This window comes from Hydra viridissima, unplaced genomic scaffold (genome assembly GCF_058129835.1).
Source record: "Hydra viridissima isolate aposymbiotic clone 2 unplaced genomic scaffold, HvirCarnegie_v1 scaffold_9, whole genome shotgun sequence".
Taxonomy (NCBI): Eukaryota; Metazoa; Cnidaria; class Hydrozoa; order Anthoathecata; family Hydridae; genus Hydra; species Hydra viridissima.
Window position 1 is genome coordinate 227,445 of NW_028324308.1, and position 61,909 is coordinate 289,353.

Here is a 61,909-nt window from a genome sequence, read left to right on the forward strand (position 1 = left end):
CGTTCCTTTTCTATCTGTCCGCAGGTGTTATTTTTAATTCTTGTCCAGACAAAAGATTTCTTTTTCTTCAAGTTCGTTCAGTACTTTAGTTTCAACTGCTGAGTCATGATATTCTTTAAAACAAGTTTTACTAGTTTTCTTTTTATTAGTCTTTATATCAGAGTGGCTAAAGAACTTTCTAGAACTTTACTAATCAAAATCATATCATTGTGTTTCAAGTCGTGTTTGCGAAACAGTTTTAATCATTTATGGTGTGACTTATTCATTTTTCATGTTATACGACATGTGTGTCCACCTGGTGTGTTTTTGGTTGACTCGCTCTTTTCCTCGTTCGAATGTAGCTTGTTTGAGTCGGGTAAAACTTAAAGTTAATGTTTACAATTTTTTCATCTTCCCTCCTCACCATGTATATATATATATATATATATATATATATATATATATATATATATATATATATATATATATAGAAAAAAATATATGTATATATATATATATATATAGAAAAAAATATATGTATATATATATATATATATATATATATATAGAAAAAAATTTTCTTTTGACAACCCAATTTCGTGAACAAAAATTTTTGTTTCGACAACCTTTTACTTATTCGGTTTCGGCCGAAATTTCTGTTCAAACCACTACCAAAATGAACCGAAACTTTCTTGAGGAGGTTTTTTTAGAAGTTTAGATAATTTGTTTTTAATTCAGTGTAATTATGATTCCCTAATTGCAATCGTTTGCGGTTAAATCAATTTTTAATTACGACAGTTGTAATAATTTTAATTGAAATTACGTTATATGACTGTTTCAAGGTACTATTCTTAAATCATTCCTAGGCAAACTTCAAATATCAAAATTTTTTTCGCACGTTCTTCTTTTTCTTTAGTTATGTTACAAACTGATCGTTTAACTACCTTTGCTCCATAAATCCAACTATTCTGTGTTGGACTTCAAAACCATAAAAATGATTTAGGAAACTAGTTAAATTAAATTACTATCAGGGTCTTTATTTACGATTTGAATCTGAGACTTCTTGTATAAAGGTGAGCACCATATTAATTTTGTTTAATTTTTTTGACAACAAAGACTGGAAAAAAAGATAAAAAAAGAAAATTATCTAAAAGACCTTTATTTGGAACGCAAGACTATCAACATACAGTCCTGTGAATAAGTTTTAGCCCACTTATTAAAACTCGTGTTTTTTTAACAGATTTTGAATAATAGCTTCCGATTATTTTTTTATATAAAATAATGTCTAACTTCAAACAATACTAAACACTATTTTAACAAACAAAAGCAATATTTATCAAAATTTTATATAGATTTTTGTATTTAGATATCTAACGTATTTATTTTTATTGTATCCTGATCTAAACCCAATTTGTATCAGTTCGTTTGTTTCTAGTTTGCTCTTGCATTTTTGTTTATTTATTGCTGTGAAGGCTTCATATTAGATGATAGTAAAGTTTACAAAGATATTTCATAGATACTGTGTGTTTAATATTATTTTTTGTTTTTTTAAGAGCGAAACTTCTAAATTACATTTTGTTTTTTTTTTTTCTTTTGTATTATTATTTTTATTGTTATTTAAGTAATAAAATGCGTAAAATTCCACTACTGGAACGTAAATTAATTATCGTGCTTCATGAAGAAGGTTATTATCAACAACAAATTATCTAAAAAATAAAATATTGAAGGACAGCCATTAGAGAAATTATAAAAAAAATTTAAAAACACGGGATCTCTTGAGCATAAAATTCGAAGTGGAAGACCTAAAAAGCTTACAAAACATGACATAAAGTATTTTAAAAATGTGTCTCTGCGAAATAGGAAAAAAAGCTCCAGTGAACTAGCCCAAAACATTCAGGCTGCGACTGGGACAAATGTTTCCTCATCTTGCTTTCGACGTGTTAAACCGTGTACTATACACAGATGAATCAAAATTTGAATTGTTCGGTAGCAGAAGACGACAGTATGTAAGAAGAAGGGTAGGAGAGGATTATCGCCTTGATTGTCTACATCCAACAATCAAGCATGGTGGAGGTTCTGTTTTAGTTTGGGGTTGTATTTCATCATCTGGAGTAGGTGATTTAATTAGAATTGATGGAAAGCTGATAGGAGAACAGTATAAAGAAATTTCAAGACATCATGCAATACCATCTGGAATGAGACTAATTGGTAATAACTTCATTCTACAGCATGACAATGATCCCAAACATTGTTCCCAAGTGGCCAAAAAATATTTACAGGACATGTGTGAGGGAGGGAGTTCTCGAAGTAATTAAATGGCCTCCCAAAGTCCAGATTTGAACATTATTGAACATGTTTGGGATTATTTGGATAAAAAAAAGGCTGAATATAACCCCAAAAATGTCGAAGAATGTTTTCGAATATTAAAAAGAGAGTGGGACAATATTCCACAAAATTTCGTTACAAATTTATATGAATCAATTCCCAGGAGATTCGCTTCTGTGATCAACGCAAAAGGCGGACATACGAAGTATTAATTGCTCTTTCTTTTTGTATCATATTTTATCAAATTATTTCTAGATATTTTTGTTTATAATATATGTGTCTATAAACCTGATTTTTTTTTACTACATAAGCCCTTTATATTTTTACGATAAAATCAAAAACAATTATAAACTTATGGTGGGCTAAAACTTATTCACAGCACTGTACATCGCCAGAAATGTTTGTCTTTATCTGAAACAAACACGCCAACTGTTCAAGCAAGACGTCTATCTGGTGACGATATTGCATATTCAGGTATGTTTGTAAATTTTATTTAAATATTAAGATGAACTTGCGAATCGAAACAGAAAGGTCAAAGAAAGTAAATCACCCAGAATAAATACTTGCTGTACAGCCATGTATTTGTATCATTCTATAATTTGCGTTGATACTTGAAATATATTTTTATAAACTATTGTTTGTGCTGTAGGTTCGAACTCTGATACCGACGATGATCAAGTTATAAAATCAGTCGGTAAAATAAATTCATTGCCTATTAAGACCCTATTTTCATTTGCTGCCAACACAAATAAATTTGTTTGTTTGATGTGCCCGGAGAATGGAAACCTGGTATGAGGCCCTGAACCAATCTGCGAAAACATATTTTTCATGTTCATAAAAAATCTGTGTATCTTTACGATTCTCAAAAAAAATTACTTGTTCAAGATAAATTAGTTGGGATGCAGAACAAAGATGAATTAGATGAAGCTGCAATAAATTGTATTATTCAAGTTGGCCGTCATTTTAACGATTTTTATAAACCTGGTATGCAGCGCCTTCTAAACATTTTTGCTCCTTTTTACTGACCACCTTATCAAAAGACAATTGCAAATCGATTGAAAAAGAAATGCTATCAATTCAAGAATAATCTCAGAGCTAAACTTAAGTCGGTTACCCATATTGCCCTGGCAACGGTTTTGTGGAAGAATAGGGTCGGATCCTGTTGGCTTTGCATAACAGCGCATTATTTAACAAAGAAGTTTAAATACAAATCAAATATAGTTTGCTTTCGTAGATTTTATGGAAGACAATTAAGTAGTAGACTTACAGCATTTGTGCAAAAAGAAATTACTAAACTTGAAATTCATACTTAAGTTATTTAAATTACAACAGACAATGCTGAAGACATTAAAAACGCGATGTGATCTATAGCTTTACGGCTTTCAGGCGTTTGTCATAACTTAAATCTCGTTTTAAATCATGGAATAAAGTTGTGGGCCAAACCATCACAGAACTTATTAAATCCTTCACCTAGCTACGCCACTGTCGCTGTGATTCTCTGGTTTTACTTTCGCTACAGTCAATATTTTTCTTGGATCCGCCACTGGTAAGTATGTTAAAACAGCATAAAATGACGTTGTTATTTGATAAAAGTAAATAAAATAACTTACATTTTACTTAATAAGTAATGTAAATTAACTTTTACTTGTAATGAAAAAATTAACTTTTTCTTGTAATGTTAACTAACTTTTTTTTCAAATAGTTTTTATATAAGTTCCCTATGTTCATATTTTGAGAAAAATTGGGTCAAACTGATCATACTATTTTTTCGATCACTGATCGAAAAATTATAATAAAACCGGAACTGATAGGAATATTTAAAAAATAAAAACACCAGAAGAAAGAGAATCATCTCCTCTATTCAAATGTGTCAAAATAAAATCCAAGTCATTTTTCAGTCATTTTATTTTTACAAAAGTTTAAAAGAGAGTCGTAAAAATTTGCTTTTTTCTTTTATTTGCTATCGTAATAATTCGGGAACCATAATTTGTTTAAAAATAATTTTAACAAATTTAATTTTAATACCGATTACATAATTTTTTTTCGTTTTATAATAAAAAATTAGACAAAAAAGTAAGAAAAATTAATATTAATTTTTTTCTAGTAAAACCGATCATTCACATATTTACTTTAAATTCCTTTATCAAGAAGTATGTGAGTTTTTAAATTAGGCACTTAGGTGAATTTATTAAATTTATTTTATATTCACCGGTTTAACAGACTTTCTGCCAAAAGCGATCTTTTTTTTTTCTTTTAGTTTTCATCTTTTCAAATACAATTAAAAAAAAAAAAGTAATAATAATAAAAAATAATGTGCTTATTGGTATTTTTTATCTTATTTAAAAAAAATAGTTTAAAAATTTTAAAAAATAATAAAGTTACTTGATTTTTATTGTTTGGTGATCGGTTTGACCTGCTTTTACTCTATTACTTGAACACATTAAAGTAATTTCATATTACGAGGCACTATTCTCTTACTTTTTATAGTAAATATGACTTTTTTTTAAATCTTTTATTTAAGTAAGATCACTTTCAAAAATAATGTACTTTTACATGTAAAAAGTAAATAACATTTCGATGCAAATTATTTGTATAAGTATAAATCTAAATTACTTTTTAAAGTAGGGAGCTTAGGCAATTTTTATAGCCAATGTAAATCTTTTTTATTTAAAATGCATCGGATTCCTTAATATATTTAATTTTCATAATGGTTTCAACCACTTCTGTAGCTTATTTAGTTCCAAAGGTATTCGTGTTTTAATATTTTCAATTCATATACATTTTCCTGAAATATTTCCGTAAAGTTTCTCGTTAAACTTTTGGCACCGAAAAAAAAAACTTTATCTTTTTTTTTTCTTGCGTAAAAAGTTGCGTTAACAATAAAATATCTAAAGACGGAGGAAATTTATAAAATTTTCACTTAGAAAACAAAAAACCTATTAGGCTACCAAAAACAAAACAAAAAAAACTGATCGACATAATAAATAAATAGTTGCAGAATCTATTTTTATGTGGGGATGAAAGAATTAGCTTAATTTACTTGTATATAAACAAAACTGAAACATTTAAAGTTAAATAACTTTATCAACTCCAAACCAAAACAACGTTCCCAAAAAAATTATTGTAGTGCAACCTTTTCTAAAAAAAATAACATCTATATATACATATATACTATTTATTTTCATGGGTGGGTTTTCATTCTTCGACACCTGCATAAAATCATTTGTTGCGTTTTTTGGACGAAGTTTTTCAAAAACGTTCGGTATATTTTTTTCCGCGATAAAATGTCACGTGACAAAACTCCCTATTTAAAGTAAATTACCTTCACGCGGCTTACCTTTAAAAGTAATTTACAAAAATTAAATAGGCCGTTGCTACTTAGAGCGCAATGCGCTCTATGCAGCCATATGCTACTCGGAGCGCAATACTTTGTACGCATGCGCTAAATCTTGTTGATGTTTTGAACAATTTTGATTTGATTTGCTTTCATTTTGCGATAATTTTTTTGTTCAAAATAATGTCGCTAAAAGTTCATGATACTTTCTTATCCTGGGATGAATTTTTTCGAGCAGTTGAAATACACTGTAATGAAACATTCCAACCCATGGTTAAACATGGTTGCAAGCTAACGGTAACAGCTAATACTAAGACCAAGCTCGACCAAAGACCTTATCCTGAAATGTTTAAATACGTGTACTATAATTTAATTTGCACACATGGCGGATTCAATTCAAGCAAAGGAATAGGGAAAAGAAATTCAGGGTATATTTCACTTATATAAATGCTTGCAGTCTTAACTGTAACTTACGTATATTGTAAATATATTTCAATGAACAAATACTTTACAATGTTCTTGTAAAAACAAGGTGGCCACTGGTCATAGAATTCATGGAAATGTCATTGAATTTTATTTGGTCATGGAATTATTAGAAGATTCTATAATTATTAGAAGAATTAATTAGAAGATTCAAGAGCATTTGAGCGTTTTTGAATAAATTTTTTCTGTTGTTGTCATTTTAGATCATCCAAAAATAACTGTCCAGCAAAAATTTATGCTGCTTTAACAAATGATAGAACAAAGATAATTGTTAAACAAATGATAGAAACACACAATCATGTTATTGGTAAAAATATTTATCTTTAAAATTTGTTTTATTGTACATGAATAATAATGTACTATTTTTTATATATTTAATTTTGTAAATCTGTCTTTAAAGTTCTGCTTTTCATTGTGTATAGTTTAATTTACAAAAAACTTTAATTTAAGGTTTTTTAAAATTTAAGTTGTTTAAATAGGATGAATAAATAAAATCCTACAATAATGCTGTGCAATGAAAGACAAAAAAGTATGCAGTGAAAAGCTTTTTTTTAAACCCTAAAGTTACATATTTAAACGACTTATGAAAAAAGTAATTTTTAGTATCATATAACCTGATCAAATAAAATATTTGACTTTTCAGATCAAGATCTTTATGTCCAAAATTGCTTTTTTGCTCTGATAAGCTAGTAAACAAAATGGTGGAACTAGGTACAGAAACATTCCACTATTATCTAAAGCAATTAGATAAATTTGAAGAGATGGTTAGTTATGGCAAAAGATTTGAAACTTTCATTGAAGATCAACAAGTATCAGGTAGTAAGACAACCTATATCTTATCTGAAAGCTTCGTAGTAGGTCCTTGTAGTTCCGGTAGTTCAGTAAACAATGATCCTATGAAATCTTCTAATAAAAATACAATTATGAATGAATATCAAGATAAAGAATTCTTTGACAAAAATAATGAAAATCCATTCATTGATGATCGTGTAAAAGATGAAGTCACTGGATTTGAGGATAATCATATTAATTTTATGACTGAAAGTATGTCTCAACAAGAACAGATAAACAAACCTTTAGATGTCCAAAGGTTAAAACTTATTAAACCACCGCTTAAAGTTGCTAAAAGAGGCAGACCTAGGGGTTCTGGCCAAACAGCATTAGGATTAACTAAAGAAACAGTAAAAAGGAAATGTTGTTTTTGCAAAAAGTGTCATCCTGATAAGAATTTAGGGAAGGCATTAAAAACAAAATGGTTGAAATGCACCAAATGTGTCAGATATTTTCATGATGTGTGCTTAGGAGATAAGCCTACACATGATTTACATCTATGTTTATTTTGCATTAGATAAATAGAGAATAGTTAATAATAGCAATACTTTTTCGTTTTTTATATAACATTTTTCAATAAAGTTTCATTATAGCTTAAAAGGAAAACCCTTATATAAAATCCTCATCTACAAGTGAAGAGTTTATTTTCAAGATGTGGTATAAGCAAAAAGTAACAAATAGATAATAATAAAAAGTAACTTTAAATACAAACAACTTTAAAAAAAAATTAATTATTATAAATTTTTAAAAAAATAATGAATTGCAAATCGCATAAAAATTACTTTGTAAAGTAAACAATATTTAAAGTGGTACATTAAAACAAAGTTGCTCATACCACATTTTGAAAATAAACTCCTTATGTAGTCAAAGATAGTTTGAACTCTAAAAATTTCTAATTGTAAATATTTAGTTTAAATTTTCCATTCCTTAAGAAATCATTTAATGTAGTATTATCTAAGCCACACAATTGTGGAACTATAAACATTAAATTAAAAAATTTCACTTATTTTAGATATTGATAACAACATTTGGTTGCCACAAAATTTTATAATATTTAAGATTAGTACTGACAAACCATTATGGTATGCCAGCATTGATCTAAAATGTTTATGTACAAGACTTTGGCATTTCAAACAGATTTTGCAATCTACATAAATGTAAGCAAATATCTTTCATTGGTTTACTTAAAAAAAATTTTATCTTGTTTATATTAAAAAAATAGAATGTATATTCTCTTATTTTTTACAAATATATATGTGTGTGTGTCAATTTTATTTTAAGGCTATCAATTCAATCTAAATATAACATTATCTTTGATCGAAATATAATAAATATTATGCATTTTAAAGTCAAGCATGTGCAATTAAAAAATACTGTAAAGTGGCCATATATAGTTGGTAAAAAAAGAGTTAATTGCAAATTCTATTTTGGTGCTTACTGTTGTTGGTTTTGAATGTAGAATTATTTGTAATTTTTTTTTTCCTACTTAGATATTGTTAGTCTTTGCACATGTGCCCAAGTTTCTAGGATATGGTGTTAAAATCATTATTTACAAAGTTGTGTGTGATGCAAAGCAAATATGAAGATTCAGTAAATGAGGTTCAGCTCATCAAATCAAATCCTTATTAGGTTTATGTGAGATTTCCTAGTGGTCATGAGACTACAGTGTCTACTAAACAGCTGGTTTCCATTGGAACAACTCCAATAATACAAACATCAAACAACAATTTAGAAGTAACAACCATCTATAACTATCCCCCAATCCCTAATGGTAGCAATGGAACTCCTTTAATCTCCGAAAAGGAACTAGAATTTATCGATGCCATAATTTTAGCAATCTACATCAAAATATTCAACTATTAGTTTTGTTGCAATTTATACCAATAAAATATTTATTAAAGTTAATTATTTATAGTTATAATTATTACTTTTTATTTACATTATTGTAAGAAACTTTAACAAAATATATTAAAAATGTATTATTGCTATTATTATTACTAATAGCTGCACTAAATTTAATATTTTCTAAAATTGTGTCATTGATAATCAAATTTGGTTGAAAGAAAAAACAAGATAATGAGCCATGTGGTTCATTATCTTGTTTTTTCTTTGGAAAATCATATTGTTATAATTATTTTAAAAAATAGTGAATTTATGTTTATTTCAAAACAAAAAATAAATACTTTATATAGTTTATAATATAAAAAAATATTATTAATTCACAAGTTTTTCTCCTATATATAAAAACAAGAACACATAAAATTACATGTAGATATCTATGATGTCTGCATGTAATCTAGAGACAACTATAAACTAAAAAGGTTACCTTAGTTTACTTATGCATATGAACTAGAATGTTTTTCTCAAATGAATTCATGATTATTTTAGATAAATGCTGGCAAGCCATAATGGATTGCTTAGAACTTATCTAAAACATTTCATTCAAATAAACACTGCATTGAACTGATGAAATTATTGACTCTCCAAATAAATGTTATCGTTGTATTTTGATGGCTATAGGATGTTCTAATCTAAAACATTTACTTTATAAATTGCACAAAATGTTTCTCTTGTAGATAATTTTTCATTTCGATTTAACCGCCTATCCAACCAGCTTTATTGTGAAATATAAATCGCACTGTTTTAATAAAATAATTGCGCATGCGTGTACAATATTGCGCTCTGAGCAGCTTATGGCTACGTAGAGCGCATTGCGCTCTACGAAGACACTTCGAATTAAATAACTCTTTTACGTAAACTATTTTTATTTGTAATAAGTTACGCGTTTTTAAAATTAACTTTATGTAAGTAATTTTACATCGTCGGTTAACACGTTCGCTACCGAGCTATTTTTAACTACGCGTTATTTCTTTGCCGAGCCTTAATGCCTGCAATGATTAATATTTGCCGAGGCTGTTTTGCGTGGTTTCATTCTCACTGCCAAGGCTAGATATCAACATTTCAATAAAAAAAAATTTTTTAATCTGAAATAATTCTATACTATTTTTTATTCTGAATATAACTGACATAAAAAAAGCACTACGAGTATACTCGTAGCTTGGCAATGGGGAAGGAATTTTTTTCTCCAGTGCCGAAGTACTCGTAACACCGTAATGAGTATAACTCATTGCGGTGACTACATCTTTTCAAGATGTAATTGAGAGCTTGAAAGTTGTAATTAAGAAACGTAAGATGTAATTGAGAAATACAACATGTAATTTAGAAGTCGCAAAATGTAATTAAGAAACACAACATGTAATTAAGAAATTTTAAAATGTAACTGAGAAACCCAACATGTAAATAAGAAATTGCAATATGTAATTTGAAACATATTATAAGCTTTTCTCAATTACAACTTTCATCTTCTAAATTACATCTTTCGTTTCTTAATTACATCTTCCATGTTCTAAATTACATATTGCGACTTTTAAATTACATTTTGTATTTCTCAATTACATCTTACGTTTCTTAATTACAACTTTCAAGCTCTCACTTACATCTTGAAAAGGTGTAGTAATGTACCTTATTTTATGCATTATCTATAATATAATTAGTACAGAAATGCTTAATGTTTAATGTTTAATGTTTAACGTCGTTTCGTCATTAGTTACTAGGCTTTGAAAGAGCGCGTTTTTAAAATGCACGCGGTCATTGGAGAAAGATCCATGAAACGAGTTAAAACCTTCTTCCTTTTGGAATTTAATTATTAGTTTAAATATATTTCATAAAGAATCATATGAAGATAAATAATAATCGTTAAGATCATCTTATAATTGAAGTAAGTATATAAAATAGTTATATATACGTTTTTATTAGATAAAATAGAAAGGGTTTAAGTTTTATTTAGATAAAGTAGAAAGGATTTAAATTTTTATTTGATAAATTAGAAAGGATTTAAATTTTTATTAGATAAAGTAGAAAGGATTTTAATCTTTTAAATCGTTTATATTTTGTTTGTTTTAGTTTTTCATTTTGCAGTTTTGTTTTTATTGTCTTATTTTTTAGAAGGAAAATAGGGGTATGTATGTTATTTAAAGTTATACTAATGCTATTTCCATAAAATGGTTATTACTACATTGAAATTTCTGTGATGCTATTAACTATTTTTGTTCTTTTTTAGAAAATTTAGAAAATGTAAATTAAACTTTTGTGCCAACACTGACATGGCATGTCACATGTTATTGCATGAAAAGGTTAAATTTTGTTATGAGGATTACAGTTCTTATGAAGAAAAAAAAGAAGGTAAAGAGTATTGTTTGTAAATATATATTTTGTATCTTTTTAAATTTTCTCGCATCATTTTTAAAACTTTAGTTTGCACACGTTTATTGTTTGCATATATGCTTATTTGATATGTATGTGTATTTGGTAATAAGTGCTTTATAGTTGTTTTATCAATGTGTTTTTATAATAATGTAAAGTGTTTTTATTGTTTGTGTATGTATTATATGTGTTATATAATTGTTTTAAAAATGTGTTTAAATATGTATATAAGGAATATATTTAACCTTATATACATATTTAAACACATTTATTGTGTTTATAGTTGGTACATATGTTTATATTATGTTGTTTCTGTGTTTTCAAAGTGCTGTGACTTGGTAAACATCTACCTGAAAATCAATTGTTGTATTTTAGAGAAGGAGCAGAACAAATGGCTTTAGATTGTGCAGCTCAATGTGATACGCACCTAACAGCATGGTTTAAGTTAAATACTGAAATTGAAAGAGCACATTGCAATTCTTATGTAGACATTCCTTATCACTTTATATTTGATGATAAACATTGTAAATGGAAGGTTAGACAAAGGGGTGGTAATAAAGTGATAGTAAGAATGGATAAAGTTAATCCAACTGGAGAATTGTTTTTTCTTAAACTCTTACTTTTGCAAGCAAAAGGAGCAACATCTTGGGAGGATATGCGTACTGTTAATGGTATTGTCCTTGAAACGTTTCGTGAAGCATGTGTTTTAAAAGGATTGTTGTAAGATGACACTGAATGGCAGAATACTCTTTCTGAGGCGGTTTTAACACGTACACCAAAGCAAATTAGACAGTTGTTTTCAATTATTTTGACCTTTTGTGAATCTGACAATCCTTTACATCTCTGGAATACATACAAAGCTTTTATGATGGAAGATTTCATTCACCGCTCAATCCCAGTTCTAATAGCTGAACAAGCTACTCTTCATCAAATTGAAAAGATTATTAATCAAAGTGGTAAAATGCAGACTGATTACAATCTGCCTGTTATTGATGAGTTTATTGGCTTAAATCTAGAAAATTTTGATGAAAATGTTCAACAACTGAAATAGTAGAATTGTGTACAAACACAACCAGCTGAAATAGTAGAATTGTGTGTAAAATGTTCTTTGCATTGGCAATGAGTGCAGAAGTTTGCATTAACTGATAATATAAGAGTACAAGGTGGGGAAGGTGAATTTTCCCAATGGCTACTAAAACTTGGGAATGGAACAATACCTGTCAAAAAAGAGGATCCTTTTAAAGGATGCATTAAAATACCAAATCAGTGCATTATTAGAGAAAATGAATCAGTTGTTGAAAAGAGTTTTGGAGATGCTGATCAAAATGATTATTCTAAACACGTGATTTTAACACCAACTAATGTTGATTCATTATCAATGAAGAAGTGCTTGAATGTCTGCCGGGTGAGGTCAAAATTTATTTAAGTGCTGATCAAATTGATACTGATGACCTTAATGAAAGAAATAAAGAAATAATGTTGAGTTTTTGAACAGCTTAACTCCTTCAGGTATGCTACCTCATTGTTAAAAATTGAAAATTGGTTGTGTAATTATGCTACTTAGAAATTTAGATCTCAAAGCTGGGTTATGTAATGGTACTCGAATGAAAGTTTGTGCTCTTTAAAATAATTGTATTGATGCAGAGGTTTTGACAGGTGTTTCTGGTGGTTAATGGGTTTTTGTTCCTCGAATTCAGTTGGCTCCATCAGATTCTAATTTACCTTTTGTTCTGAAACGTCGTCAGTTTCCTGTCAGATTGGCTTATTCAATGACAATTAATAAAAGTCAAGGTCAAACATTTGATAGAGTTAAGGTATATCTCAAAAAACCGTGTTTCTCTCATGGTCAACTATATGTTGCATGTTCAAGAACTCTAGGGCATTTAATAGTTTCTTTTTCAAAATTCATAAACATCTCATTCAAGGTATGGTTGGTGAAAAGTGTTACACAAATAATGTTATATTTTTTATTACTTTAATATTTTTTTCATAGTTTTTGATAAATATACCTGTCATTTAATATGTTTATATGTGTTATATGAAACCATATTTGTTTATAGCTGTATATATGTTTAAATTATGTTGTTTCCATGTTTTCAAAGTGGTGTGAGTTGGCATTATATTGAGCAAGATTGATAATGTGTATGGGAGATTATGCAACCTTGATCTTTAAATCTAGGGTGTTTTAATGTCCTAAATTTGAAGTAATTGAATAACTAATATTGAATATAAAAACAAATATACTTTTATGTAGTTATATGTTTAGTAAAAAGATAAATATATAGTTAACTTTAAATTGGTTTTCTACTTTTGCCTTTCATATTTTAATTTGGTTTGTTATTTTCGCTGGATTTTAGGATCAAGGGTGTAAATATTCTATTGTTATGTGTTATTGTTGTGATGTTTTGTGTTGATAGACTGCTTGGCTTACCTTCACGTTGGTGTCTATTGTTAAAAATGAATAGCAGGTAGTTTCATTATTGGAACTTGCTGCTTTTATTTATTTACTAAAAGCCGAGACAACATTATGCTAAAAATGCAATTTATATCTTAATTTGATTTTTTTTTTAAAGTATTGTTAATCCTTTTGTACTTCGAAATAGATTTTATAGTTACATTTTCGATAAATGTTTATATTAACTGCTATGTCAAAATAGGTTACTATAAATAGGTAAATCGATTTTCAGTTTTTATGTGGTTTTTTTTTTTTTTCTTTAAGATTTACGATTGACGCATTTATACGATTTATAAAAAGAAAACCTGATTACCTTTTATTGTAAATTTTTGTCAGTTAAAATGATATAAATAGATGCAATTAGTTCAATTTTTTTTTTAATTTTCTCTATTTTATCCCTAATAATATTTGTTGTACGTAACTTAGGGGATCTTTTTAAACGGGGGGTGAATATTGTAGTTTTGCGCATTTGTCAAATATCGAGTTACTTAAATCTTATGAGGTGTTTAACTAATTAATTAGCTTAACTTTGAGGAAAGAAAAATTCTTATATATGTTTAATTCTTAAATCATTGTTTCACATTTTATTATTCTGGTAAAAGGTCTTCATCAAAAACTTGATTACTCTTAATAAAAATAGCTCTATTCTCCTGACCACCATTAAGGCAAAAACGGGGAAGGGAGGTCCTTTATTAGTGTCAAAATATTTAAGAGAATTAAATTTCGAGTAACAAAAGGAATTTTTAGTAAATGGTAGCAAATTACCGTTTATTAAAAACTGTTGAAACAAAGAGGCCATATATAAAAATGGTCAGATTAGTGCCATAAATAGTAATGGTCAAATGTTCAGTTATTTTGAATAAATTTATTTAGTTGTGTGCATTTAACGTTTTAAAGACAATTTCCTTTTTTAAAGAAACACGTATCAAGGGGATACCAAAAAAAATGATAAATCATGTATAATTAACGTTCGCTTTTTATTACTCTTATTAATTATAAAGTTCATGTTATAAAAAATATAACAAAAATTTAGCTTTTTTCGTCAATTTAAAGCCTGATGAAGTGTTGTTGTTTTCTGTCAGTAACTAAAAACGTATTGTTTTGAACTTAGTAAAGTCGAGGAAAATGGTTCTGCCTTACACTGATATGACATGTCAGTTTAAAATTTCTCAAATAATGTTAAATAATTGGTAAATTATTTTACCTCCGCATACTTTTTATTTTAATTTTAAAAATGGTTTAATTTTTTAAATTTGAAAGCGTTTTTCTAAAAGGGTATTAGTAATGGTTTCGCAACTTTAAATTGTGGAAAACAGCCACCATAAATTAACAGACCGACCATAACCCGTATTACGGGTTGCTTTTTGCTAGTACTAATTAATGTGTTTTATAGATGAGTAATTTCTTTTTTATAAATTGATAATTTATAAATTTATCTATCTCCTATTAGCTCAACACAGATATTCCACAATTGGATCAGCACATATGATTATGGAAGACTTTGAGGATAGTGAAGGTGATGATATTGAAGATTCGGATTTATTTTTCGCTTATACTACTACATCTTCGAGCTTGACTGCATCAGAATCAGGTTCTGAAGATAATAACGCTGAAGAAAGTGATGACAATCAGTACACAGACGTTCATCTAGCAGCCACTGCAGAGGATTTTTTAATGCCGCCGAAAAGAGCTAGAACAACGGGTGGTCCATCTAGAAATTCAAACCAATTGAAAGATGAGCCGAATATTGTAAAACAAATTCAATTTTCTGCGGATTCTGGTTTGAAGATAAACATGGAGAGCAAGAAACCATTAGATTTCTTTAGACTATTTGTTACAGAAGAGCTTATAAATACTATGGTAGTTGAAACTAATCGCTACGCAACGCAAGAAATAAATAAGCAGCGTCCCCTCAGAAGAAGCTCACGTTTTAAAGATTGGAAACCAATAAATTCAGTGGTATGCGGCAGTTCCTTGGAGTTCTTCTTCATATGGGGTGTATCAAAATGCCATCTTTAGAACACTATTGGTCTAAGAACAGTCTTTATAGATATCCCTTATTTTCTAGAATAATGTCACGAAATAAATTCCAACTAATATTACGGTTTTGGCATTTTATTAACAATGAAGATTCGGGTTGTGGACGCTTGTGTAAAATTATTGGACTTCTCGATCACTTAAATAATGCAATGGATAACATCTACTATCCTAATAAAAATATATCAATCGATGAGTCAATGATGCTTTGGAAGGGACGTCTTGTATTCAGGCAGTATGTGAAAAATAAAAGACATAAGTATGGTATCAAGTTCTATGAGCTTTGCGAATCAGAAGGCATTGTACTAAAAGTAAAAATCTACTCTGGCGAGACAACTCTCGATTAACATTTGTTGGGTCAAACGGGAGCTATTGTTTTAGATTTAATGGAAAAATTTCTGGGAAAAGGTTATTACCTGTACACCGATAGCTTTTACAATTCCTTTGAATTAACAAACCACATGATAAATCAAAAAACACATATTTGTGGTACTTTAAGAACTGATCGAAAGTCAAATCCAAAAGAGTGTATAAAAGCAAAACTAAAACAGGGAGACGTTATAAGCAGCAGAGAGGGTGTAGTGGTTGCTAAATGGAAAGACAAAAGAGATGTGCTATTGATTAGCAACTTGCATTCGTTGCAAATGATTGAAGTGACAAACAGGAGAGGAGAGAAGAAAATGAAACCCAACATTATCAAAGATTACAATCAATATATGTCAGGAGTAGATAGGGCGGAACAAATGGTATCATATTATGATTGCCTAAGAAAGACAATCAGATGGTATAAAAAAGTAGCACTTTATCTCTTTGATACTTTTTTGTTTAATGCTTACTGTCTAAACAGCAAATATGGGGTAGATCACACATATTCCTTGCTTAAGTTTAGAGAATTAGTTGTTACGGACTTATTTGGTGAACGTTTGAATGAAATTGTGCCTCGAATCACCAATAATTGCTTTTACTAATTGTCTTCAATACCACCGAATGAAAAGAAAAAATTCCCAACCAAACCATATCGAGTCTGCTCTAAAATAAAACGTAAAGAAACACAATATGAATGTGCTGTTTGTGAAAATAGACCTCCGTTATGTATTGGCGAATGTATCATTCAACAGAATAGGTTTACACCTGAATTTTCATGAAATAAAATTAAATCAATATCAATGTTTTATTTTTATCTGTTTTAAGCTATTTCTGTCTTTATCCGCATTTTTTGTTAGGTTCCCTGGATTTTTAAAATAAAAACTTGAATGTAATATTTTCTGAAATCAAATGTGAAGCTAAGAAAAAAAAAAAAAAAAAGAACAGACAAAACCAGTCATGCACAAATGTTGTTTGAAATAAGTTAGTATAACTACGAGTTTACTCGTAGTTGGCAAGCTCATGACGCCAGCTTACTACGAGTATTCTCGTAGTTGGCAAATAAATGACGCCAACTTACTACGAGTATACTCGTAGTTGGCAAATAAATGAAGCCAACTTACTACGAGTATACTCGTAGTTGGCAGCGAAAGTGTTAACAAGTAAAACTCCTTAAGTAAAGTTTTATGGGAAATTGATTTTATACACTCTCATGCCCAAATATTAACAACATATTTCAAGAAAAAGTCACTAAGTGCGTAAATCAATCCGAAATAATAGGAGCTACAAAAGATATTGGTCAAAAAATGACACCAAATATCCCAACAGAAGAAAAATTTGATCTCATGGACAAACTACCACCTTTTCCAATCATATAGATGTGACGGATAATGCCAAACTTAATTTTTTGAATCGAGTTAACATAAATCGTCAGGTTAGAATTATTTTGTTCTATCTCGAAATTTGAAAAAAATGAGTTTATACCTTTTTCTCTTTTATGTTATATTTTCTTTCTAGCTGTATTACTTTTAAAACTGAAAAAAAAAAGTAAATAGTGTCAAATTAGGTGTAACCGATTGTTCTATGTGCAAAATAGCGATAGTTATTGATGTTATTTTGTTCTATTTCCAACAACCAATAAAATTGTTTATAAATCGCATAAAATAATACGTGTTCTTGTTTATTTCTTCTTTAAAATTTTAAAATGGCGGAAAATATTAATGTAGGTCTTGGAGTAATAAACCAAAATACAGGTATTTTCTTATATATTCTAGTGCTAATCGGCTTTTTTTAGTATTAATAAAAATTCAGCACATTATTTTAGTAGGAAATGTGTTATCATCTTATTAGAACCTCACGGATTCTCTTGTATATGTGACATATGCACTAGTGTGTGTATGTCACATATATAACAGAATCCGTGAGGTTCTAATAAGATGATAACATATTATATATATATATATATATATATATATATATATATATATATATATATATATATATATATATATATATATATATATATATATATATATATATATATATATATATATATATAGATAGATAGATAGATAGATAGATAGATAGATATATATATATATATATATATACATATATATATATATTTCTGAGGATTTTTCTGAGATTTCTGAAGAGTCTTTATTGACAAAACATTGTGTAAAAAATTGAAATTAATGATTTCTAATAATTTATTATTGCTCTGTTCTTTTAAGAACATTGAGCACTCTATTTTAAAGAATACATGTGTAATTGTTGTTATATATATATATATGTATATAATCATTATTACACATTGTATATACTAAATAAATTAAGACTCAAATGTAAATGGATTGCTTCATATGTGGAAGAAATTATCTTATCTTTACCTATTTGCATTGCATAACTTTTTTAGGTTTCATTTTTATTTTTAGTTTACCCACAACAAGCTAATATCATGGTTACTCCCTATGTTTCAACACATACTTCAATTGCTGGTCAACTGCGATTACCTCCGCACGGTGGGAAAACCAGAAAATGTCAGGCAAACTGTTACAACTGGAAACAGTCAAAAAGAAAGTGACTTAGGCAATCAGGAAAAGAATATATAAATACCAGGGGCAAGGTTATTCAACCAAAAAGTATTAAAAATAAAAAAGATTGTGGAAATTGTTGCAAGTTTAAGTGTTCTGTGAAAATTTCAGAAGATGAGAGAAAAAAAGTATTTAATGGATTGTGGGGAATGTCTCAGATTGAAAAGCAACACTTTTTTAGTAAAATTACTGAGCGATTAGATAAAAAAACGACTCAGATCAATAAAGTAAGCAAATCAAGAAGAAAATATACTTATTTTTACAATTTCTTTGTTGATAATGTCAAACATTGTGTATGTAAGGTGTTTTATTTGTCTACATTAGAAATCAGCAGCAGGCAAATATCATACTATCATGAAAATAAGCTTGAAACTGGTATTCCTGCCCCTTCAAAATGGGGGAAACATTGTAAAAAAAAAGTTCTTGAAATGACTAAACAGAGTATAGAAAACCATATTAACTTGTTTCCACGAGTTGAGTCACATTATTGTCGAAGCATTTCCTGCAAACAATACTTTGATGGTTCATTAAATTTGAAGAAACTTTATGATTTGTATTTAACATATTGCACTCAATATAAAATTTTACCAGCAAAGGAATGTATGTACCACAATATTTTTAACACCAAATTTAATATTGAATTTCAAAAGCCAAAAAAAGTTCTATGTGATACATGCTACCAATTTTGCATTATTGAAAATGCAAGTGAAGAACAAATCCAAAAGTATAACAAGCATATTGCATCAAAAAATGAAACAAAGATCAAGAGAGATAAGGATCGAAAGTTGAAGTCCCCTACCACAACCATAGTTTGTATTGATCTACAAAATGTCTTGAGCTTGCCAAAAAGTAATGTGGGAAACTTCTTTTATAAAAGAAAGCTCAGTTGTTATAATTTAACAGGTTACTCTTTGCTGAACAAAAAAGCATATTGTGTATTATGGCATGAAGGTATGTCTGGTCGTTTTGGTAACAATATTGCCAGTGCTGTGATATGTATGCTAAATCAAGTTTACAAGGATCTTCCTAATATTGACAAGTTTTTACTTTGGTTTGATTCTTGTGTTCCACAAAATAGAAACAGTCATGTCAGCTGCATTACGTGAGTTTCTTATTGATCATCCAAGTATTAAAATTATTGAAAAAAAGTATTCTGAGCCAGGGCATAGCTCCATTCAAGAATGTGATAATATACATAGTCAGATTGAGAAATCATTACATTCAGCAGAAATATTCAGCCCTCTCGAGTTGGTAAAAGCAATATTGAATGTTAACCAACTTAAACCATTTTTTGTATACCAAATGCAAAAAAAGGACATTAAAAATTTCTCAAAAATTGCCTGTCTTATGAACTACAAAAAGGTTCCATACTTAAATGTCAAAACACTTGTATATAGGTCTAATGCTCCTGGTCATGTGTATTTCAAGAATTGTTTTACAGATATTTATAAGGAGGTACGGCTGTCTAAGCCAAAAAACACTAGAGGATCAGGAAGTAATTTTGAAGAACCATCAATTCCATTGGTATCTTGTTTTTGACATAATATTAAAATTTCTAGTGAGAAAGTAAAAGACATTGTTTCTATGTACCCATACATGCCAGCTGTAGATGTTTGATTCTATAAAATATTATTTCAGTAGTTTTTTTTCAACTCTTCATCCGGAAGCAACTTTCATTTTAATTGTTTTATTTATATACTTTAGTTATGTTATTTTTCAACATTCAGTTTTAATTTGTATAAGGTTCATTCAAACTGTTATTAACATGTTATTCGTATTAAAAACTTTGTTTGTTTTTTTTTCAATAAATCTTTTTAGATAGAAATGATTTTCTTTAAATAATATAGCTCTTGTTAAAAGCTGCCCATCCTTCCAGAATTAATATCAGTTGAATTCTGTCAAAGTAGCAATAAGAAAGTTAATTATATCATCCCATCCATTTAAGTTTTCCAACGAAGTGTTTTAGGTTTCTATATTTGCGTTTAAATCCCTAAGTTAAAACTAATTTGTTGTAATTCATTTGCTTTTCACAAAACGTTTAAATTGTATTTACTAAAATATGGAGATAGCACAAAATAATATTAACGCGAAATGTATCTATCGAAATTATCTCCAAACAGGTTCGGGCCATAATAGCAATTTGAGCAACTTACTTTTTTTTTCAAAACAAATAATTTTTTTTAGAATACAGGCAAGTATTGAAAAATGTTTTCATTAATGAAAAATATATCGCCAATTCTACTGCATTACAGTGTAAAACTTCAAATTGATTTATCTCAGTTTAAACAAATGCAGAGTTAGAACAAAATAATTCTAACCTGACGAAATTATAATTTGGTTTTTTATGCAGTTGCTATTAACGATGAATTTTACCGGATGTAACGGTAATTGTGATAACTATAAGCAATTAAAAGAAACTGAAGCTATATTGGGTACACCGGATAAATAAAACTTATAACGGATAATGAGCAAATATATCAATAAAAATATAGTCGTGATAATTTTCTATTAAATATTACTAACTTTGAATTCATTTGTTAGAGCTCGAAGGTAGGATTATTAGTATAAACTACTAATAAATGCACTGTACCGTATTACAATAAAATGATTAATTAAAGTATATTAAATGCCTCTTTAAGTCCAATCTAATGGATCTTACTGATATATTTGTATCCTAATTCTTTCACTGAATTTTAGTATTCTGATAAAGTTTTTAATTGAAATGAAATGAGATTTTGACAAATGAAATGTAAAATTGCTTTTATTGTCAAATAAAACGAATTTTTTTTGGTAATACACTGAGAGAAAAAGTGCAAAAGGGAAGGACAAGTCAAGAGATGTGAAGAAATGTTCCTTTTGTTCTTCTTTTAATAAATTTTTTTTTTTTTACTCATTAAAAGTTTAAAAGTGAAAAATGAATGCAATGTATTTTTTCCATGTTTGTCATAAGTCTTGCCCAATTTTAATATTGCACCACATTTAACACCATCACTTTAGACTAGATTTCATCATCTCATTAATGTCAATATATTGCTAAGTCACCATATTTTATTATGAATGCCACAATATTGTTGAAAGTTTCAGTAATACAGCGCGTCAGAAAAAGAAGTAATAATATCGAATTAAAATTTATTATTTGTTGGTGACAGAAAAAAGCATACGTCGATATTATTTCAAAATCCAATTGTTTACCAGCATAATTCCCAAAAACATGTTAAAATGAAGTTTAAGAATGAGTATCTTGAAATTCTTCGAAGTGGCAAATAGTCTGTTTTGTTTAGAATAACTCACTTTACGCCATTTATTTGTAATTCGATCCTTTTATGATTTAAGTCGTATTATTTAAGACTTAGTCATTCGTTGTTGTGATTTAGATCATGTTTTATCATAACGTAATCAGTTAAATGTTTAATCATAACGTAAGAGAGTTTGTGTACTTAAAACTTCTGAAGTGAAAATTAAACACAGACAACGATTAAAAAATTCCTGTTTGCTTAAGTTGGTCTGTTGGTCCTTCTAGGAGTTTCTGGTCGCCATTCTAGGAAATTAATTCTATTTTTTTATTGATTTGGTATGAATTTTTTTTTTTTTCTCATTTCTTTTTTTGTTTTTCTGGTTTGCAAGATTTTTTTATTTAGCTTTGAGGTTAAAGTTTCAATCTTAAATTCTTTAACGTGCTGGTTTAAGCGAGTTCAAGTAAAACAGTAGAAACTAACACTGGTTTCATCGATCAACCACCTATTTACAAGATCGCGGGAAAAAATAATTGAAGTGAAGAAAATGAAGATATTAGAGCACAATATTAACTGATGCATCATTGATTGTATGTCATTTGCTTTTGTTTTACTTGTGTTACAAGTTACCTAATTTTTATAGAATTTTAGCTTTACTAATAGAAAGAGCTTTTTAAACGCTATTATATAGGCTGCATAATCTGTTCAATAATGATATATCATATTCCGTTTCTCCACTCATCTTACTGGGTAATAGCATATTTTATTATTAATAGTCATTTAGAATTCGGTATTTCATTTGACAACAATGAAAGCCGGGGAAACATGACATCTTCAGGTTGATAGTGATTATAGGAGTAATGGGAAAATAGTTCCTTGAAAAGAGCCAACTTAAAAAGCATGAAAGGATGTAGAATGTAAAGAATTTATGGCCTGCCTTGGAGTAATATTCAAAATGAAAATAATGCCTATAGCCAACATAAAAGAACAGTGGTTTTAGATCCATTACTTAAAAGGCAACCTTCCCGATAATCTGAACATTAGGATTCATCTTCAAAAAGTCAGCAGTTCTCTAGATAATACAGCTATTCACGAAAGTTTAAACGATTGCAGAATTTTTATCAAGTATGTTTGGTTTTTGTTTAATAAAGAAAAACTGTAAAATGATATAGACTTAATTTTTTTTATTTATTAAAGAAAAAGTAATTAGCTTTAAAATGAATATGAACATGTTACAAAAATTTTAATATTTAGCTAGAAAAAAGCTATTACAAAAAATCTTATAGGAAAAATAAGAAGCACAAAAGTTTAAACGAATTGCAACATTCGAACAAAAAATAAAAAAAAAAAAGCAAAATTAATATTTGAAGTGTTCTCCTTTGTTTTTATAGCAAAGATAAACTCGTTTATGCATTGATTCAACTAATTTCATGCACATCACGCGAGGTACCTTCAGCCAGTACTCATTCAAAAGTTGCTTTAAATGCTGAGTTGATTGAATTTCATGGTATGTCAGTTGATTGTCGATCCAAGACCAAATATTTTCGATTGGGTTGAGATCTAGTGATCTAGGGCACCAGGGCATCACGTTGAACTTTTTTTTCAAAAAATATTCTTTGATTGAGTATGCTGTATGAGCTGAAGCCCCGTCTTGTTGAAAGATGAACTGCTTGCTTCTGCCATACAAGTGTCTGATTGATGGAACTAAACACGTTTCCAATGTGTTCTTGTAGGTGTATTGATTATTTCGGCCTTCATGCAGCTCACAGAAGCCTATACCTTTGTGAGAAAAATATCCCCAGATGCTAACCGAACCTCCACCGCCTTGTCAACGATGTTGCAAAAACCTGTCTGAATATTTCTCAGTTGCAAATCTTTTGACATAGATTCTTCCCTTGCGGTTTACAACTTGAAAGTTAGCTTCATCACTGCAATTAACTTTTACCCACTGTTCTACAGACCAGTCCAGCCTTTCTTTGGACCACACTCGTCGTTTACGTTTATCCGTGATTGAAAGAATAGGTTTTTTAGCAGCTATGTACGTTCCAATACCTTTGTCCGACAATATTCGTCTCACGAGCTCTCTGCTAACTTTTGGATTATTTTTTGACTTATTGAAGATTTGTGATAGCTTTTTGTAGCTGAGTCTGGGGTTTTCTCTGCTCATTCTGTATATACCATTTTTGTCACGGTTGCTGAGGTTGGATGGTCTCCCAGTACGCGGCATGTCGGAGACATCCTTGGTAAGTTCCCAGGTTTTGATGGTTTTTCTAATGCAATATTCAGAAATGTTAAGTATTTTGCCTATTTGAACGTTTGTGTGATTTTTTGTCCGCGCCATACCAATAACTTGCCATTTGATGTCACTAGAAACTGATTTTCGACCCATTTGCACGCAATTGAAATTAATTTGAAATTCACAATATTTTAAGTTGATTTTTAATGAATTAAAAGCTGCCTAATGATGTTGTGATGAATTTTTTGATTGAAATACTACTCAATTATTTGCTAATTAATTGATAAATTCGCTGCGAAAAATAATTTCGCAGCGGATTTATCAATTAATTAGCAAATAATTGATCCTAAATAAAATCGTTTAAACTTTTGTGAAACCTCTTAATTTGTATCACCTACCTTTTAATGAAATTTCTGAGTAAACGGTAATGAGTCAAAACCTACTTTTTTCTATTCTATAAACAAATAACCTATTTACCAAATTGGAAAAATAATTATTTTGATATTTATTTCCGTTAGATTTTTATTCAAGAAAAACCGAAGATTAGATTTGAAAATTCTGCAATCGTTTAAACTTTCGTGAATTGCTGTAGTGATTCAAAATTTTTACAGTATTTTGTACCACATTCAAATATTTCTGTTGATGAATTAGTTGTGAAATTTAGAGTAGGATTTATTACCTATAACCACAAAAAACCGACAAATTGGGTTATAAAAATATACACTTATACTTGCTGACTCAAGCACAGGGTACCTTACCACTCCCGCATTATGGCAGCCTAACAACTGAGAATCTTCCTAAATCAGATCTCCCCGTCATTTCTCAAAACTTCATGATAATGTTGGCTGTGCAAAAGAATACCATAAGTAAACAGAACGACATTATACAAGTATACCTTTGGCAAATGAATTATTAAAAATGGAATTCCTCCTAACCGGTACATAATCAAAGAATAGAAATGGTGTACCACCTATCTTGAAAAATTCTAAAATTTTAAAAGAAAACATAGAGTAGCCAGTGTCGATTTGTCTTGTCAGTGTCTATAAGTCTATTTGCTTGTTGAAGCACGATGAGTGACATTATAAAGTTTTAACAAAGATTGTTTGATTTAGAAACAAAGTTCAGTTATATACGAAAAATAAACGAGGAATATTTCGTTAAAAGTTCAATGGGTTTTAAACGAAAAAGTTCAATTAATAGAATATTTAGGAAGCAGTTGATATCGTCAACAGATATTCAGAAAAAAGTTTCAATCGTTTTGTGCAAAAAGAGCTAACGCTTGTTACAAAACGATTTTCTAGAGGCAGACACACCATATTAACAATACACAACATGACTAAGATTTGTTGGAATTGCTTTAATTTTTTAAAAGCGCTTCTTTTTTTTTTAAACTTCTTTTCAGCCAGAGACCAATGAAATTTCTACCAAAAAAACTTTTTTTTGAGTTTTTTACGATTTTACTTCGTTTTTGATTTAAATAAAACATGAAAAGAAGACGAGTTCGAAAGAAGTGAATTCCAACATTAGCTTATCAACACGAAATAAAAAGAGGAAAAAAGGCATAATGCGTCCAGAGAAATTTAGAAGAATTTTCATTAAAAAAGCTTGTATAAATAGGTAACGCTAAAAAGATCGCAAATTCGAAAATTGTTCGGTATATGGGTCCGTTAAAACCTTTAACTTATCTGCTGATCTTTTATAAAAGATTTGTAAAAGACCAACAGGGAGTTCAAATTTCTTAGTGCTGAACCTGATATAACTGCTACATCCAATTTTCCAGAAGTGATTGTTTCTTATAGCTATAAAATAAAGATTTTGAAGAGAGGTTTAACTTCTTCCTACGGACAATCTCAGGCTTATGAACTCTCTTTTAAAATAAAAACAAAAGCGTTGAATGATGTTGAAAGTTTTAAAAAAATTATCTCCATCAAATTATCTAATTTTCTAAATATCGCCTAATTTTCTCTATCAAAGAAGTTATGTTTTATCTAATAAATGTAGAACACAAAATAAATATACTTTAGTAAAATTTATTGCATCCAACTGAAAAGATTCTGTGAATCCGTTAATACTCTTCTATTTATCATTGATAATTCTTTCCTTACGACAGAGGTTTTGCTGTTTTTAAAAAGAAAATTAAAAAAACAGATTGAATGGGTATTGTAAATTTACAAGCTTTTTTCTCTTTCTTTTACCATTTCCTTAGGTTTTCAACACAAACATAACATACTTTGTGAGGAACTCAACATTACAATAGATAGATTTCGGAAATCTAAACATACACTGCCGCTTACGGAAGTTAGAACAATGGAGATTTTTTCAAAAAAGCAATATTAGCATATAATTACGTTATAGAATTTTTGATTTATATTAATAAAAGTTATATTTTTTATACATTTTCAATATAAAATATATTATTAGTCAGTTTTATGTAATAAAAATTTACAAAAACTATTATAATAATTAAATTTTCTTTTTGTCAAAAAAACCACCCTTTGATTTAATAACTGCTTTAACTATTCTCGGCATTCTTTCAATTAATTTTCTAATTGTTTCTTTCTGACTATTAATCCATTCCTGTTCTATAATGTTCCATAAATGAGATTTTGATGTTGGACATACAGTTCTAATTTTTCTATCCAGTTCATCCCATAGTAACTCAATGGGGTTGAGGTCTGGGCTTTGGGGAGGCCAGGTCATAACACGTAATACATTTTCAGCTTTTTTTGATTCTAAATAATTTCTACATAACAATGCAGTATGTTTAGGGTCATTATCATGGATCAGAATAAAATTATCTCCGATTAATCGAAGTCCCGAAGGGATCGCACTTGTTTCCAGGATATCTCTATAATGTTCTTTCCTCATTATACCATCGATTTTACGCAAATCTCCCACTCCACCCAGAGAGAAACAACCCCAAACTATCACAGAGCCTTCACCATGTTTTACTGTTGGAACCAGACATTGAGTTAGCATTTTTTCTTCAGCAGATCTTCTGACGTAAACTCTTCGCTTATTTCCGAAAACTTCAAATTTTGACTCATCGGTCCAGAGTACTTGTTTCCATTCATCCATCGTCCGATTTTTTGGAACTGTGCTCAACGGAATCTCTTCTGTCGATTACCTTTTCGTAGATATGGTTTTCGGATAGCAACACGACCATGCAAATAAGCTTTTTGTAGCCTTCGTTTGATTGTACCGACAGAAACTTTTTTTCTCGATCACAGTTGAAAATAGCTGTTATTTGTGGAGCAGTTAACATTCGATTACCATTACTGATAACTTTTATACAACAGTCATCAGTTTTTGTTGTTATGCGAGAAGGACCTGGACGATTTCTGTCTTCCAAACTTCCAGATTCTCAATATCGACAAATTGTATAGCTAACTGTTGATTTACTAAGATTTAATTTTTTAGCTACTTTTTTAACTGTATAGTCTTCTTGAAGCAAAGTGAGTATTGCTGCCCTTTTTTCTACACTTATTGGCTTACCTTTAGGCATATTTTTTTCAATACTTTGAATTTACACTAAAAAAAATAAATTTAATTACATCCCAGCAAACACACAACGTTGAATCAACGTTGAAATAACGTTGATCAACGTTGATCAACGTTATTTCAACGTTGTTTTAACGTTGTGTGCTTGCTGGGACCTTTTTATATATTTTTAAAACACTAACACAAAATACACAAAATATCTGCATACAAAAACTCAGTAAACAATAGAAATACTAGTTAAATGACAAACTTAAAAGATTTGAATCAATAATTTAAAATACAGGTTCATACGTGAATTTATTATGTTTCTGGGTTCTCTGTTTATTAATTTAAATTTTTTTTACTTTTTTACTGACTTTTACTTGCGTATACAATTTATGTTATTTTAATGAAAACTTAAAAATAAATTTAATTTAGAATTTTTTTATACAAGTTTTATTTAACTTGATTAATTTTTATATAAACATAAATTTTACTAATATAAGTTAATAATTTTATAACGTTATTACATTTTAATATTGTTCTTTTGAAAAAATATTTTTTGTCCTAACTTCCATGAGCGGCAGTGTATATCTTGATTAACGAGTTCCACACCAAAATATGCAAAGTATACTTTTTCATTAAGTCAGTGATGTTCTTTTGACGCTTATAAACTACAAAGTCACTACATATAACAAAAATGTGCTAGGAGAGTTTTACAATCAAAATTTGCCATACTTAGAGTGTGAATTAAAAGAACATAGCATAGTAACTGCAATGCGAGGTTAACTGGAAGAAAGCTAACAACAGTGTCATTTTTCAGAGCAACCAACCTAATAACAAATGACCTTATCGCTAACATTAGAAGTTATTGCTAAACTAATAACTGTATAATTTTTTAACATTTTAAATATTTTTTTTATCTTATATATTTAAATGTAAGAAATTGGTGTGTGATATTAATTTTTATTACTATTTTCTGAATCAGCGCATTGAATAACATAGGAATTAGATAAGATTAATAAAAATGTGCTTTCATCGCCTCTGTAATTGGTTCCTAAAAATCGCAAAAAGTTTGTCTCAAAATTAAAGTTATGCAACTCGCGACAAATTATAATATTAAACTCGTAAAACAATGCACAGTGACTCAGGATTAAAGCATCCGACCATCGGAAATTGCGTAAGTGCGTAAATTCCGATTTGAGAAATAGTTTATAAAGGTGACTCGGATGTGATACGACGGTGAGGAATGGTATCACATCGGAGGTGCGATGTAGTCCGAGGCCGATGGGGAGAATTTCACGCACTCTCCGATATATTTTGAGATTTACGCATCATCGTACGATATTTTCGCGTAATTTCACAATAAATCGTATTTACAGTGCAAACTAGTAATATTGTGATATTTCCGATGTATTTATCTAAAATTACGAGGTTTTCGCAAAATTGCAGCAAAATTTTGCAAGCCACCACAAACCATCGTAAAATATCGGAAAATAAAAAGATTAAATCTTTTTTTTTTTACATTATATTTACATTTCGCAAACCATCTAAATCTAAATTACTTTTTAAAGTAAATTACTTTTACATGACTTACTTTTAAATTGATTTACATCGATAACGAAAAAGTAAATAACATTTTTATGTTAATTACTTTTACAAGTAATAACAAATTACTTTAACAAGTAAAAGTTACGCATTTTTAAAATTAACTTAATGTAAGTAGTTTTTACATGTAATATATTATTTTACTATGCTACTTTTTAAAAAATGAATTACTTTTAAATGTAAATATATTTGATCATTTAATCTAAGTTATGTAAAGTAATACTTGTTTAAAAGTAACTTTTTTGACATCAAAGTAAGCAAAATAGCTATCCCTAATAGGTTTGTAGCAACTAAATATAAAAACTTTAATCAAACTACAGCTTTTAAAGCTTTACTAGTTTTCTCACCTTAGGAAATTAATTTACAATTAATTTCAGATGGAGTGTTTAATTGCGGAGGGAATTTGCGAAAATCTATCTAATCGGTTTTTTTACAGTTAATTCACTCTTTTTATAGATTACCATCTCGATGGTAATCTATAAAAAGAGATGGTTATCTATAAAAAGATTAAATTGCGATGCATTGCAGTTTTATCAAATACCTCATATTATTAGAAATACTTCGTATTTACAGTGAAATCTCGTGATAAATCATCGAATTACATCGTACCTCGAGAAACCTCGTAAGAATTTCAATGTTTTTAGTTTTCCAAAATTTCTATAAAGGTTTTTCCGATTAATTACCGTACTTTATTTTCGTCATCGGTCGCGTATTTTTACGATGGAAAAAAAATCCAAATAAGCACTTTTGCGTATAAACCGATGCATCGCGCACCTCTTACGACTTTATTGCGTGGACACGCATTCACGCGCGACTTAAGGTTTGGTGTTAGGCGTAAAAAATGATTTTCATTAAAATTTTAGAATTTTCAAGTTAATACACATCATCTTGGTACTTTTAATTGATATATACATGCTTCTGGCAGAATTACCATCATTTATTTTAGCTGCCACTATTGGTATTTTATACCATCTACATAAACACAGCTTTAGCAATGTTAATGGTAACAATTGAAATTGGATATAAAAAAAAATTTTTAGGATAGTATTTAACTTTTATCAAAAAAATATCGTGCAAGAAGAGGATAAATATGTGTCTAAGGGCTAAGACTTTGATCATTTGATATTGTTTATCGCTGAGGCTAGTATTCACTTTTAAATCAAGAGCTTGCTTTACACTCATATTTAAAGAAAAGGTTTTATCCAAAGTGTCTTAAACTTTTTTGAGTTTTATGTAAAACATTTGACTTTTTTTAAAAAATATACTTCTTGCAGTGACTAAAAATAGCGCAGTGATGTTCAACACCTAGTTCTTTTATTTTTTCTCTTTTGCTTCGCTCTCCAAGGACCACCCATTGTTAAGGGGGTTTTCCAGAACTAAAGTAGCTTCTTTTATTAGTCAAAAGATTTTCTTAAAGTCATTTATATTCTTCTTCTACAAATAAATCATAATTTCTACCACATTGTTTTAATTTTTCATTAACTTTTGAAATAAATGTAGCTAAAGTAGCCTTTACTTTACTTATGTTCTCTTTGCTAATTTCTTCAGTTTTATATGATTTCGTTAAGTAAATCCTTCCATAATCCTAGTTTATCCACTCCTAATTCACGTATATTCGGGATAAGATCTCATTTTTTTATTGTTATTGTTTTTAAGAATCGCCAAGTTAATATTATTATCTATATATATCTGAAACATTTTTGAGTTTTTTTTATAATTTTCACTTTACACTGTTTAATATCCTATGTTGTTATTTCTTTAAAAATTACCACATCAAGTTTTCTATGTTTAAGTAAATAATGTTACTTGTATATTTCAGGAAATACTGAAGTTGTTTGCATATTTAAAATGCTATTTCAAATATGCAGTGCTTATCGAATAATAAATCATTATTCAAAACTAACAAAAAAAATTTTAAGAACCTTTTAAATAGCATATGATGACAAAGCTATGAAAATATTTGATGTACTAAAACAAGTTATACAAGTAAAAAAATTTAAATTCAAGAAACACAAACGTCAATGACTCCACAAAAACCTTATTTTAAGCCAAGTTTATTTGTATATTTACTATTGTTTGCAAGTATGAATGATATATTACATATGATATAATATATTTTTAAAAAATTGTCTAATTTTGTGAGATAGTTTGATAAATAATCAGTTACTTTACTCTCTTGTGAAAATGATAAATTGAAGTTATGTAAATAATATTTAACTTATATTCTAGTTTATAACTTTAACCATTATTTATCTTTTGTAATCATTATTTACAATACTTTATTAAAAACTATTTTCGTTTTTAAAAAAAAACAAAATAAATCAAACGTTCAAAATAAAATCTTCCATAAAAACCCTAAAAACGAGTGTTACAGCATACAACTGTCTGAAATACAGCTTATCATTTTGTCACTTTTGTTTCCGCCAACTTTTTGTTGCTAGAAAAACTCAGCTATCTAAGGCTGGAAAAGTGGTCCACTAGTCCGATGTTAACGGCGCAGCTTCTTCTTCGCTCGAATCCATGTCTCTTTGATAATCTCAGTGTGCATGGAATTGATAAATTTCCTTTGGTGAACCTAAACATGTATACAAATACCATTCGAAATTTGTGGAATATCAGCATATAGTGTTTAACCATAAAAGATTATTCAACTACCGAGTAAAATCCATTGCTCTAAGATGGGTAACAGTTTTTCTTAATATCTGTCAGACACCTCTTCAAACTAGGAGCGTCCAGATGTCGCTCTATAGGCCAAAAGATCCAATGACTCTGCGGCCAGTAATCATGATTTCGACTCACTAATCTCGCTTTTTATAGGATTGCCACTCTCATCTCAGCCGCCAAGATGTTGTGGATTTTTTTCTGAGTGTTGCTCACAAATTTCTCTCATAAAATTGAACCAGTACTAGTAACAGTTTTTCTGGAGAAGCAAAACTTTCAAGTGATTTGTACCTATTTGAAATCAAAGCACCACATATACAACAGCAAAATTAGAGTGTTTAGTGGCAGATGATTTCTTTTAAAGAATGAACGATCGTACACAGTTTGATTAAAATTGTCTGTATTTCTACTCCACCTTCATCCATTGTGGTTTTGTCAACTTTGTTCATGAGGATTGTAATCGGTAATTTGCTGCATATAGCAAAACAGAAACATCATAACCGAACTCTGAGAATAATGATCATGCTATGGTAGTCTCAAAAGTTATCTTGCAGGTAAAACTTTATCTACATTTGTGGTACTCTCGGTCTACCGGCCATTTTTCAAAAATAAGTAATAACCGTAAAAAGCATTTAAAAAATCAATTTAAAAGGGCAGAAGTTTTGACATGTCTGATAAAGTTGAAGGATGACATTATACACATAAAATGTAATGAAAAAAAAAAAAGGGAATAAAAGGAAGAACGCTCAGTTCAAAATAAATTTAAAAAATTAAAGAAAGATATCATTATTTAATTGACTTTCCTTGTCAAACATCCACCCTTTCAAAAAATTTCTTTTATAAACAGTTTTTTTTATCTATTTAGACATTTTCTTACATATCAGAGTATGATAAATATTAAGTATTAAAGTAATTGTTAAACTTGGTTGCTATTTTTTAAAAATGCATAAAGTAATAATAAAATATAAAAAATATAATTGAAAAATATTACATATGAAATAAGCAGACTAAAAAGTTAAAATAAAGAAATCAACGTTAGCAACAATACTCGTATGAAAAAGAAATTATTTTTGGAGAACTAATAACATTGTTTGATAACATTAGTATCGCTTAACATTTCCTTTCAAAATATTTTTCTGGATGCTAAGACCTATGTTAGGACATTTGCTTTACAAATGTTACTTTTTTTTCTTTCGAATTTACGACGCAGTATTGGTTTAAAGAACATGTATAAATACTTTTCATGCAATTACATATACATTACATAATACTTTTTCATGTACACTATGAAAAAGTATTATGTAATGTATATGTAATGCATAACTTTTAGTTATGCATTACATATACATTACATAATACTTTTTCATAGTGTACTTTATTCTACTACAATAAATTTATTATTAACAATGTATCAAAGTATTAATTATTAAACAAGCTGAAATAATATCCATAGCATGTACCGTTTAAAAGTTTGCTTTCTGCTATTTCTTCAAGCGTTTTCAAGCCATTGCACAGTGGGCCAGAATTCACTTTTAATGGAAAAAATTCATAACTAATTTAATATTAGAGCTATATTCACTAAAATTAGTATGAGTACTAATATGATGTCTGCGCTTTTTATAAAGGTTTTAAGAATACTATTTTATTTCGCTGCTATGGATACCTTTATTTTGCTTAGCAACAACCTATTTTTGTTATCTGCAAATATGTTATAAGTGCTATATTCACTAAATTTGGCATGAGTACCAATATGAGATAACACTTCTTACAAAAGTGATAATTTTTTAAATTTAGTTGCTATGGATACTTATATTGCTTAGTTACAGGATACTTTCCTTAGTTACAAAGTGGTAAATTGATATTTGAATATTTTAACGAATTTTTGACCAACCTATATTGAATAATAATTGAGTATTTAGGTAAAAAATGTTTTAGGAATAATAAAAGCAAAAAATAGTGCAAGAAAACATTGTCAATTTTAAATTACCTCAAAAAGTTAAAAAACAATATCTGAAGGAAATGCTTTATGATTTGTTTGGTGTGATGTTGATTTACGCAGTGATGAAATAACAGGATCACTGGAAACTATGAGTCTATTGATAAGATCAGTATTTGTTGCTCTTCTGGATGTTTTTCGGCTGAAATTTTCGCCATAAGATTTGAAATCTTTATTTCTAACTTTTTGATCTTCCTCTGACATAAGTCCGATGGGTAATATAAGGCTTTTAATTACATCATGCCCATGTATTAATACTTTGTGAACTGATTGAGCCATGTAATACCATGAATAAAGGGATATAGCCTAAAAGTGTCAAAACAATAATCCTTGAATTTTAAGCAGTCTATTTCATATTCTGAAGAGTACGTTACCAAGATAATGTAAAATCTGAATATATGGTTTTGATCAATAACCAGAATTTCAGCTGTTTGTTCATATGCTGCAAAAGCACGTCTTGAGTTATTCCCGTCATTGCTTGTTCCAGAACCACCACTTTTAAAGAAATCAATAACAAGCCCAATTTTATTCATAAAATCAGTTTGAACCTTTTGTTTAGCTACAGATGCCTTTTCTTTGTGTTCTTTAGATCTTGCTTGCCACTTTCTTGTTTCTTTTTTACATGCAATGTGCAATACCATCTCAAAAAATCGAATCCATGCATGAAGACTGGAAAGACCATATTTGAACTCTCTGTTAGTATAATCTATATTAAGGATATCACACATTGAACAGCATTTTATTTTTTTCAGATAATATTTTTTGAACCTTCCCATCAATCATTGTAAGTTCAATAATACAATTCACTTCAATAGAAGATCCGCAAACCTCTGATTAAATCATAACCAAGCTTTCTATCTCACTTTTAATCTTCTTCAATCACAGATTCTTTGGATTCCATTTTGTATGCAAATCTTATAGGTCTACAATTGGCTGTGGAGGACGACTTTTGATTTCTCCGAATAGGCACCTTTTCGTTGCTGTTATTAAATCCAGTCAAATCCAATGGGACTAGACAAGTAATAAATTCTTTACGCTTTAAATCTCTGTTAATATCATATTCTGATAAAACTTGTTTATAAATGCTTTGGCCAATAGCACCATCAAAACCAGCCTTACAAGTTAGTGTCATTGTTTTTATTGCTTTGTCGTTCAATATTAAGTGCTTCAGCACAGGTTCCTGAACAGCACAGATTCTTTGCAAAGTATGAATCATTAAATCTTTTAAAGGAACTGAAGCTGAATAGTTCTCCACTGTTATTTTTGCAGGATAACATTTCAATTTTGCATCAAACTTCTTTTCAAAATTTTTGACAGTATAGGTTGCAGATTTCCACTTTTTTTTATACAAGTAAACAAATCGTTGAAAAGTATGCCTAAAATCAACGTCTTTAAAATCATCAAACTTTGGCTGAATCAGGCAACCAAAAAAGTTCGTGCGGTTTATCCTAATTGCCTATTTCTAAGAAATGCATTAAGAAAACTGGTTGTGGTGGTGGTGGTGGTGGGGGGGGGGGGGGATGATTTTACATATAAATTAAAGCTTGTATTAAGGAGAATCAATCAGTGTGTTTCATAGGTTTTATTAGTGCGTTTTAAATTTAAAAGTCTTCAGTGGAGTATGGCTGTGTCAGATGCGATAATTTGTACCTGTTTACTTTATGAGTTCAAACTTGGAACCAAAGCTGCAGAAGCTTGTCGTAAGATGTGCGCTACTTTTGGGGAAGGTACCATAGCAGAACGGACGGGTCAAAAGTTGTTAAAAAATTTTCTTCTGGAAATGAAAACCTTGAAGATGAACCAAGATCTGGAAGACCATCCATCGTAAACAAGGAGGATATCAAGCTGGCAATTGAGCAGGACTCCAGTCAAACATGTCAGGACCTTGCCTTAAGATTTAATGTGAGTGTTGAAACTATTCGTTTACATTTGCATCAACTTGGAAAACGTTGGAAGTTGAGCAAATGGGGTACCTTATGAGTTGAGTGAAACAAACAAGCTACAGCGCTTTACCATTTGTTGTTGATTGCTTTCCCGCCACAATTTAGTACCATTTTTTGACCGGATAATGACGTGCGACGAAAAATGGATTATGTACATATCATTGGCTAGCCTGTAACGATCCAGTACTGATGACTCCTAAACCAAGCATTTACCAACAAAAGGTTTTACTGTGTGTATGGTGGACTACAGCAGGAATCGTTCATTATGAGTTGCTACCAAGTAGAAAAACCATTACTGCTGAGATATACTCAGCCCAATTGGACAGAGTTTCGGTTGCTCTTCACCAAAAACAAGCAGCTTTGGCAAATAGAAAAGGTGTTGTATTCCACCAGGATAACGCCAGACCGCACACCGCAAAAATCACGCGGGAAACCTCAGCGCGTTTACAATGGGAGATTCTACCTCATCCTCCGTATTCACCAGACCTTGCGCCAAGCGACTATCACCTGTTCTTGGCCCTGGATAATCATATGAGGAATCAACAGTTTCGAAATAGAGAAGATCTCGAAAATGAGTTAATTCAATATTTTAGCTACCAAACTCAATTCTTTTATAAAAATGGAATATACCAGCTTGTTTCACGATGGGAGAAAGTTATTCTTGCTGAAGGAGACTATTTTTTAGAATAAACTTTGTTAAAACTGTTTTTATGTGTATTTATTTATGGATCTGCAAAACCGCACAAACTTTTTTGGTTGCCTGTTACATAGCCCCAATATTGTGTACTTAGCGCAAGTAATATACTGTTAAAAAAACGTTAATGTAACAATGAATTGTTGCTATGCAAAATTTAGTACCATAGCAATAGTCAAAACATATATAAAATTTAGGGCCTGTTTATATGGAAAGCGGGCTGGCTCGGCAAACGAGCCAGCCCGTTTGCCGAGATCTCGGCGTCATCAATATTTTAACTTAATTTTATTTTGCGTTTATATGAATAAACGAGCTGGCCCGGATAGCGATCCGGGCTAGTTCGTTTATTCATATAAACGCAAAATAAAGTTAAGTTGCAATAAGGATGACGTCGAGATCTCGGCAAACGGGGTGGCTCGTTTGCCGAGCCAGCCCGCTTTCCATATAAACAGGCCCTTAATCTGCTTTTTTTTTTTTTTTTCTTTTTTTTTTTTCTCAAAATGGATAGTGAGGAATAAAGATGATGAATGAAAAAGGATATGATGTAAAACTAGTGGATGGTTTTCCTGATAAATATCGATGTCATTTTTGTCACCTAGTTTTCCGTGATCCAGTACAAACCTTTCGTGGTGAAAGGGCATGCAAAAATTGTTATTTTGCTGTTAAAAGGTATTTTATATATATTAATGCTATATAGGTTCTGTAATAGTAATATAAATATTAGACGGCTCTCATCAAATATAAATATGAATCAAAGTTCCTTTTTTTTTTTTACGTTTTATTAAAAATGATCACAACAAAAAAAAGACTTTAAAACAGTTCAATAATTATTAGCATCAATGTAAAGTCTATCATCAGTATAAACAATTGCACAAATACAACAGGCGTTTTTATTAATCATATCACACTCAATAATCTAGATACTAAAAAATTTGTTAAATGAACTTAAAAAAAAAAAGAATTATAATGTTTTGATTGTCTTGATCTATTACCTAATTACATTCTTCAGAGTAATACTACAGCAATGTTAAACACTACAGTGGAGAATTGTATACATTTGTTACCCCTAACGTTTTATAGTGATAAGAGTTGGATAAGTTTTAGTCATTATTTTTAATTTCAAATTAAAAATTTAGAGAACTTTCCTGAAAAGTATTCTATTTTCTTTTTTTAAAGTATAAATCCTGCTGTGTGCCCAATAGACAAAGAGCCTATTGAAGATGATGAGATATTTCAAGATAAGCATCTAATGAGAGAGATTGGGCAACTTAAATGCTATTGCAATAACAATGATTTAGGGTGCTCTTGGAAAGGTGAATTACTGGAATTACAGGTTAGCTGCCTTGTAGTTTTTCTTTTAATGGTTTTCTTTACTGACTGTTTAGGTTCAATAATTATTTTACTTACTTGCTGGTTTATCAGTTATAAGTTAGATAATTAGTAATAATTTGCTTATATACATAGTAGTTTGTTGAGTCAATTACTTGGATGCTTTTAGATTACTTTTTGTTAAACTATATTCATATAACAAATGTCAAAACTATATGATCAACTACTTGATTACACTGATTAATAATTGCTCACTCAAGTATTAAATTTAACTCTTTTCAAAATAACTATTTGTCACAATCTATCATCCTGCTTAAATACAAAAGTTAAAATTTGTAATCTCTATTTTGCCTGCCCTAAACTGCTTATAACAATGTCAACATATTTTCAAAAAAAGAGGCCAAAATAGTTTTTTTTTTAATTGTCAAAATTGAGAAAAAGATATTGTTCATGGAATTGCTGTAAGTCAAGAAATTGATATTGTTCATGGAATATGAATTGGAATTGATATTGCTCATGGAATGAAAAGATATTATTTATGGAATTACTGTAAGTCAAGATACCATAGGAAGAAGACTTTGTGTTTTAAATTTACAACCTCAGGCAGCAGCTACTGGTCCCAGATTGTATGTAGGTCAACAAAGAAACAGACTGGCTTTTGCAAGGATGCATATAAATTGCAAAATACATGATTGGGGACAGTTCTTATTTACAGATGAGTCAAGGTTTTGCCTTGTAAGTTTTGATTGCAGCCCAAGAGTGTACAGAAGACTAAATGAAAGATATTTTGCTTGTAATATTTGAGAAACCACTTTATATGGAGGCAGCTCATTGATGGTATGGTGCGAAATATCTTTAATAGCTTGCACAGAGCTTTTTATTGTTGATGGTGGACATCTGAATTCTCAACAATACATAGCAGATATTTTAGAACCTTTTTTGGTACCTTTTGCACTGTATATTAGAGATGGATTCCTTCTTATGCAGGATAATACTAGACCACATATAGCACATATTTTTACTGAATACTTAAATAATGTTAAATTCAAGTTTTGGAGTGGTCAGCTTGCAGTCCAGATAAGAATCCAATAGAGCATCTTTGAGACATAATGGGGCGCCCTGTTTGAAGCCAACATCCACCACCTAACAGCCTAGATGAGTTGCAACAAAGTCTTATCTGCGTATGGGAAGATATCCCTCAAGAATTGATTAGATCTCTAACTGAAATTATATCATGGCACTGTCAGGCTGTAGTAATATCAAGAGATGGTAGCTCTAGTTATTGATAAGTCAAAAATGTTTCAATTAAGCTGTATTAGTATTTTAGTTTGTTTTTTTTTTCACCATCCTCAACGTCATTTTTATAATTGTCATAGAAATAATTGTGTTCATGTGTTCAATTCATAATATGTTTGTCAAAATATATAATATTGATGATAATTAAGATAAATTTAAATGTTTAAGTGGCGAGTTAATTTTGCAGTTAAGTTTATTTATAGAGTTATTCTATATTGATCATATAAAAATATTTGGCATTTTAAGTCATAAAGTTGCAATGCAAGGATGTTTAAAAACAATAAAACTGTTTCACTGAAGTATGGTATATATAGAAAAGCTGTTTTGAATCCAGTATTTTTTTCAGTATTGTTAATGAGACTCACAAGTTATGTGGCAAACTGCATAATTTAACTGTTATATTTCTTTTGAAAATTTTTTTGGTAAAGTATATATGATTATTTTTTTTTTTTTGGCTTTTAGAAGCATCTGGATAGCTGTGGTTTTAATTTTATTTCTTGTGACATGTGCAATAACTTGGTTCTAAAAATTTCCTTAATGGCTCACCAAAATGAAGAGTGTATGTTTCGTTTGGTTTCTTGCCCTGATTGTGACGTTAATCTTAAAGCAAATGAGTTAGAGGTAACTTTTACAGAAGTTAAAATGGTATAATAGTAGCTATACAGTGATTATGTTTAGTAAGTAGCATATACTTTTGAAAATGATAGCTGTATTAATCTTAACACATTTCGACCATATAATTAACAAGAGATTTACTGGTTTAGTTTTAAAAAGTATGGCAATTATTATTATTATTATTATTATTATTATCATTGTTATCATTTTTATTATCATTATTATTTATTATATTTACTTATTATTGTTAATACTATTATTAATGATATTATAGTAGAATAACTAATATTATATTTGTTATTATAATTATATCAGGTATAAGATAATTACTACCTGTGTTTTGAGATGTCTTGCTGTTTGATCAATAATATAAAGTGTTAAAGCTATTTACTTGTTTAAAAAATATATATATCTATCTTTTTTCCTCCTCCAGAAACATGTTTTATTCTGCCCAATGAGACCAGTTGAGTGTCCTTTTAATTGTAAAAAAAAAGCTCCTTTTTCTGAATTGTTCAAGCACTTTCAAGTATGCCCTCAACTAAAAGAGAACTTCACTTGTCCTTATAAGCTGATTGGCTGTCTCCACCAGGTATGCCACTTTACAGTTATATTTAAAGTTTAAATGGAATTTGCAGTAAGTTTAAATCTGAGCACAACTTTAGTAAATGCTAGAAAATAATGAGTTCTTTTGAGACTACTATTTAAAAATAATAGAAATTTAAATGTGTATTAAAATTTTTCTGTAACTTTTTAACTAATTAAATGTTTTTGAGGATTCCTTTTTTTAACTTACAGCTTATTAAATAGCTCATTATCCAAAATAAAGAAGAATTGATAAAAGTCATAATGACTTTTTAAAATCAGAGTCTTAAAAAGTTTTTCTATCCAAAATAGTTTAAATTATAAACAAATTCTTCTGAAAATTGTGTTTCACATTTTCATTGAAATTTAAAACTTAATTATTTCCACAATTTATAAAATTTTAGTCAAGTAATTCAACTATACCTGACTTACACTTCATTGTTGTCCAGACATGTCCTAAAAGACCACAATTAACCATGCAGTGAGACAATACTGATTCAATTGTCAAAGTGTACTGTAGAGCAATTAGAACAAGTTTGAGTTGTTTGGAACCAATGGAGTGATGTATTTTGGATATCTCATATCTCAAATATTACCTTCTAACAACGAAGCATGACAAATTTATTATCATGATGTGGGAATGCCTGAGCCAAGACATCGTTGGTCTACTTCACTAAATTGATGGAATCATGGGTCAATTTGTTTACCAAAGTATCATCAAAGATGGTATTTTTGTGAACAATTGTATATGTTACCATTTGCATCATCTTAGGTCAATCTTTTAAAAGCATCTGATGATTTATTGCAGATGCCGTTTATCTGATATGGTGAACCTTGAGATTTCAATGGGGGTAGATGCTGTCAGTTAAATCTGGAGATTCATAATCATCATATGAAACAGCTGTTTGTTTGTGTGACATTACAGGTAAATAATTAGTCACACAGACAAACAGCTGCTTCAGAAAACTGTTTGGCATTTTCAATCACAACTGTAGTTGACAAAACTTCCTTGTAAACTTTTTGTTTAATAGTTCCAATTCCATCATGGGGTCCTCTATGTCTATGTAATATTTAGGATAATATGAAATCAACGTTTTCTACTGACAACTTCGCAAAATTAGATTCTTCATCAATTTTACCATTTTCAACTGCAATACTTTCATGGAAGTAACAGGCTGCAGTGAAAATGGTAAAACTTTTATTTAAAAAAAAAAACCACTCTGTATCTTGTGGTGTTGCTTATTTTCGTAGTTCTTTGAGAAATCAACAGAGTATTACCTCATCTTTGAGATTTGCTTCCATCAACCATTTTTTATAAAAGAATTGCAGCTTCTTTGCCAACAGTTTCCTCATGAGCTTTGTAAGCAAAGTTTTTGGGGTTTACCTAACGGTAATGAGGTAAGAGTTCAATTTTTTACATTTCCTGATATAGATCTTCTTGTAAACTCTACACAATCTCCTATACACTCAAAGGATGACAGAATATAAAACAAGTTCCACAAGATACAATCGTTCAGCTGTAGGTTTTTTCAGATTGCTTTTTAACTAATGCAATCATTTGCTAGTGTTTTAATTTTCAGCGTTGATAATTTCTCGTAATAGATGATTCTAACATTTAAAATGTTTTTTTCTTGTTGACAAACTTTGCACAAGAGCAGAGAAGATTTTAACTTGTAATGGACGTGATTTTGGCATAACACATTTAAATTTGGCTATGGAACTTGGTTTCTTGGTTCGATATTCCATCTTAATTGACTGTTTCTTTCTAAAAGATAAAGCCACTCACATCCCAAGAAATCTAATATGTATTAATGAACATGTAAAGAAATTGTTTCGAACCAATTTAAGACCACTAAAATTTAGTGATGGGTTGGTGTGATAAAAGGGTAGCAATGAAACAAAAATCAAAAGTTTTTCCATAAAAACAACGATGTTTCCAATTAATATTAATCACTTGTAGATGCAAGTTATTAACATATACAAATTCCCGACAACTTTTTTCTCTGTCTTATTGCATATTAGATGCATAATTTTTAGTTTTTTTTTGTTTGTTTGTTTGTTTTCTTTCAAGAAATCTAATTTGACCTTCTTTCACTCTCTTTCCTTTTTAAGATATTCCTCATTATTTCTTTCAGTCTAGAAAAATATTCCTTCTGTTTTTGTGAACACGGCTTTCCCATATTACATAAATTTTCACTCCAAGTTTGTCACGTTAGGATTAACATTTTCCTAAAGAAATGTTATGCATACTCAAGTAAATGTAACTTTTTTCAAAAACAGACCCCAATTGGGTCTTCCTAAAAATACAGGAAACGTGGCGCTATTTTATTTTCGCAGCCCCACCCCTCTATTTTTATTACAGATTATGAAAGGTCGTCGTTTATAAATAAGAAAACGTATAAGAAATAATACTTTTAGACTAACTTAACACGCTCGCTGCCGAGCTATTTTAAACAATGCGTTATTTCTTTGCCGAGCCATGATGTTCACAATCATTAATTTTTGCCAAGGCTGTTTTGCGTGGTTTCATTCTCATTGCCAAGGCTAGATATCAATATTTCAATAAAAAAAATATTTTTAATCTGAAATAATTCTATAGTATTTTTTATTCTGAATATAACTGACAAAAAAAAGCTCTTAAGAAACACAACATGTAATTAAGAAATTTTAAAATGTAACTGAGAAACCCAACATGTAAATAAGAAATTGCAATATGTAATTTGAAACATATTATAAGCTTTTCTCAATTACAACTTTCATCTTCTAAATTACATCTTTCGTTTCTTAATTACATCTTCCATGTTCTAAATTACATATTGCGACTTTTAAATTACATTTTGTATTTCTCAATTACATCTTACGTTTCTTAATTACAACTTTCAAGTTCTCACTTACATCTTGAAAAGGTGTAGTAATGTACCTTATTTTATGCATTATTATTATTATAAATAGTGTTTCAATTTTTTTGTACATGCACATTGGCAGTTATCATGAGTAAAAAAGGTAATTTATATTTTGTTTTCCTAATTCTAAATTGTTGTAATTTTTAGACCAGAAGCTAAAATAATAAAATAAATTTGATAACTACATTATACTGTATGTTATTAAAAATGTGAAAAAAAATTTGAAGTACACAATAAGATGTTTTTTAATACATTAAAAAACATTTTAGTGTGCACTTTGAATTTTTTACACAGTATACTAATTAATGTGTTTTATAGATGAGTAATTTCTTTTTTACAAATATTGGGTTGGGGAATATATTCGTAGCGTTTTTATATTTTATTTTATTTTACAACGATTTGTTTCTGTTTGACAAAGTGTAAATATTCATTCGATAGAGCTCTTTCTGCTCTACAAAACTGTCCTAATCGTCTTTTGGAATAATTTAATTTTTTGTTACTTTTAAGGCTTAAAAATGGAATAATCAGGTGGTAAAAAACAACATTTTCGACACCTACTTTTCTTCGCTTTTCATCGAGGCCAAAAGGCTGCTGAAGCAACCCGGGACATTTGCAACGTATATGTAGACGGTGTCATAGGTGAGTCCACTGCACGAAAATGGTTTGCAAAGTTTAAAAATGGCGATTTTGACGTCGACGACACACCTCGCAGCGGGAGACCTTCTGACTTCGACGAAGAGCGTCTCAAAGCATTTTTAAAGGAGGACGGTCACCAAACAAGTCGTGAATTGGCCGAAAAAATGAACTGTGATCATAAAACGATTCTCAACCATCTTCATTCAATGGGATTTGCTGAAAAATTGGAAGTCTGGGTACCTCACGAGTTGAGCGAAGTAAACAAAGAAAATCGCCTTCAGATTGCTTCTCAACATCTCGCCCGCCATCGAGCAACACGTGGTCATAAACAGCGCTTTTTGTATCGAATCGTCACGGGAGATGAGAAATGGTGTCTATACATTAATATGAAGCAAAGGAAGGAATGGGTGGCACCAGGAGATACGCCAAAGCCCAGAGTCAAGCGTGACCTTCATCCAAAGAAGATCATGATATGTGTTTGGTGGGACTGGGAGGGCATGGTGCACTGGGAAATGCTCGATAGGAATGTCACGATCACCAAGGAGCTCTACATACCCCAGCTACGCCGCGTAAATGAAGCTATTCATCTGAAAAGACCTCATCGACAAGGCCAAACCATACTCCTTCACGACAACGCCAGACCCCATGTTGCACTAGTCGTCAAAGCCACACTCCAAGAGCTCGAATGGGAGGTCCTTCAGCATCCGCCGTATTCTCCGGATCTTGCACCCACAGATTATCATCTTTTCCGATCTCTGTCGAACCATATGAGGGGCGTTACCTTCGATAATAAAGAGGACCTTAAAAACTGGGTCAATAACTTCTTCGATACTAGACCGGGCGATTTTTGGCGGAAAGGCATCGACAAATTGGTCGAGAGGTGGAAGGAGGTCGTAAACAGCGATGGCGAATACATAATTGATTAATTTATTATTATAAGTAAAGATTTCCCTTAAATAAAAGTCTTTGATAAAAACGCTACGAATATATTCCCCAACCCAATAGATAATTTATAAATTTATCTCCAATTAGCTCAACACAGATATTCCACAATTGGATCAGCACATATGTTTATGGAAGATTGTGAGGATAGTGAAGATGATTGAAGAAGATTATATTGAAGATTCGGATTCATTGTTCACTTATACTACTACGTCTTCGAGCTTGACTGCATCAGAGTCAGGTTCTGAAGATGATTAGAAACTTGCATTCGTTGCAAATGATTGAAGTGGCAAACAGAAGAGAAGAGAAGAAAATGAAACCCAACATAATTAAAGATTACAATCAATACATGTCAGGAGTAGATAGGGCGGAACAAATGGTATCATATTATGATTGCCTAAGAAAGACAATCAGATGGTATAAAAAAGTAGCACTTCACCTCTTTGATACTTTTTTGTTTAATGCTTACTGTCTAAACAGCAAATATGGGGTAGATCAAACAATTTCCTTGCTTAAGTTTAGAGAATTAATTGTTACGGATTTATTGGGTGAACGTATGAATGAAATTGTGCCTCGAATTACCAATAATAGCTTCCACTACTTGTCTTCAATACCACCGAATGAAAAGAAAAAATTCCCAACCAAACCATGTTGAGTCTGCTCTAAGATAAAACGTAAAGAAACACGATATGAATGTGCTGTTTGTGAAAATAGACCTCTGTTATGTATTGGCGAATGTTTCAGAATGTATCATTCAACAGAATAGGATTACACTTAAGTTTTCATGAAATAAAATTAAATAAATATCAATGTTTTATTTTTATCTGTTTTAAGCTATTTCTGTATTTATCTGGATTTAAATTAGGTTCCCTGGATTTTTAAAATAAAAACTTGAATGTAATATTTTCTGAAACCAAATGTGAAGCTAAGAAAAAAAAAAAGAAAAGAACAGACAAAAACAGTCATGCACAAATATTATTTGAAATAAGTTAGTATAACTACGAGTTTACTCGTAGTTGGCAAACTCATGACGCCGGCCTACTACGAGTATTCTCGTAGTTGGCAAATAAATGACGGCAACTTATTACGAGTATACTCGTAGTTGGCAGCGAAAGTGTTAATGTTCTCTAAACTCAATTGACTAAAACACTAATACTAAAACATTAATATTTGTCATTTTTTCAACGCGATGACGATTTAAAAAAAACAACTTAAATTGTTAACAACTAAAACACAGTTAATAGACCTGGTTTTTATTTCCTGGTTATTATATCATAATTTCCGCCATGATTAGCATTCGAATGAAGCGTTCAAAATTTAAAAGTTTAAATAGCTGTGAAAACCATGTTTAATTTCTAAATAATAACTTTCACTTTTTAAATTCTTCATCCCTTTGAAAAGATGGCGAATATTAACGTTTTCGTATGTTTTCAGATTGAGTTAGCGTACATTAAGTTGGTCTAAAAGTATTGTTTCCTATACATTTTCTTATTTTTGGACGACGATCTTTTATAATCTGCAGTAAAAATAGGGGGGGGGGGGGGTGCGTAAAATAGCGCTGGAAATTGTTTGAAAGACATTAGATTAATTCTAGATTTGCCGCATTCAGCTTTTTGTGTTTGTCCTTCCCTGACATCGGAAATGATAAAACGTTCACATTTGAGGCCTGGGGCTTGTGTTATAAACCAAATTACGTTCCTAATTGACGATCATACGCCCGCAATTCCCTATTTCTGTGTTGTAAATAGTGAGCGAAGACTTATTGCTGAAACCGAAAATTCTTTTTCGGCAACCTTTTTCGGTTTTGTCCGAAGTTTCGGTTCAAACTATTTCGTTAACAAACCGAATTTTGATTAGGATTTTTTTTTTTAACTTTAGATTATTTTTTATGTTTATTTTTTATTTAGTGTGGGATCATAATTGCTATGTAATTACATCGGTGGTTTATTTTTGTGGGGATAATCAATTTTTACCTAACGCTATTGTAGTAACTTTAATTGAAACCACGTTATATAATTGATTCCAGTTATTACTCTATCACTCTCTAAATGAGCTTCAAATATGAAAATGTCTACACATGTTCTATTTTTTATTCAATTGTTACTTACTGATCGCTTAAATATATATTATTTCAAAAAGAATTATTTCATGTTATTTTGGCATTTATTTGCTCATAAAAAGACTTAGGGATTTCTAACTTTTTTTTTCAAGTTTCGGTCTCGTTTTTGTTTTCACTTAAATTTCGGTTTCGGTTACAAATTTACTTCACCGAAATTTCGCAATGTTGTGAACAAAAAAATTTTGCAGCACAAATGTTGTAAAAAACTTGTAAGTACAGATAAATTATCATAACTACTGACATTTCTTCTAAGCTGTGATAGCAAATGAAGGCATTTTATCATTTGCACGGTAAACTAAACAAAAGACAGAAAGATAGTTTTCAAATATAACTTTTCATAAGTAAGGAGTCCAATTTGTTTTTAAATTACATTGTGAGGGCAGCATTTTTAATAATAATTTTTATCACTCCGTTGTTAGTATGTTTGTATTAAGGGTTAATAAAGGGAGTTATGGGTTCTAGGGTTTTGTGGAAGAGTCATGTAGAGGTTGGGAATTAGTTTAGGGGACTGGGGATTACTTGGTTAGGAAAGGATGAGGTTTGGGGATAGTTAGGTTAGGAATGGGCAAGGTTTAATTGTTAAAGGGCTGATATTGAGTTTATCACCCTCAGTATATTCCATTATATAATATATCTCCTTTACTCATTATGTATTATAAAATACAAATTATTCTCTCTTACTCTGCTTGTAATTTATATGTTGTTCAACGCATTTAAGAGCCATTTTATGTTTTTAATTCTTTCTTCTTAACCAACTGCTCAAAAATAAAATTGTTCACTATGTATATATATTCTAAAAATGCAACTTGAGACTCTTGTCAATAATTAATAATCTTTTTACAAAAAAAAACGTTCTCATAATAATCAAGAAAAACAACATGTGACATTTGTCAATAATTAGTAAGAATGATGCACATTAAAACCACAACAGTATAAAAATTTTTTTATCAATTACTCCTCTTATTGTTCTTCTTTAAACAAATATCTCTTTTTCTATATTTGTAACGGGCAAAACTTCTATTTAGTTTTAATATTTCTTCTGATTTTTGTTTAATTCTTTACTTCTTCTGATTATCAAAAATTTCTTCTTTTTCTCTTTTGTTCACTTAAATAAAACTTCTGGTTTATCCAAATATTTTTAGTCACAAAATTCTTTCTTAAAAAACTTTCTTATAAACTCTTTTTTTACTTCTCTATAAAACTCCGTCTACCTCTCCTTTCTCTCTTACCTTTTCTCTCCCATTTTTTTGAGCTTTTATAGTTTTTGGTTGTTTGTGGTTGCAATGCCTATTCATCATTTATTTTAATTTACGTCTTTTCCAAGCTGTTTTTAACTTTTCTTCTTTCCGCTTTATTACTTACTTATGGTAGGTTGAATAAGTCTACATGTGCACGTGTTTTCTCAGGTGTTTTTTTTAACTTAATAATCCCTCCTCACAATATACTTGAAATCTTTGTAGCAAATTATGAAAGTCAAAAAAATATTTATTTTAGTAATCTTTTAAAGTTCATAAACTTAAATTTAAGTACAAACCCAAATATTTTTAAATAATAGTTAAATATTTTAAAATAAAACCAAAATTATGAATAGTTTTGCCTCTTCTTGACCTTGAAACTGAAAACTCTGATTTGCACAAAAAAATGAAGTCGCCAAAAGGTTTTATTTTGGTTTGATTGATTTGTTCACCACAGCAGTTTATGCACAAATAGTCGTAGATGTGTTGGTTTTTTTAAGTGTGTAAATTTCTTAGTGACTCACAAGCATCTGTCAATTAAGTAAATAATTTGGTTTTATAACACAGACCCTTTGGTATCAAACAACTATTCTACATGCAGTTTCAAAGTTGAAGTAGTAAATTTAACTACTCTTCTATAATGAAAAATTTTAACTCATAATGGTTATAACCTGCGTTTTCTTTTTAATGATTACATCACCCTTTTTCAACCTACCCCAAAATGCCACACTAAGGCATTTTTTTAACAAGATAGTTATCTAAAACACTCTGCAGGCTCTGTCAGGGATTTCCAAGAGGAAGAAAATTCATAAAAAGAAAGGAATCAACAAAGTCTATCAAGTAGTTAAAATGTTGAAAAATTTTAAATTATACCTACAAATTCATTTAAAATTTAGCATATTGTTATTTGAATTTGAAATGAAAGTTCTTATGCTCATTTTATGTTCAAAGTTGTTGATATGCTTATTTCAACTTCTTAAAATCTGTTAGTCGATATTAAAAGTTAGTTAAACTTGCCTTGAATTCATAACAACACCCAAATTTTTGAGCTATATGGTTTGTTTTCTTTAGGCAAAAAGTGCTGCTGCTCTTGATGTTCATTTAAAATCCTCCGATCATTTTATGATGACAGTTACAATGGTAAAAATATTGCAAGAAAGCAATGAAAACTTGAAATCAGAATTGCAGAAACAGAGAGAATCTTCTAAGCAGCAGTCATTAAAGTATCAAAGTTTACATAAAGAAATTGAACTAGTCAAAGCTGATTTAAAAAGTTGTCAAGATAAGGTTGAACGTTTATCTTATGCTCAGGAACCAGTGACCAAGGATCAATATACAAAGTTTGAAAAACAGTTAAATGAATGTAAAAAGAAAATCGACGAACTGATTCCAAAAAAAGCAAATATAGATGACTTCCGTAATTTAGCGCCAAAGATTGAAAATATATCCAGCACTGCAGACAAGATTGAAATAACTAACGCAATATTAGGTGAAAGCATGTCAGATATTGATCTTAAATTGCAGATCCTCGAAAATACACGATATGATGGCAGACATTTGTGGAGAATCAATAATTTTCGTTTTCGTTTAAGGCAAGCTGAAGAAGGCAAATGTCCGGCCATTCATAGTGCTCCTTCGTTTACTGGTCGCGGAGGATATAAGTTTTGTAGCAGGTGGGTTATTTACTTGTGGAGGAAATATTTTTTGTGTCATGATTTTTCAGTAATGATTGTGTCAGGATTGTGTCATATATCTTAGAGAAAAAAGTATGTCTAAAAACTAGTGTTGTGACCAAAACTAAAAATTGTAAATAACTTAGCTAAAAAAAGCGTAACTAAATTTAGTCGACAACCTTTTTAGTCTAACTAAACTTAGTCGACTAACATTTCAGTCAAACTGAATTTAGTCGACTTACTTTTTAGTCTAACTAAATTTAGCTGACTGACAGTTTAGCATAAGTAAAGTTAGTGAACTAACATTGTAGTCTAACTGAATTTAATTGACTACATTTTTAATTTGCAAAAAATATATTGTTACTGTCACCCAAAAAATACTTTTTAAAAATCTTGTTATCTGTTAGTTGTGAAGTGGTTTGAGCGCCATTTTTTTAATTACAAATTGCTGTAAGTTACAATTTACATTTGCAGGACATCTGTTTCAAGGTTTGGTTTTCAGAGTTTTTCAGGTTTTTGGAGAAAGGTTCGCGACATATACACTTGGAATTTCGCAATAAAACTTATCTAATTAGTCCCCCGTTATTATTAAGTACGTGTTTTAAATTTCAATGAAAAGCGGTTTAGATCTGGATTTTTTCGATTTCTAATTAAAGTGAATTATGTGAAATCGATAAAAAAAAAAAATGGTGCCATGTTTTTGAAAGGTGTGTGTTATTTGCAGAAGCATTTTCGGATTTCCTTTACATAATAGCTGCAATAATTTTTTGAGGTAATAATACGTAATTTATTTCAATCTACACTCATAATAACGCAGATATTTACAGTGACAACAAAATGATTGAAACAGTTAGGCAATTGTTTTTACTATTTCTATATTGTGTAATTGAATATATATCTTGTTCAACTCTCAATTTTGTTTTTCTTTTAAAAATCATTATTAAAATGCTAATAACTAATTATGTTTTCGGTATAAAATATCAGCTGTTTTTGACGGAGCTGTTCAGCTAACAAACCAATTTTTATTTAATTCAACAAAAGAAAATTTGGGCCAATACTAGGTACAAACAAAACCATTTTATTAAATAATTGTCACCAATTATATTAGGTATTTTAAATTTCTTAAAAACAATAAATTTTGATGAATGTCTTTAAATTGATTTATTTGTCGTAATTCGTATTATGTTTATATAATTTCATGGTATAGGTTATTCAGTTTTTTTTAGCACTAAATCTTGTTTTAGTCAACTGATTTTAGTTAGACTAAAAAGTTAGTCGGCTAATTTTCGTGAGACTAAACCTAACCATAACTCCCACCCCTACTAAAAACCACTATGTGTATATAGCTTGAAAAGAAATGAAATACATCTGTTTGTTTCAACTTTTAGTTTCTAGTTGTTGCTATGAGTTACAGTGAATTTTAATTATTTTTTTTGTGTTAGAGAAGGTTATGCCAAAATAATTTTTTTTTAAATCTTTTTTTAGACTCTATCTAAATGGTGATGGAAGTGGTGCAAGAACACACATATCGCTTTACTTTGTGGTTATGAGATCAGAGTATGATCAGCTTTTAGAATGGCCTTTTAAGAAGAGAGTCACTTTTAGATTAATAAATGTTTTAAATCAAAAGGAAAGTCACGAAGAATCATTTAAACCAGATATTAATTCTTCGAGTTTTCAACGACCAATTAGAGACATGAATACTGCTGCTGGTTGTCCATTATTTTTTCCAAAAGAACATTTATTTTCACCTAAATATCTTGTTGACGACAGTATTTTCTTAGAAATTATCGTTAATGAGTAATTGCAAAGCAGATGTCATAGTTATTCTAAAAGGGTGTTAGCAAATAAAATTTGTAAAATGCCACTTAAGTGGGGAAAATTGAGAAAATTCAAATGGGTAAATTACTCGCGTTTCATGTACTTTCAAAACCCTAAATGTTGGCTGCGAAAATACGGAATCGAACCAATTAAAGACCGCTAAAATTTAGTGATGGGTCGGGTGTGATGAAAGGATAGCGATGAAACAAAAATGAAAGTTTTTTTTCATAAAAACAACGATGTTTCCAATCAAAATAAACCACTTATAGATGCAACATATTAACATACATACCAATTCCTGACAACTTTTTCTTCTGTCTTATTGCTTATTAGATGTATGATTTTTAGTGTTTTGTTTGTTGTTTTTTTTGTTGTTTTTTTTTTTCTTTCAAGAGATCTTATTTGGGCCTTCTTTCACTCTCTTTCTTTTTTAAGGTATTCCTCATTATTTCTTCAGTCTTAAAAAATATTCCTTCTGTCTTTGTGAACCGGACTTTTCCAATATTACACAAATTTTTACTCTTTCTTCTTTAACTTATATGGCAGGCTGAATAAGTCTCCGTGTATACGTCATTTCTCAGTTGTTGTTTTTAATTTATCTCTCTCTCCTCATAATATACTTAAGATCTCTGTAGAAAGTTATGAAAGTCCAAAAAATCATTTATTTTAAGTATTTTTTAAAGGTCGTAAACTCGAATTCAAGCACAAATCCAAATGTAATGAATGATAGTTAAATATTTAAAAATATAACCAATGTTACAAATTGTTTTGCCTCTTCTTGGCCTAGAAACTGAAAACTCTGATTCGCATAAAAAATGAAGTCGCAAAAAGGTGTATTATTTTGGTTTGGTTGATTTGTTCATCACAGCAGTTTATGCACAATTCGTAGATACGTTGGTTTTTTTAAGTGTGGAAATTTGTCCGTTATCTACTGACAAAACGTCAGGATAGGGCCTGTTTATATGGAAAGCGGGCTAGCCCGGCAAACGAGCCAGCCCGTTTACCGAGATCTCGACGTCGTCCTTATTTTAACTTAATTTTATTTTGCATTTATATGAATAAACGAACTAGCTCGGATAGCGATCCGGGCTAGTTCGTTTATTCATAATATTCATAACGAACTAGCTCGGATAGCGATCCGGGCTAGTTCGTTTATTCATATAAATGCAAAATAAAATTAAGTTAAGATAAGGACGACGTCGAGATCTCGGTAAACGGGCTGGCTCGTTTGCCGAGCTAGCCCGCTTTCCATATAAACAGGCCCTTAGAATTATTTTGTTCTGGCTCGTTTGCCGAGCCACCCCGTTTACCGAGATATCGATGTCATCAATATTTTAACTTAATTTTATTTTGCGTTTATATGAATAAACGAGCTAGCCCGGATAGCGAGATCTCACTGTTTTTTGCCGAGATCTCGGCAAACGGGCTGGTTAATTTCTTATATAAATTTGTACGCATGCGTATAAACTCTTACATTTTTTAAATTTGAATGCTTCCGCATAAAATAATAAATTTAATAATAAAACTGCCAACTTCCGTGTACTTAAAATTTTAGTTGTTTTGCTTTTATAATTTACCAAAGATTCAGTATCTTTTAAGTAATATAAAGTAATAGCTACTTTTTTATCTGCTGATAGAGCTCTAGAGTTAGGCGAAAAAGGGTCAGAGATAAATAAGGGCTTAAATCTGAAAACCAAATTCATGAAAAGAAACCGTGAAAGGCTAAAATTTGTTTTGCATACATTAATGGGAGCTACACCAGTTATATTATGCCACCTTAAATCAGTTCTGCCAGTTTTAAACCAGCAACTACGATTTTTTCTTTTAAGGCATCTCTCTTGTTTTTTTTGTCTTTTGAAGTGATTGTGATCGTTTTCGTAATAGAATAATATTTAAAAAATTATCAAATTTAAATTTGTAAAGCTTATATTATACAATTAGGCTTTTAAGAAGCATTATTTGTGTTATAATACCAGTTAAACATATTGTTAAAAATATAATTCAGATTGGTTATAACCTGCTTTTTTTTTTATTGATTGTCATCCTTTTTCAACTAACCCCAAAACAAGAACCCATATGTATCAACGGCCATAGTAAAAGTTTATAATGTATTTCATCTGCCATGAAATGTTGGTAGAGTCTGTCAAAGCCTAATACTTAAGGAAATTTAAGAAAGATATTACTAATGTGAACCTTAAGAGAAAACGATTTATTACAAATTTGTCAGAGAAGGATTAAGACTTTCCTAAAAAAATGTTATGCATATTCTAGTTACCTATTTAAAACTAAGTAAATGTAACATTTTTCAAAAACAAACCCCACTAGGGTCTTCCTAAAAATATAGTAAATGTTTGAAAAATATTAAATGTATTCTAGATTTGTCACATTCAATTTTTTTGTTAAAAATTATCTTACCTCGTTTTTTCCCTGAAATGATTTTAAATGTTTATGACTTTTAAACGAGAAAACGTTTTTTCATGGAATTTGAAATCTGTTGATTAATTTCAATTTTAATACAATTCAAAAAAGATAAAAAGGGTTTTTTGGAATCCTTTCTAGGGGTTAAATTGGTGATCATCTGAACAACAAAACTTATTCCCGCTACCCTGTATTTTGAATTTTAGAAACGTTTTACATTCTTTTATAATACTTTAAAAAGTTTGCTTTACTTTGAAATTAACAGGTAGATATTTTACATGTGTTACTTGTTCTTAACTTTTTTGTAAAAAATAAAGTAAGAATAGCCGTTCTTTTTAAAAACTAACAAACGCTGGTCATTACCAGTTGCTATAATCTCTTTAAACTTTAGTCCTTAATACCTCAGTTTACTAGATGGAGAAAATGTGAATGTTCTTTATGTAAAAGTGGGCGCAAATCAAAATTCGAAAAAAATATTGGTCCTTGTATAAATATGTGTTTACCAAGAAGAGGAAAATGTTTGAAATAAATATGTAGAAAGACTTGTTGGTCAAGATTGCTATGCCCAAGTCAGACAAGGAATTCCAGATCCCTATAAAAAGTTAGAGAGAAGAATTTGACCCTCATTGTTAAGTCAGTATCCTCTACAATGCAAGGAAAAATGCTGTCTTGTGTTATCAAATTTTTGAACACAAATGAATCAGGGAGCATCTTAGCTTTGAAAAGTTTAGGTCTAAAACAACTTGTTATCAGTGCCGGAAAAATTGAGGTTCGGATAGATTTCTTTTAGTTGGATAAACTAAACTAAATTTAAGTTAAAGCTACATACCAGATTAGGTTTTTCTGGTTAATAAATATTTTTTTAAATAATTTTCTTATGAGTTTAAAGCTAATTTCTGTAAAAAATTCGTTAAGAATTCTATGTAATCGCAATATGATTAAATATGCTTTATTTCTGAGTAGTGAGGGCAGATAAGTGTGGAATCAGGTTTCATTATTAAACCAATTGAGATCAACGAGCTGGCTAAATATTTTTTAAAACAACTTTGACTGATAATAAAAGTAAATGAAAATAAAAAGATAACTATGATAACTAAGATAACTTTTAGATTATTAAATTTCAATCTGTATTATTCATTTTAATTTTTTATGTATTGATTGTTAATAAAAAAAAATACTCCAATCGTGCAATGACATAGAATAGCTTGTAGCAACGAGCTTTATAATAGAAATCAAGAAACAAATGATATCAAATTAGGATGGAGGATAGAGGGCAGGAATTCTTTAAAATTACTCTGTCACTTTGACAATAATAATTTTCTAGAGAAATCGAGCTTTGAATATGCTTGAAAAAATTTTAAAAATTTAAAGTTCCAACAAACTTTTTGGACATTTCTATAAAGGATTCCTTTTAAAGCACCATTGATGTAACCACTCTCATTCCAAAGGCATTTTGCCTTTAATGAACAAAAAATATCACAAACCGTGGATATTGGATGAATTGAACATTTCTCCCTAGAGTATCTGAAAATGAAGAAACTCAACATGAAAGCGCCCCCCTCTCCGATTTGCACAACCTCACCTCCTTACTTTTTGTAGACTGTACTAACAATGGATGATTTATGGTGCAAAGTATAAAAAAACAAAAAAGTACACTTTTGCTCATCCTCTTTCTTAACAGGGGACAAAACAAAAAAAAGTACTAAAGCTTGTAAATATTGTTGGTGTAGAAATATTGTTAGGTGCTGTAGACCAAAATTAATGTTTATAGAAAAGTTTAAAAAAAGTATAATGCGAAACCTTTCTTCCAACAGAAGTGTAATATGACTCTTTTATTATGATCCTGTAATGTAAAGTATCAATAGTAATTTATCTATATGGAACTAAAAGTTTTTTTTACAGTATTTAACTTTTATTAAACTATGGAAATGTTAAATATTATCTCGGAATGTAGTTTAGTTGATTTAAAGGGGAATCCATAATTTTTTAGGTACCTTAACAGAGGCTATTTTTATAAATTATGATTAAAAAAATTCTTTTTAACGATTGTTTATGTAAAGAAATATATAGTATTTATTTATATATTTAAAACAGATTTTATGTGAGGCTATATTTGCAAATAAGCCCTTTTTACACCTTGAAAAGAAAAAAAGCTAAATGTATTTTCGAGTGCTAAAAATAATGTTGGAAGTTGGAGAAACTGCAGAAGATAAAGAACTTTTTCTACAGTTTTACAGAAATCATCCATATCTAAAAAAAACTTGATTCCAACGCAGTTTAATTTCAGAAAGACTTTTATCTGGAACTATATGGGTTATACTCTTATAAAGAAAAGGTTTGGTTTAAGTAATATTGGCGGTCTTTTTGGTCTATAGTGTAAAGCGAGCATTTTGTGCGTGAGTTTCACAATAAAAAAATAATAATAATAATAATCTTAGTAGAAAGTCTCTGGAAAAAGTACCTAAATTGGTGAATCCTTAAAAGTCAACCAAAAAACAATTAATTCTAAGCTTCTTGTATTGGTGACATAACTTAATTTAGTAGTTCCTCGCTATTGGTTTTTTTTTTTGTTCTTTACCGATTTTATTTCGATTTTAGCTTCTTATACGACTCTCTCTAAGTATCTTTTCTCTTGTTATTGTTTAGTGATGCTAACTGATTATTCCCGAGGCTTTTTCGTATTTTCCATCAACTTAATGCTATTGTGTTATCATGTCTATTTTTTTCCCATGGTATCTTAAGCTCTTACCATCTGTTTTCTCGCTTCAATGAAGTCTGTATCATATTTAGTGCCTTAATGTAATCTGGGATCATTGTATTTCTACTCTGCATTTTTTTACAACATTCAATATCCCATAACCTTCTTAAAGTGTTATTTACGTCTACCATGTTCTTGATGCCTGATGCTAAGTTTGTAAATTGTATTGAAACCTCCAGCGGATGCTCATATTGTGTAATAATTCAATTATATTATTAGTCAGCTAATAGCTAGTAGTTAGTGTTAAATGTTATGGTTTAATTTTTAAAACTATCTTAATAAAATTTAATGTTTATATATAATATAAAGTACTATTTTCCCCCGACATTTCAGTAGGATTGAATTCAAAAACAATGACGTCAATGAGCTGTTGGAAAAGTTCTTGGAAGGTTAAATGATACCGTTAGAGAAAAACCAGTTTATGTGATCAGTTCTTTAATGGATGAATATCTTGGTTCCCACACTTCTTTAGTTTCTGAAACAGTAACTTTGATTATTGAAAGCTATTCAAAAATAAATAAAATTCTAGCTATTACAGTTGCAATCATATCATAACACGCGTAAACCACATGTGTGTTGATTCATGGGAATGTATTGTTCTCACAAACAACGAACATATTTGCTATGCTTTCTGAACAAAGCGGCGAAGTCTCGAGCAAGTATATGAGACCCTACAAGTTTAACAATAGCTCCAAGACTAAAAAAACGTCTGTCAAACAGAATTTCACTTTTTTGTTGAAAGTGATTACAACTCAACCTTCTGTTACTGTAAACAAAAAGCAGCTAACCTGCTTACGTTGTTCCAGGAAGATCAAATTAAAATCGAAAAAGAAGAGGAGACGATGTTTCTGGACTAATTCATGTGAATGCATTGAAATCTTTTTTCAAGTAAAGAATTTTTTAGGCAATCTTTTCTATATATTCTTTCTATATAAAATGTTCACCTAAAACGCATTCAAAAAAGCAGTCCACTAGATAATTTCAAAAGACTTTGCCTTATATAAGAAGAGCTATATTTTTAAAAAAAAATAGCATCTCTCTGGAAAACATCATGCTGTGTAGAAAAGGAAGTAAAAGGAGGACGTAACGAACTAGTTGTCCGTCTCACACTATTTAGGCGGACACCCCAATAGTTAGTGTTGCACCGTATATAATCTGTACACTGACATTACTCATATTTTCAATTTCTTTATTGAGATTTTTTTTCTCGTTCTTCATTTTCGGCACCGCATCTTTGCACACGAAGTTTTACGAAAGCGTCGCGAAGTTTTTTTTTAGTGACTTTTACAAAAAAAGCGCTATGATCTGACAAGAACAAAAAGACTATGTGACGGACTGTTTTTTTTTGTTTGACAAATGTATCTGGTTTCTTTTCTAAAAACAAAAAATCAATTCAATAACCTATTCTGCCTTTAGCAATGAGACCTGTGTTACATAACGTCAGTCTCCCAATTCCAAAACCACCCAAAGATTAGACCTTAGATGAACACCAGCGCAGGGTGCTGACATTGACATTGACCCAGATTTTGAACCGTGCTGTTAAAACCAAAAGCCGAGTTGTTGGGTTCCAGGCTGCAGGGATACTGTCTGCTGTCACCAGGTACGAAAATTTCTGTTTAGAAGAAAACATCATGACATCACCAAATATTTGCCCGAGTCAACAGTCTCTGCTTCTGTTGTAACAATGAAGGATTGCTCTCGGCCTTAGGTTGTGATCACAATCTGGAAGAGTGGCGCCTCTTCATTGATTCTTCAATGCCAAGTCCGAAAGCAGTTTCGGTTTACAATGACAACGTTTATCCATCAGTACCTATTAGCTACGCATCACTCATGAAGGAAACGTATGAGAATATGGAACTGTTGCTCAACCACATCTAGTGTAGCAGGTTTAGCTGGAACATCTGTGGAGATCTGAAAGTCATTGTTCTGTCACTGGGACTGCAGCTCGGCTATACCAAGCACTTTTTTTTCATCTGTGAATGGGACAATCGTGCCAAAGAGTCCCATTATTGTCGACAGAGCTGGCCGCTCTCCGAAAACTCCGAAAACTCTCCGAAAAGTTAGTTCCAGGACAGAAAAAAATTGCACAAGAACCGTTTATCGACCTGGCAAAGATATTTTTGCCTCCTCTACACATAAAATTTGGGCATATAAATAATTTTGTGAAAGCATTGAAAAAGGAAGGCGAAAGTTTTCGATATTTAAGACAAATGTTTCTAAGAAGTGACGCAAAAATTAAAGAATAGTTTTTTGTTGGTCCCCAGATCATATATGTTATGAGTGATAAGCGGTTTAAAGAGCTATAAGTTGGCCAGAAAAAAAATTGCCAGGAAAACCTTCTAAGACGTTGTTGACAATTTTCTGGGCAAATGGAATCCGTCAATGTTTGCTGACTACTGTTGGAGACAAAAGAAAAATAGGAGCAAACCATTTCAATTCTGTTGAACTTAATGGCTCATGCGGAACATAAACATGATTAAATAGGTAAACATAAAAATGTCTATTTCTTAGAGTTCCTTTGTGAGGCAGTAAAATAAAAACTATATTTTTGCATACCCTTTAGGTACCTGTCAAAACCACCTAAAACTTTACAGGAAGCAAAAGTTGTTGTCAACTGTAGATAGACATTTTAATTTTCACCAAATCGATTTTGAAAACCTTTAAAAGTTGTTAAAAGTTAATTAAAACGATGTTGAGAGCCGGAAATTGTTGTAAATCAAAATTTTACGATTATGAAAATCGTATAAATTTGTTTACATTATATTTAACGAATTTGAAAACCTTATAACTTTGTGTATGTTATTTAACAAAATTTAAACATTGTAAAACATCAAACAAATATGCCAAAGACCCATCGCTCGCTGGCTTGGCAGTACTTCCTAAAGAAATACAGAGGAGATAAGGCCTATGGTGTGTGCAATATCCGCAAGAAGGACCTAAAAATGAATTCTGGGTCAAGATTGACCCTGAGTGGTCACCTGCGATCCAACCATAAGGATGAGTACATCGAATTGTGTCAGAATCAAAAGATACAGAACTTTCAAAAGATTCATCTTCTGAAGAGGCAGAAGATGAATTGGAAACAGTTGGCACTGGTAACTTAGTTATATAATGGATCTTACGATGCGATCTAGCGAAGTTATACAACTTCATGTCAAATTTATACAATTCTTTTTTGATGTAAACAACGACATCCGAAGTTAATTCAATGTTAACAAATGTACACGATTTTTTTTAGGTCACAGGAAAAGAAAAAGGGTTCTGAAAGCCAGAAAGAATCTGTGCTATCCAACACAGAGCACCACTCAACTTCGTGGTGACATGGAGCTCATGATTTACCTTGCAACTGACAATCAGCCTTTCTCCATGTGTGACTCTATCCCGTTCCAAAGACTGCTTGCCCACTTTGACTCGAGGTTTAAGGTTAAAAGTGGTGCCTGCATGGCTCGCTTCAAGTTACCTCTTCTCTATAGGAATCTGCAGATGGCCATGAAGAGCATGTTTGACAAGGAGCTTCCTCATTGCAACCGAGTTGCAATCAGCACTGACATCTGGACCTCACGCAACAACGACCCATTCGTGGCGGTGACTCTTCATTACATCACCAAATAGTTTGTTCTACCAAAGGTAACTGTTGGAGTTGTTCCATTCCCAGGTAAGCACACTGGTCAGAGCATTGCTACTCAGTTGGACAACTTGGTTAAAAGTTTTGAGTCACTCAAAATGGTCAAGAAGCGGGTCGTTGTGATCAAGCTTCAAATATAAAAGCTGCACTGAGGAAGTCAGAGACTATTGCTGATCTTGAAAGTGGTTCAATCACAACCATTGACCACAAGCTTAACATGGTCCTGGAAAGGACTGTCAACAAACAGCATGATATCAAGGCTGCTATCGATGCATGCAGGACAATCTCCGCCCGAGTCCATCACTCTCCTCTTGCTGAAGGGGTGTCGAAAAAGAAGTGCCTCGAGATGAATAGTAATATTTTTAACTTTTTAAGTAGATGGGAATACGAAGTTTTACAACTTAATGTCAAACTTTTACAAATATTTTCTAATTTCAAACAAAGTTTTCTAAGAGTTTACGATTTCATGCGAAGTTTTTTGCGAAATTTTATTTTAGTTTTTGTTTCAGTACCCTACAGAAAGATCAGTGCTCATCCCTGACACCATAAGCGTGCAGTTGTTGACCTTTCAAGAAGGGGTGTAGCAGGTAGCCTAGAGCATAAGGCATGATGTCACATTCTCCTCTTGGGAATCATTTCTCGAGTTCTACAATGAGCTCAATCATGAAAGGACCTACTAAAAAATTTTGACCGTTATAAAAGTATTCGAAATGGTACCGTCAACCGGGGTAACTTTGGACAATTGCTGATTTTTTTTTAAATTCCTAAAACTTAAAAAAGATAATATGTTTTAATTTTGTTAGAGATACCAACAATATATATCGACTATTATATCAACAATTTTGGTATATCAACAGTTTTTGTGAATATAGCACAGTTACTTCGTAGACTACATTAAGTTTATTTTGGCGTTTTTTGACACTTCTGATACATTTATTGGACCATTTGAATTCTTAGCCGGTGAAAATGTCGAGGAAATAAAAGCGAAAGCGTGGTTCAAGAGCATATGCAACTTCATACAGTCAAGAAATGTTGTCCAATGCTATGAAAGAATGTTTAACTGGAAGAATGAGCGTGAGAAAGGCTAGTCAACAGTTCGGAATATACGTTTCCCATTTGCTTCAACCGCTGGACGTTGCTGTTTTCCGTCCGCTAAAGATAGAAACGCGCATCAAAGAATCAATACCAAAAAATCAGTTCCCCGGTCTCCTTGCTCTACTGCAACGTCAATTGAAAAGCGATAATTTGAGATCTGACTTCAAGGCTAGTGGAATATTTCCCTTCTATAAAGAAATGGTCATGAAGCGTTTGCTACAGGTTAACAAAGACATTGGAGGAGGTACCGGTAGTACTGTTAAAGAAGTATTCAATGAAGCTATAGCAGGTCTATTAGTGAAACATTGTGGACAGGATGGGAAAACAAATCGCACCAGAGGAAAAAA

The 61,909-nt window shown here is 30.3% G+C and overlaps 5 protein-coding genes and 2 pseudogenes across 7 annotated transcripts; all 7 read left to right on the top strand.

Annotated features, from left to right (window-relative positions):
* The first annotated feature begins 5,732 nt into the window (after positions 1-5,732).
* Positions 5,733-8,844, top strand: LOC149883476 (uncharacterized). The gene is made up of 3 exons (XM_090099147.1): positions 5,733-6,066; positions 6,325-6,428; positions 7,965-8,844. Exons 1-3 carry the CDS (start codon positions 5,822-5,824, stop codon positions 8,105-8,107), a joined length of 492 nt encoding a protein of 163 aa, XP_089955273.1. The 5' UTR covers positions 5,733-5,821; the 3' UTR covers positions 8,108-8,844.
* On the top strand, positions 6,515-7,499 carry LOC149883477 (uncharacterized). The gene has a single exon (XM_090099146.1). It carries the CDS (start codon positions 6,820-6,822, stop codon positions 7,471-7,473), a length of 654 nt encoding a protein of 217 aa, XP_089955272.1. The 5' UTR covers positions 6,515-6,819; the 3' UTR covers positions 7,474-7,499.
* Positions 8,845-10,877: 2,033 nt separating the features above from the next.
* LOC149883478 (uncharacterized) lies at positions 10,878-12,668 on the top strand. Its single transcript, XM_090098304.1, has 2 exons — positions 10,878-11,194; positions 11,591-12,668. Exon 2 carries the CDS (start codon positions 11,607-11,609, stop codon positions 11,937-11,939), a length of 333 nt encoding a protein of 110 aa, XP_089954430.1. The 5' UTR covers positions 10,878-11,194; positions 11,591-11,606; the 3' UTR covers positions 11,940-12,668.
* A 2,118-nt stretch (positions 12,669-14,786) lies between these two features.
* On the top strand, positions 14,787-17,006 carry LOC149883479 (uncharacterized). Its single transcript, XM_090099231.1, has one exon. The coding sequence runs from the start codon at positions 15,156-15,158 to the stop codon at positions 15,687-15,689; it is 534 nt and encodes a 177-aa protein (XP_089955357.1). The 5' UTR covers positions 14,787-15,155; the 3' UTR covers positions 15,690-17,006.
* A 740-nt stretch (positions 17,007-17,746) lies between these two features.
* LOC145183733 (uncharacterized) lies at positions 17,747-20,332 on the top strand (annotated as a pseudogene). The gene is made up of 2 exons (XR_016455712.1): positions 17,747-17,824; positions 18,506-20,332. The product of XR_016455712.1 is annotated as an uncharacterized LOC145183733 (transcript).
* Positions 20,333-22,074: 1,742 nt separating this feature from the next.
* LOC149883480 (TNF receptor-associated factor 3-like) lies at positions 22,075-52,429 on the top strand. 2 transcript variants are annotated; one of them, XM_090098867.1, is made up of 8 exons: positions 22,115-22,235; positions 22,352-22,487; positions 37,024-37,184; positions 37,692-37,848; positions 39,603-39,761; positions 40,189-40,344; positions 49,244-49,845; positions 51,331-52,429. In XM_090098867.1, the coding sequence occupies exons 3-8, from the start codon at positions 37,036-37,038 to the stop codon at positions 51,647-51,649; spliced, it is 1,542 nt and encodes a 513-aa protein (XP_089954993.1). In that variant the 5' UTR covers positions 22,115-22,235; positions 22,352-22,487; positions 37,024-37,035; the 3' UTR covers positions 51,650-52,429. The 2 variants fall into 2 exon arrangements, with proteins under 2 accessions (XP_089954992.1, XP_089954993.1); XM_090098866.1 differs by having other exon boundaries at positions 22,075-22,487.
* LOC145193465 (histone-lysine N-methyltransferase SETMAR pseudogene) lies at positions 36,011-36,511 on the top strand (annotated as a pseudogene).
* Positions 52,430-61,909: the final 9,480 nt, after the last annotated feature.

Bases quoted from the DNA above. Each gene is read 5' to 3' on its own strand.
- LOC149883479 (XM_090099231.1), top strand. From the start codon at position 15,156: ATGATTATGGAAGACTTTGAGGATAGTGAAGGTGATGATATTGAAGAT.
- LOC149883476 (XM_090099147.1), top strand. From the start codon at position 5,822: ATGTCGCTAAAAGTTCATGATACTTTCTTATCCTGGGATGAATTTTTT. The intron at 6,067-6,324 runs GTATATTTCACT...TTGTCATTTTAG, and splicing joins ATAGGGAAAAGAAATTCAGG to ATCATCCAAAAATAACTGTC. The intron at 6,429-7,964 runs GTAAAAATATTT...CACTTATTTTAG, and splicing joins AACACACAATCATGTTATTG to ATATTGATAACAACATTTGG.
- LOC149883480 (XM_090098866.1), top strand. From the start codon at position 37,036: ATGATGAATGAAAAAGGATATGATGTAAAACTAGTGGATGGTTTTCCT. The intron at 37,185-37,691 runs GTATTTTATATA...CTTTTTTTAAAG, and splicing joins TGTTATTTTGCTGTTAAAAG to TATAAATCCTGCTGTGTGCC. The intron at 40,345-49,243 runs GTATGCCACTTT...TGTTTTCTTTAG, and splicing joins TGATTGGCTGTCTCCACCAG to GCAAAAAGTGCTGCTGCTCT.
- LOC149883478 (XM_090098304.1), top strand. From the start codon at position 11,607: ATGGCTTTAGATTGTGCAGCTCAATGTGATACGCACCTAACAGCATGG.
- LOC149883477 (XM_090099146.1), top strand. From the start codon at position 6,820: ATGGTGGAACTAGGTACAGAAACATTCCACTATTATCTAAAGCAATTA.